At 44.6% G+C, this 72,089-nt stretch overlaps 1 pseudogene; it reads left to right on the top strand.

The window, feature by feature from the left end:
- Window positions 1–22,094: 22,094 nt before the first annotated feature.
- Window positions 22,095–69,148, top strand: LOC119462327 (endoplasmic reticulum resident protein 44-like; annotated as a pseudogene).
- Window positions 69,149–72,089: the final 2,941 nt, after the last annotated feature.

Here is a 72,089-nt window from a genome sequence, read left to right as displayed (position 1 = left end):
CTACGACGCGATACCGCGCCCGCTCCACTACGGGTGCCGTGAGGGGCCAATCCTGGAGTCCATGATGGAGCTCGAAGTACAGGCCTCCCGGTTGCATGTGGAAGCCCCAACGGACGGCCGCCACCCGGACTACGACGCGATACCGCGCCAGCTCCTCGACGGCTTCCTTGACGGGTTCCTGGCGTCCAAAGAGAAACTCTGAGTAGGGCCGGAAAGCGGTGTCTGGTAGACCCATAGCAACGAGCAACAGCTGAGCGTCGCCGCTGTGTCACATTGCTTGAAGCGTCTCTTAGCGGTGTCCTCCAGATGTCCCAGCTTAAAGCTGTCAAGGACCGCTGGCCGGAAGGGCACCAGGTAGGCCGGCCTCGTTTCATCGGAGTAGTGACGTGTCTAAGTGGTGAACCACCACTCAGGTAGCCCTACCCAGTGAATCGGCGCTCACCAGGCACAGGTGGTTGACCGAGGCAGCAGATGAACGTCGAGTAATGTCCCTGTAAGGACGATGTGAAGGCGTCCGATGTGGCGTGCCGTCGTCTCTGGCAAGGAGATGATCGAACGGAGCAGCAGCTTCAGCGTCCAGCCTTGCCGAGATCGAAAGCGCGTTTTCCATGCTCGTGGCTCGAGAGGTGAGCTCACGAGATGGCGGCGATTAGTAAGGCGAATGATGATGATCATGACGGTGATTAAGACGTTGTATTCGCCTACTGATTAGATGGAATAGGTCACCATCATCATCAAGAATGGAAGGGATTCCCCCAGACTCTCCTCCCCGCTACTATACCCCGAAGAAGCTCTGGCCCCACGCCTGTTCTACAAATGTTACCCTCACCTGCCACTCCTGAAGTCGAAGATGAATTTCTGAGTAGAGGTTGCCTGACCGTGTTCGGTAGCCACATAGCCACCCGAAACAGTTGAACGTCGCCTCTGTGTCACGTTTCTTAGTGCGTCCCGCGAGGGTGTTTTTCGGATATGTCAGTGTGGTGCTGTTAACGAGTGCTGTCGGTTAGGAAACTAGCTCTGAAACGCTTTCGGGGGGGCACCAAGGCTTGTTGAGTGGTTAGTCCTGAGCACAACCCCCTATATGGTATATTTCAAGAATCGGGAGTAGTTGGACAAAAAAGAATTTTGTATGGCACCTGGTGTTGTTACCCAAGTCCGGCAGTCTTACGCCACTGTTACCCTAGCTTATATCCGAATGATACGTGTAAAGCGTGCGGACTCAGAGCAACGCTGCGACACATGCTCTGGGAATGTGCCGGCAACAACGGTACTGAAACCGCCGCCGTTCGCGCCGCGCCCATAACGGCAGGCGTTACTGGATTTAAGGAAGCCTCGAGCTCGCTCATTCCCGCCGTTGCCCCGGCTGCTGGGGCCGCCGGGGACCTTCTCCGTCGGCGTCCCCGCCGCTGGGAGGCGGCCCTTAAATGTTCGGAGCTGGAAGACAAGCTCTGGGCCCTCCGGCAAGCCGAAGAAGCCGCCCGAGTCCAACGACTTCGAGCCGACACCTGAGGTCACTAAAAGCAAAGTGCCGGCACTTTAAATAAAGTTTATTTCTTCTTCTTTTTGTATGACAATTGGCCCTAGCATGTTGCGTTAATGCCAGTCTATCCACCGAGAGTTGTACTGTTTTGTAACGATGGCGGCGTTTATTTACGCATCCCAATATGATATAACTTAGCCTTTCTCGTTTTGGTCAGAACAATGACAATCATTTTGAACTTTACGTGACAATCACTTGAACGTGACAATCGCTTAATCTTTAGTGCCTTTTTGTCACTTTAGGGACATATGATAGTCTGTCAATCCTAATTTCTTCTTCTTTCTCAAGGTGCCGACAAGGCAGGTATTTGTGCTCGTGATATTGTTTTCCTATTGGAATAATTTAGTTTTAGTTTTGTGTCCGTTTACTTTTAGCACTGTCCAAAGCTTATCGTCTTGCAATGGTCTTTTGGGAAAAATAAGCTGACCGGATTGACGAAGCCGGTTTAGTAGATACGCTATGGTTCTTTTTTATTGCGATAGCAATTATATGGACACTCCAAGCCTATTTCTGCCATCGGCGTCGTCGTCGCCTTGAGGTTCTGTATAAAGTCCAAGGCGTCGCCGCGCGCCGTATCCTGTATGTGCGAGTGAACGCATGGCGGCGAGCAAACGCGACGTTTTCCGTCGTGCGAAGGGCCGTGGGGGATGGAAGGGAGCCGACGTTTAGCTGGTGCAAAAAATGCGTATCTTGCGACCGAGCGCAAGGGGAACTGGCGACTCAATCTCCCACGCGAAAGGAGGAAAGTGGGAAAGCAGCGTGGGAAGGAGGGGGTGCGGCTTCTACTCTGCCAGCAACTGCGTGCTTGTACTTCGCGAGGATGCGGGCTGTCGCGCGCACAATATCTTAAAAGCGATCTTCACACGGTTCTTACCTTTGTATGCGCTGTGCTTACGCCGCTCAGTTTCCGTTGAAGCGATAGAACGCACGAACCTTGGTTCGCTGCTGCTGCAGCGCTTGCCCACGCCAGCGTTTTGACAGTGGCTGTCTGCGGTCATCGAGTGTGTTCTATTCAGGCACGTCCAAGCAAGACCACCAGTACCTTTCTCTGAGCTGCTGCTTAGTACGAACTATTCCTGGATGATTTTAGTGTGCCAGCTGTACCAGCTTATTTCTTAATGACTCGGGGATGGCAACCCATTCAAGACGAAAATTAACCCTTCAACGTATGAGAGTTCATCTTTGACTCTGAAGTAAGGCACTAACTCTGGAGGCAAAGCCTTTCTGATAGGCCACCAATCAGTAATGAAGTTGACAACCTTCTGAAACAGGCTGTCCCGTGAAGTGGCTGCCTGTAACTCAGCCTTGTTGACGCATGAAGTCAAGCGTCGCGACAAGCTCCACGGACAGTCCAGGTGAACTCTCAACCATCTGTTAACTCGCATGTTGAGCGTATGCGAACCAGATTTTTTTACCAGCAAATTTGTTCAGCAGTCAGATGCTGTTACAGTGGATCCTGCAGTGAATTCCCCATTGCCATGCAGTTTGTCTCATTCGCGAGTGTTGCCATATGCACATCTTAAAGGTGCTTGCAGGAGTGTTACATGTTCGGCCGTAAGGCAACAGAGTCAGGCACGATTGCCAACGCTGACTGACGTGCCCAGTCAATGTACACCGCTCGCAGCATCAACTGCAGAGCGTATTACAGAATTCACGTCTGTTCAGGCACCGATTCAATGTACGGCTGTGGTGCCCAGCCGAAAGGTTGTTTTCAATTCCCCTAATAGGCGTGCAACTGGACCAAAGGGTTCAATACAGGTGTGCGCGCTCCTGGTGTACGAGGCGCTTATAGATGGCGCCAGTTCTGTGCGAGTGGGGCCGGCCGGCGGTTTCGGCGGCAGTGTAACTTGAACCCGGAGTGCCCTGAGTGAACCCTGTTGTGATCAGCGGTTTCATCTTGAAAACGGTTGCTCACGAACATAATGAATGAGCCGTGAACGAGCCGTGAACGAGCCATCGACCCCGTCCAAACCACACTGACGACCTGGCAGTTGAGCTCTGCCGGGAGGGGAGCTTTCTTCAGGTGACTCGTCATCCGCCCGCACTGCCGCGCCGGAGACGGGGTCAGTGTGCCTCCCCCGTTCGTGCCCAGTGAGGTGCCTGTGCTTGGCCACGGCCGGACAGGACTGCGCGCGCGTAGTCCAGTCCGGCCGTGGCTTGGCATGAAGCTCTCGTCGGAGAAAAAGTGCCACGAAGCTCCGGATTGGCGGGACAGGGTGAAATCCGTCTCCTGACGCCGGATTGGGGGAAGGCGACGGGACAAAAGGGAACGATGCTGTTAACAGGGGACGGGGGGGGGGGGGGGGGGGGGGGATACACACTCGTTGAGGTTCTTCGACAACCTGAACTTGAACGACAACTTCATAACTTCAGCATTTCTTGACATTCTCTTGTAAATATGTAATATAAACGTGTGTATTTAAACGTTTGGGTGTCGGGCCCAGCCCCACGTCCTCTCACTCCTTCTGCGGAATGGATACCACAAATCCTCGGCCCCCAAGTCGCAGCAACCCCCTCCCGTGCGCGTGGGTGTGCGCGGGAAAGAATAGCAGAAGAGGGACGGCTACGCACCGAGCGTGACGCCGCATTCCAGTCTCCACGTCTTACTTTTACCTAAATAAATGTTGTTTTCGTTAAAGTAACCACTATTCCAGTTTCCCTCTATCTCCGAAAAGCGTATTTAACACTTCAGAAGTGGGATAGCGTACGCCCAGAACGTAAGAAGTCAATTATCGAGCCCTACCATGCCTGTCACTCGCAACGGAACATCTTCGACGGCTCCGACAAGCGAAGATGGCGAACGGCGGAGCACCGACGGCGGGGAAGGCAGCGCAAGCCGAGGCGTGTCCGACAGCGCATCGACAAGCGGCACCACTTCGACACCCGGACCAATGTTTGACATGTCGGCAGTGCTTCAAGCCACCGTGCAAGCAGCAGTGAGGGAAGCAATCAACGGGATCGTGCACCTCCAGTCGCAACAGGCAGTCGTCATGCCTGTAATCGGCGCGGGAGAGACGTCGCGCCTAGTCCCTTTGTTTGACCCTACTTCGTCGTACTCGACAGCAATCGACGCGTGGATTCGACGGGTGGACGACCTAGCGGAAGTCTGCCGTTGGTCAGACAGATTAACATCTTGTAACGCGCTCGCAAGGTTTGATGGACCGGCGAAGATGTGGTACGATTCCCTCCAGTCTGTCAACAAAACCTGGCCTGAGTGGAAGGTGGAGCTCAAGCGCGCTTTCCCCACGACATAGGGAATGCAGAGACTTCACCGAGACATGGAGGACTGTATTTACAGGCGAGGTGAGCCCATCCAATCATAATACTATGACAAGTTGGCCAAAGCACGCCGTTGTAACCTCAGCGAGGAAGCTTGCCAAATTGAGTATCTTATAACCGGCCTCAATGATCAGGACTCCATCAAAGCCATCAGTACTCGCACGTACGATTCGCCGGAGGAGCTTCTCCGATGTCTGAAGCGTCTCGAAGAGTGCGTCGGAACCGTTGGCTCCCGGGATTCAAACCATTCGAAGGCGAGCGGAATTCAAAATCTTGCGGGTCATGGCAACAGGGGAAACCGAGCGCCGGAAACGACCTTGAACGCGAGCCGACAGAACTCTCCGTTCGAACCGAGGAGGAAAACGCTCTCCAACGAAAAAGGAGGGCCGCGCTGTTTCAACTGCAACAAGTACGGCCATCTCTCTCTCAAGTGCCCGAGTCCGCAGCGGAGGGCGAGGTGCGGCGTTTACAACCGAATTGGACACGAAGCTAGAAACTGCAAAGAAAAGGAGAGCGGGCCGCGCCTCTTTCAGAGCGTCGTAAATCTTGACATCCGTGCAGCGGACGCGGCCAACGAAAAATATTTCATGCTTGCTAAAGCTAACGGTCACGACGTGAGAGCATATGTTGACCTCGGCAGCCAGTGCGTTACTATTCGGCGAGAGGATGCAGACCGAATCGGAATCAAATGCACTGCGATAGACAAGCCGCTCACCATCGGAGGCTACGGAATAGGGCGCGTGACGCCGTGCGGTGAGGCAAACGTTAACCTCACAGTCGATCAAGCAACGGCTGACGTTCCCGTGCTGATCGTGCCGAACGAGTCACAAGCGATACCTCTCATCGTGGGACAGCCCTTCACCGAGCAACCTCACGTAACACTTTGAGGATCTTTGAGGAACAGAAGAACGTGGACGAAAGTGACGACACACTGCAGTCCATTGAAATTCCAGACCTTCCGAAACGCCCAGTGTGCCTTTGGGCCAGGGAATACACTGTGGTTTCACCAAACTACTTTGGATTTGTTAAGGTTTACGTTACAGGCAGCGAATCCAACGCGGATGTATTCGTGGACGCGCAACTCAGGTGCCAAGAGGGGCGCGAACGTTCTATTCCGCGTTGCGTCGTCAACGTCGATGAGGCGAACGAAACATGCATTCCTGTCATGAACTTATCACATCACGAACTCAGCATCAAAGTCAACGAGTGGGTAGCGCGAGCGGAAATCTGCTACCTCGATGAAGAGCCAATGCGGGACGAAGGGCCAAGCTGCAGTGCCACTCAACCACGTCCAGTGGCGAACTTTAACTTCAAAACGGGCTCAAGCGTCACCCCGGAGCACCTTGAGAAACTCGGTCAACTCATCGACGAGTATCGCGACTGTTTTGCCGACAGCGCTTCAGAGATTGGCCACACGAATGTAGCGGAAATGAAAATTGAAGTAACGACTGATAAACCAGTAAGGTTTCACCCGTATAGGTTTTCCTTTGCGGATACGGAAAGACTGCCCAACGACCGATATCGCACCGGAACGCTGCCCAATGCACGGCGCGGGAGGAAAGCATACAACAGCATCGCACCAGTGGACAAGCTAAAGCGTTGGGGCCAGTACGAGATCGACTCCGAACGTTCCGACAGTGATTCCGATCGAGACGGTCGGTAGTTGCAGGACTGCCGAGTGTGCGCGCTCCTGGTGTGCGAGGCGCGCATAGATGGCACCAGTTCTGTGCGAGTGGGGCCGCGTGTTTCTATTTGCGCCCAAGCCCAGTGCTCGACCGCTGGCGCAGCCATGCGCCGCTCGCGCGTAACATGTTTCTAGCCGCCGCCGCTTGAACGGAGAACACGCTAGGCTGGTGGTGACTAGGCACGACTGTGGCTGCTGCTAAGGGATCGATTGTATTCCTAAATAAACGCATCACTGTTTTGATGATCCAAATATAATCTCACTATCAGGGAGGGAGCAGTCTACCTGACTCGAGCAGTATTTTTTTATTTGGGGTGTTGCTACGCTGCGCTCCGCAACACCCCAACGACCGCCGCTTCGCGTCGGCGCCCGGCACCGCGGCTTCCGCCGCGGCACCGGGGTTCAACCGACCGCGCCGCCAAACAGAGGGAAAAAAAGACAAGCGTGATATCAAGAAAAACATTTTTCTAGCCAAGGCAGCTGGTCGCCTGGTCTTATTGCGAGCGTCGTAACTACAAGACCATACAGTAACGCTTTAAAAGAATGCATTCATGCGAACCATATGATTGCATTCGAGCGCCCTGGGTGAAAGAAACCATCCAGAAACATGGTACGCGCGAGTGGCGCATGGCGGCGCCAGCGGTCGGGCACTGGGCTTGGGCGCAAATAGAAACACGCAGTGGGGCCGGCCGGCGGTTTCGGCAGCAGTGTAACTTAAGCCCGGAGTTCCCGGAGTGAACCCCCTCCCGTGATCGTGGGTGTGCGCGGAAAAGAAGACCAGAAGAGGGATGGCTACGCACCGAGCGAGACGCAGCATTCCAGTCTCCCCGACTAAATAAATGTTGTTTTCGTTAAAGTAACCACTGTTCCAGTTTCCCTCTATCTCCGAAAAGCGTATTTAACACAGGCACCATCTGAAGAAACGACTGATGTGCCCAGTCACCACGCAGAGTTCCTATTTAATGACAACGGACATAGTTCTGAGCCTTCGCGCTCCCATGCACTTTTAAATAAGAGTTTGCTCCCAGTTCCTGAAGAGCGTGTCAATGAGTCGTCTGACTCTTTTGCATCTTATTCGTCCAAAGACTCGTCTGGAGGGCGCTTCAGTGAGCCTGAGAGATCAAATACAAAGTCGTTGTCTTCGTCTCCAGCTTTGGTTGGCGGACAATACAGCGAGCGTAAATGCTCAAATTATAAGTCAATGTACCCGCCTCCAGCTTCGTCTGGCAGGTGCTTAACAGGGCAGGAAAGCCCGCATACTTCCTCTGAGCCATCAGTGGCTCCAATGCAGGGCACTGAACCCAATACTTGTACGCCTCAGTTACCCCGGCGGTCAAAGAGACGCCGGAAGAGGCCACAACATTTAAGGGGTTTGTTCCCTAGTTTTCTTGAGATTTCTGTTTGCAGTGTTTATTGTTTTGAGTGTCTTGCCTTTTGAAATTTTGCCACAACTGTGAAAAAGCGTTTCATTGGTTTTTGGGTTATTGGCTACGTTAGCCGTTGTTTGTATATTTGTCATTTATTGTATTGTGCGGTCATTTTTGTTAAAGAAAAGACAGATACCGAGTGCCTATTATGACAAGTGCTATTATCTTTTCGCACATCGAAAATGCAGTGCGCAATTCTTACATTTGTCAGTCCACAGATAAATCTGCAAAACCAGTATTTGCTCCGCTACAAGCAGTTCCTTTTCCAGAAAATGAGTAGGACAAGCTAGGTATGGACATTGTTGGTCCTTTGTCAAATGCTCCTCCTGACTGTAGATTTGCAATAACGTTGGTCGATTAGTATTCAAAATGGCACGAAGTCTGTTTTGCACGTGAAGTCACTTCAGATGCTGTCATGACTTTTTTTTTCTATATTTTTCAGTACAGAAGGGTTTCCCACATACATAGTAACGGACAATGGTCCACAATTTAAATCGCAACAGTTTGAAACTTTTCTTGCAGAGCGAGGAATTAAGCATCTTGTTCCTCTAACTACTATTCGCAAGCTAATGGACAAGTAGAGCGGTTCAACAGGACGTTAAAAGAGCAAATCCAGCTGTCACAGCTTGAACGCCGTCCGTTGAAAAAAGCCATCACTGATTTCTTAGGCACTTACAGGTTTACTGCACAGGCAACGACAGGGTTGTCTCCTGCTAGGCTTTTACATAATAGACAGCCTGGTTCATCCATTGACATAGCAGATCTCCAACTCAACAGTTCCAACTCCTCTTGTGCGCGCTGACACCATGCTTGTTAATTCAGTTAGTAAGTGAATGTGTCCAAGTTTATGCAGCCGATAAAACTACTATCCCTACTCCGTATATATTTCTACTAATTTGCTATCGCAATTGATGCTTCGCCTGTAGGGCGAAACTGCGACTTCTATTTCCTTTTGTGACCTCTACCTCTCAGAAAAACGTACCGCACAGCCCTACCCTAATCACTATCACGCTATTCCAAAATTTCCATTTTCTTTATAGCCTCATCATTCTCTTTCGTGCCCGCTTATTCACCTTGTTACTGGGAAGAGAGTGGGCTATATAAGTCTTGTCAAGGAAACCAAATGTCGTGACGAAAACACGCCGCGTTGTCGAAACGTTGCCTCCAAGCAGAGGCCATTGTTCTCAGCGCACTGTCAATGAGGAAAAGGCCCGCCGTGGTTGCTTAGTGGCTTTGGTGTTGGGTTTCTAAGCACGGAGATCGCGGTATCAAATCCCGGCCACGGCGGCCGCATTTTGATGGGAGCGAAATGCCAAAACACCTGTGTGCGTAGATTTAGGTGCACGTTAAAGAACCCCAGGTGGTCCAAATTATTCCGTAGTCCCCCCACTACGGCGTGCCTCATAATCAGATCGTGGTTTTGGCACTTAAAACCACATAATTGTAAAAAGGCGAATATGGAATAGGAAGAAATAAAAAAATAATGAAACACAACCATGGCCAGGAACATAACCTAAAATATATGCCGAGCACATTCTAATCCGAATTCCCGTTCTGCGATGACACGTATTGAAAGCACAGTGGTGCCACTAGGGATCAATTTCGGCACACATTAAACTTAACTTGCGCCCCATTTTTGCCCATATTCAGAGAACTCTGTTTGAGAAAGAGTTCTCTCAGTGCAATAGGAAACACAGCGGATACGGGGCGTATCGTGCTTTGGAACACTTCATGAAGAAATTCTTTACAAACGGTGTAATTTATCCCCAAAGCTTGGCTTCCATAGCGTTATCCATACCATACCGTATTGTCCATAGCGTTATCCCTATTTTCACTAAATTTAGCTTCGGTAGAAGTTATATATTGTTCTCCCAGGACAGTGGGCAAAATTCTGCGTCATTACTAAAACATGTACTTATGAAGCTGCGTAGCGCTTCAATACGTAATTTACTGATTTACTGCAAAAGCCCTAATTGACCCACACATTTCGAACTTTGCCGACACATCACCCATAAAGTGCTCCTTATTTTCACCAAACATAAATCATGTACTTTGCATTGTTCATATAGGACATTGGGCCAACCTGATACGTGACTAGTTTAACTCATGAAAATAGGCTGAAAACGAGTGTTCACTAATTATTTGGAAAACTCGAAATTAAGTGAGAGATGTTAAATATTTTCCACGCATTACACATAACACACATTTCCCTTTTCACCGAATGTGAGCTTGGTGTGCCGTACAGTTCGTTCTGGAAAACAGCGAATAACGGTCGACGGACACTTTCAAGCTCTTGCTGAAGGAATTTTTGCAAAGCCCGTAACTTGCTGGCACTCTTGAAATACCTCGCATCGGTGATAACATTCCTCCAATTTCCTTGAAATGCCAACATTGCGGCACGTTTACTTCTTTTCAGGACATTAGGCAAACTTTCTACGTAGTTCGTGAAGAGCCCAATTGTTAAGCTCTGGAACTCTCGAGTAACTTGCAGCAAAAGATGTAATTGCCCTAAACACTTGAAACTTTGTGCTTGTCGCCCATAACATGGCCCCTGTGCTTTCAAATATAAAATTGTTGCATTATTGGCTCTCTCTGGACCGCGGGGAAATTCTGTAAGCGTTTCAGATAACGTCTCCAAACAGGCAGAAAATTTTTCATCAATTTTATTTAGCCCATAAATAACTCAGGCACTTCTAGATTCGCCTGTGCATTGGTCCCAACATACCTGCAATGTCTTGCAAACTCTGTGAATTACCTAGCTTACACCGAAAGAACACGCGTTTAACGTTAAAGAGCGCTTCTAGTTGCACTAACAGTTTCTCTGTAAAATGGTTTGGCTGTAATTCAAATTCTGGAAAACCAACGCTTAGGTTTGGCTGTAATTCAAATTCTGGAAAACCAACGCTTAGGTTTGGCTGTAATTCAAATTCTGGAAAACCAACGCTTAGGTTTGGCTGTAATTCAAATTCTGGAAAACCAACGCTTAGGTTTGGCTGTAATTCAAATTCTGGAAAACCAACGCTTAGGTTTGGCTGTAATTCAAATTCTGGAAAACCAACGCTTAGACGACGCGCAAAGAAACGTCCGACACACACATTGCTTCGAAGCGGCCCAAGTTTCTACCTTATTTCAGCTCTAGGCTCTACCTACAAAGCAGGCTGCAGAAACGCAGCCCTCCGTCACACGCAGGTAGTGGCAGGAGCGAGCACCCTTATGTGGCTCCTTCGAGGCGAGGACACGAGGAGAAGGAGTAACTGTAGTGTAACATGGCCACGTCCCAGAAGCGGACCACGAAGATACGCAAGTAATTTGGTGTAATAAGGAAACCCTTTCTGTACACAAAAATTGACAGACACTTTAGCATGCGCCAAAGCGGGTGATTGCGAAATCCTGCGCGCTCAAGAGGCATTCATTAAATTACCTGACATTCTCATTCGAATGCTTTGTTACTACTTATTATTTGTTTTTTTGCGACCAAAGTTCGCGGGTTGGAGTTCTTTAATTGACGCTACATTAATTAACTGTGCCTTAATTAACGTCGCCCAAAATTAATACCAAAGGTCGTGGGTTAGACTCCCACCAGAGATGGAGGAAACACAGCGGATTCCTACCGAAGGTCGTGGATTCGAGTGCCCAATTAACTCTATACAAATTAATTGTGGTTCAATTAACTTCGCCTTAACGCCAAAGTTGGTGGGTTCCACTCCCACATAAGCTCTAGGGTGCGACTCCCAACTGAAGGTCGTGGGTGGGAGTGCTTGAATGAACTCTATCTTAATTAACACGACGACGACGGTGGCCCGCGCACCACCAAAATTGTTGCGTGAGCGTTTGCATATTGACCCTTTTCGCGGAGCAGTTTGCTCTAGAGGAACGAGATGGCGCTTTCGTCAACGCGCCATACGTTGCCTCACCGAATGCGCACGAATACGAAACCATTATTGCTTCTGCCCTGCTACTGTGCGATCACTGTCGGAAATGCAGCTGGGTGTTCGCCAATGCACGGTGCCCAATTCATGCTGCAAAATGTGTAACGATAAAGGGAAGACGTGTGCGGTAGTTAGCTGCCGAAATAGTGATTCGCATATTAATAGGAATGGAATCAACCTGTGTCGCCGCTGCTACATAAGGACAGCCTGTGTTGCCGGCCCTTCGCGATGCACGGCTTTCCTAGAGGATAAAAAAAGAGAAATAATCCACCAGCGCTGTATAGCTAACCTCCAAAGAAAGGATTTCAACTTCGTAATGTCGGAACTTAAGAGTGAGTACCGCTTGTTACAAAAAGAATTCGAATTAGCGCCACCTAATTTACTGGCATAGTAAGTTTCTCGCACGTTATCTACACACACGATACCCCTACTCACACGCAAACTTACGCCCACCCTATCGCCAACGTATCAATAATGCCTGAATGGACGCACACTTGAATCATTGTGGCGAAACATGAGTGACGGCGACTACACCAACAAGACACGAATGTTGAAAGCTGAACGTTTCGTGACGATCCACAGAGTAAGCGAGGGACTAGCGTTAATATGTCTTTGGTACTAGCTACTACAAAGTACAGAACATTTACATTCCTAGCTTTGTGGCAAGCAAGAACAAATCTATCGCAGCAGAGCACACCCGCGAGTGATTAGGCTGAAAATTAACAATCAGATAGTGGCCACACCGAGGAACCTTACTGACTCAGAAACATGAAAATCCGTTGCTTCAAAATGTTTGCCAAATAAAGAACGAAGAGCACACTAATCCTGATTTAATTCATAAGCGGAAAGTTCGGACAGCTTGGAATACATTTTGCCCCGCTTTTAGTATGTACAAGCACCGTATACACTGCTCGCGCCGTTTGGACAACGCGTAATCCGCTCTGAGATCCCTTACACGTACTCTGACGCTGTGGCCAAAGCTTCGTGTCGTCCACACAGTCGCCTTGTACGATATGACTCGAAACAGGTTTGCTGCGCCACACCGGGGTCACGCGCTTCCATTGAAAACACGGAGGCAGCTGAGGCAAGCAATGGACGCGTCACCACGTGATCAAACATGGCAGCGCCCACGGGAGCTCCGAGAAAAGTATCAATAGGTAAGACATGACGCCAGGTTGGTGTAGTAAGTAAATTACTACACCGAGTCGGCGTCGTGAACGATTTAGCGTCGATGACACGGTTTTCGCCCAAGGACGTTAAAGGTCGACTGAACGATGAGACACATAAGGCGTTCGCCTTAATACCTATAGCAACAGTGTAATAGTAAAATTAGGAAGATAAATACAAAATTCGTCGGCCCTTCCACTCCGTGAAGGTGGTTAACCAGTGAAGCTGAAACGTGTGGCCCCAGTGTTTATCACAGGGTTAATCCCGAATCCGCCGTGGTTGCTCAGTGGCTATGGTGTTGGGCTGCTGAGCACGAGGTCGCGGGATCGAATCCCGGCCACGGCGGCCGCATTTCGATGGGGGCGAAATGCGAAAACACCCGTGTATTTAGATTTAGGTGCACGTTAAAGAACCCCAGGTGGTCAAAATTTCTGGAGTCCCCCACTACGGCGTGCCTCATAATCAAATCGTGGTTTTGGCACGTAAAACCCCATAATTTAATTTTAATTTTAGGGTTGATCCCGAGGGTTCATTAATGTATATCTCATCTATGAGGCCATGTGCACACACGTTCGGCTGCGACGGAGATAAAGACGTCACAGACGGTATGCCCGCAGTCCACCGTTGTCGCTGGCGTTCGATGTTTCGAGTTTGCTCGACGGCGTAGTTAGCAGCATTCGCCTGCCATTGGCGCCTTGCGATTCTTCGAAATTAAATTTCTTGAAGATTAAATTTGTCCGCTACGTAAGACAATGAATGGCTCATGCCCCCTTAAGCAATGGCTCCTACCCCGTAAACGCGGCCTCCCATTACGATGACAGAAGAGAAGGGACTGGAATTATGAGCGACAACGCTGCCAGCTGTGGAAGCAGACGACGACGACGAACGCGGGAGCAGTGGCACGTGTGCGTGCCGAGCACGAGCACGAGCCTAACCCAAGGGGCGCCATTCAACGAGCCAGCTGCAGAAGAAGCCGACGACGCTCGCGCCAATGCTGATGACGATAGTTTTCTGTACACAGGTGATTTCGCCTAGCTATAAGAGATATGGGAGCGGCCCGCTTCGGGCTAGGAATCTAGCGCGACCCAATGGACCAAAATAAAGTTTTTTCCATCCATCCATATGCGATTTCGCCTAGACATATGGTATGGTAAAGCTTTATTAAGATAGGGATGGTCCATTGGCCTATTAAGGATATAAACCTTCGCTTTAAACATCACCGCCCAAGCACTCCATACAGACGGTTAAACAGCGAAGCTGAAACGTGCGGCCCCATGTGTTTATCACTGGGTTAATCCCGACGGTTCATTAAAGTATTTCTGAATTAGTGATTACGTCTTTGTGTTTCTGAACGAGGTTAGACACGTTTGGGTAAGACGGAGATAACGACGTCACTGACCGTAAATGCCTGCAATCCGCCGTTATGGCATTGTCACTTGCGATTCTTCAAAATTAAATTGCTTCAAAATTAAATCTGTCCATCACGTCAAGGCAATGAATGGCTCATACCCCCTTAGGCAATGGTTCATACCACCGTAAACGCGGCCTTCCCATTACGACGAAAGAAAAGAAGTGAAATTCTACGCTCGAATGATGACCGGCAACGGAGCCAGCTGTGGAAGAAGACAACAATGATCGAGCCCTTGTTGATGATAGTTTTCGGCGTACAGGTGCGGACGGACGAATCGGCTAGCCACATACAGCTTCGCTGTAATAAAGTGACTGATATCCGACCGTACCACAACCGATGGAAGAAACTTTACGATTACTGGCATTTATTGATATTAGCGAAACGTTATTGAAGAGTATGGTGATAGGCTTAATAAAATCTTCAAGGTGCGCAAACTTTCTTCTGGGTGATCATCTGTGATGTCTTGCGGCTATCTTGTCGAGTGGTCAATCTGACTTTTTTCATGCGGCTTAAATAATCTTCAACGAAGAGCGCTGTCGAATGACCATGTACCGCAGCTCGGTAGCGGACTGCAGGCAAGTAAGCTCTGCGTACCATTAAGAAAGCCACTTAATACCAATTCTTTAAAGTCGTCTAAATTGCAGAGGTGCACGAAGTCATGCCATGGAGCACCATGTGCAGGAGTGAGGTTTGGGCCGCTCAGCATCTAAGACGCTGTCCAGGGGCACAGGTTACCATATCGGCTGCGTCCGAGTAATGACCGAGAATGGGGCCATCAGGCAGCCTTCGGTGATTTTCAGTGGCCAGGCCCACGCGACCAAACTTTGGCTGCTCAGTCCTTCGGCACTTAACAGGTACCCGAGGATGGAAGGTTGAAGCTGATGAATGGCGCGTATTACACGTCCATTGAATGGATGGCATATGGAGAGCAGGAGAGCTCCTCTGCACGGCCACCATCCGGAAGACGAAACAGCTCCGCGCACGCCCCACTAACAGTCCTGTGAGCGGCTGCACCTGGCATCCAAGCTCCGAGTAATGGCAGCTCTTCCGCGTGTGGTAGCTCCACGGAAGGCCACCACCTGGGTTACGACGCGATGCCGCGCCAGCTCCAGAACCGGTCCCGTGAGCGGCAGATCCTGGCGTCCATGATGGCGCTCCGAGTAATGGCAGCCCGTCCACGTGTGGTAGCCCCAACGGATCGCCGCAACCCGGACTACGACGCGATACCGCGCCAGCTCCACGGCGGGTCCCGTGAGGGGCCAATCCTGGCGTCCATGATGGTGCTCGGAGTACAGGCAGCCCGTTTTCGTGTGGTAGCGCTAACGGATGGCCGCCACCAGGACTACGACGTGACACCGCGCCAGCTCCACGGCGGGTCCCGTGAGGGGCCAATCCTGGCGTCCATGATGGAGCTCGGAGTACAGGCAGCCCGTTTTCGTGTGGTAGCGCTAACGGATGGCCGCCACCAGGACTACGACGCGACACCGCGTCAGCTCCATGGCGGGTCCCGTGAGGGGCCAATCCTGGCGTCCATGATGGTGCTCGGAGTACAGGCAGCCCGTTTTCGTGTGGTAGCGCTAACGGATGGCCGCCACCAGGACTACGACGTGACACCGCGCCAGCTCCACGGCGGGTCCCGTGAGGGGCCAATCCTGGCGTCCATGATGGTGCTCGGAGTACAGGCAGCCCGTTTTCGTGTGGTAGCGCTAACGGATGGCCGCCACCAGGACTACGACGCGACACCGCGTCAGCTCCATGGCGGGTCCCGTGAGGGGCCAATCCTGGCGTCCATGATGGAGCTCGGAGTACAGGCAGCCCGTTTTCGTGTGGTAGCGCCAACGGATGGCCGCCACCAGAACTACGACGCGACACCGCGCCAGCTCCACGGCGGGTCCGGTGAGGGGCCAATCCTGGCGTCCATGATGGTGCTCGGAGTACAGGCAGCCCGTTTTCGTGTGGTAGCGCTAACGGATGGCCGCCACCAGGACTACGACGCGACACCGCGTCAGCTCCATGGCGGGTCCCGTGAGGGGCCAATCCTGGCGTCCATGATGGAGCTCGGAGTACAGGCAGCCCGTTTTCGTGTGGTAGCGCTAACGGATGGCCGCCACCAGGACTACGACGTGACACCGCGCCAGCTCCACGGCGGGTCCCGTGAGGGGCCAATCCTGGCGTCCATGATGGTGCTCGGAGTACAGGCAGCCCGTTTTCGTGTGGTAGCGCTAACGGATGGCCGCCACCAGGACTACGACGCGACACCGCGTCAGCTCCATGGCGGGTCCCGTGAGGGGCCAATCCTGGCGTCCATGATGGAGCTCGGAGTACAGGCAGCCCGTTTTCGTGTGGTAGCGCCAACGGATGGCCGCCACCAGAACTACGACGCGACACCGCGCCATCTCCGCGGCGGGCCCCGTGAGGGGTCAATCCTGGCGTCCATGATGGAGCTTGGAGAACAGGCAGCCCGTCCGCGTGTGGTAGCCCCAAAGGACGGCCGGTGCCCGGACTACGACGCGATACCGTGCCAGCTCCTCGACGGCTTCCTTGACGGGTTCCTGCCGTCCAAAGAGGAAACTCTGAGTAGGGCCGGACTGCGGTGTTTGGTAGACCCATAGCAGCGAGCAACAGCTGAGCGTTGCCGCTGTGTCACATTGCTTGAAGCGTCTCTTAGCGGTGTCCTCCAGATGTCCCAGCGTAAAGCTGTCAAGGACCGCCGGCCGGAAGGGCACCAGGTAGGCTGGCCTCGCTTCATCGGAGTAGTGACGTGGCTAAGTGGTGAACCACCACTCAGGCAGCCCTACCCAGTGAATCGGCGCTCACCAGGCACAGGTGGTTGACCGAGGCAGCAGATGAACGTCGAGTAATGTCCCTGTAAGGACGATGTGAAGGCGTCCGATGTGGCGTGCCGTCGTCCCTGGCAAGGAGATGATCGAACGGAGCAGCAGCTTCAGCGTCCAGCCTTGCCGAGATCGAAAGCGCGTTTTCCATGCTCGTGGCTCGAGAGGTGAGCTCACGAGATGGCGGCGATTAGTAAGGCGAATGATGATGATCATGACGGTGATTAAGACGTTGTATTCGCCTACTGATTAGATGGAATAGGTCACCATCATCATCAAGAATGGAAGGGATTCCCCCAGACTCTCCTCCCCGCTACTATACCCCGAAGAAGCTCTGGCCCCACGCCTGTTCTACAAATGTTACCCTCACCTGCCACTCCTGAAGTCCAAGATGAATTTCTGAGTAGAGGTTGCCTGTCCGTGTTCGGTAGCCACATAGCCACCCGAAACAGCTGAACGTCGCCACTGTGTCACGTTTCTTAGTGCGTCCCGCGAGGGTGTTTTTCGGATATGTCAGTCTGGAGCTGTTAACGAGCGTTGTCGGTTAGGAAACCAGCTCCGAAACGCTTTCGGGGGGCACTAAGGCTTGTTGAGTGGTTAGTCCTGAGCACAACCCACTATATGGTATAATTCAAGAATCGGGAGTAGTTGGACAAAAAAGAATTTTGTATGGCAATTGGCTCTAGCATGTTGCGTTAATGCCAGTCTATCCACCGAGAGTTGTACTGTTTTGCAACGATGGCGGCGTTTATTTACGCATCCCAATATGATATAACTTAGCCTTTCTCGTTTTGGTCAGAACAGTGACAATCATTTTGAACTTTACGTGACAATCACTTGAACGTGACAATCATTTAATCTTTAGTGCCTTTTTGTCCCTTTAGGGACATCTGATAGTCTGTCAATCCTAATTTCTTCTTCTTTCTCAAGGTGCCGACAAGGCAGGTATTTGTGCTCGTAATATTGTTTTCCTATTGGAATAATTTCATTTTAGTTTTGTGTCTGTTTACTTTTAGCACTGTCCAAAGCGGAGTCTTGCTTACAATGGTCTTTTGGGAAAAATAAGCTGACCGAATTGACGAAGCCGGTTTAGTAGAAACGTTATGGTTCTTTTTTATTGCGATAGCAATTATATGGACACTCCAAACCTATTTCTGCCGTCGGCGTCGCCTTGAGGTTATGTATAAAGTCCAAGGCGTCGCCGCGCGCCGTATGATGTATGTGCCAGTGAACGCATGGCGGCGAGCAAACGCGACGTTTTCCGTCGTGCGAAGGGCCGTGGGGGGATGGGAGGGAGCTGACGTTTAGCTGCTGCACCAAATGCGTATCTTGCGACCGGGCGCAAGGGGAACTGGCGACTCCATCTCCCACGCGAAAGGAGGAAAGTGGGAAGGCAGCGCGGGAGGGAGGGGGTGCGGCTTCTACTATGCCAGCAACTGCGTACTTGTACTTTGCGAGGATGCGGGCTGTCGCGCGCACCATATCTTAAAAGCGATCTCCACACGGTTCTTTGCAAAAATTTTGCAAAGCCCGTAACTTGCTGGCACTTTTGAAAGTTCGCCCTCGCATCGGTGATAACATTCCTCCAATTTCCTTGAAATGCTAACATTGCAGTACGTTGAGTTCTTTTGAGGACATTGGGCAAACTTTCTACGTAGTTCAAGTGCCCAGTTGTTAAGCTCTGGAAAACTTGAGTAACTTGCAGCAAAAGATATAATTACCCTAAACACTTGAAACATTGTGCTGGTCGCCCATAACATGGCCCCTGTGCTTTCAAATATAAAATTGTTGCATTATTGGTTCTCTCTGGACAGCGGGGAAATTCTGTAAGCGTTTCACATAATGCCTCCAAACAGGCAGAAAACTTTTCAGCAATTTTTATCTAGCCCATAAATAACTCAGACACCCGTCGCGGTGGCTTAGCGGATATGGCGTTTCGCTGATAAATACGAGGTCGTGGCATCAAATTGAATGCATTTTGATGGGGGCGAAATGCAAAAATGCCTGTGTCCCGTGCATTGGCGGCACGTTGAAGAACCCCTGGTGGTCAAAATTATTCCAGAATCGCCCACAACGGCTTGCCTCATTCAAATCGTGTTTTTGGCACGTAAAATCCAAGAATTCATTCATTCAATAAATCTGACACTTCTAGATCCGCCTCCGCATTACTCCTAACATGCCCGAAATGTCTTACAAACTCCATCAATGCGCAAGTTTTTAACGCGATACCGTTAAGGGCGCCGTGTTGCAGAAAATCCGGTGTCGGCGTCGGCGGCGCTGTCCGCCGGAAAAAAGCATCCCGAACCACAGTCACACAGGCCCTCCGTGTGGCGGTAGGGCGTCAGTGAACTAATCGAATTTCTCAAAGTAAAAATACGTCAGAAAAATCGTAAAGTACGACTTAACCACAACGTACAGACATGATAGCGACGGATTGTAATTTGAATATACCAGAAAACATCCTGGTAAGCCGTCAGTGATCTTTGAATGATATCACGTTCCACTCTTAAAGTCCAAGCTTAAGCGTCCTCCAATTCTCAAGGTGTTTCGCTGTACCTTGGTTCTAGGCAACATTGAGCATAAAGTAACAACTTTATGTTCTGACTTTGACATCATTCCTGATCTGTATCATGAAGACTGAGAAAGAGTAGGCAATTTCTACGCCGTTGGTTATTTGTGTTGACATTTGAAACTTGAATGGTAGCGACTTCACGTTCAATTTGACCAGTTTCCACCGGCTCAAGTCAGCATGTGAATGCTTTTGCCACGAGTGTATCAGAGCGATCGCTCAATGGAGACGACAATTTTGCTTGAGAAATCTGTTCCCTTCAGTACACAGAGTTCCATACGAATAGTGCTTTGGCTTTCATAAAGTTGCCCAATGGCCGCTAAAGCAGGCATAAGTTCCACTGAAACGGGAGCATATAGCTAGGTTTAGCTCAACGAACCCAAACAGTAACAGCATTAGTTCACACAGTAGGTGAAGGGCCAAAGCATCACGGCATAAACCATAAAAATACGCAACGCCAAATAATTGAGCTGATAGCGACACGATACCGCGAACAAACAACAAGGTTTCTACTTCAAGATTATTTGGAAAGTCTCAGATTATATGTATTCTGCCCCTTTCCTGCAACAGCCTCAAATGTGAGGCTAGCAGTATGTTCAAATAAATAAATAAATAAATAAATAAATAAATAAATAAATAAATAAATAAATAATAAATAAATAAATAATAACCTGCGAAGTCACTATAGCGTTGAGCATACTGAAGCATCGAGCCCATCGTTTTGTGAAGCTGTGGGATAGGACTCTGTCTTAGCATACGTGTTAACCCATGCGACCTTCCTTTATTTATTATTCTAATTATTTTTTTTTTCAATTTAGCTTTTCTTCAACAAAAATACAATTTATCACGCCGGTGAGCTAATCTCCAGGCCACCAGGAAAGCGATCCTCCAATGCTCGTGATCCTCGTAGCCTCAAGCGCCATTATGAGTGCAGTATTCCTTTGCCACATTGAAAAATCGGTTTCAAGCCATGATAGACTTGATTTCTTGTTTGTTCGCGCTTGCGATGCTCTAGATATACACAATGTTTCATTGTAAGCAAAATGAACTGCTCACAATGCAACAGAACAGCACGTCGAATTCTTACAAGTGCCGTGAGGCCATCGTTTAAAAAAAATACATAGGCACTAGATTGGAAGCCGGTGCAAGCTGTAACTTCCACTCCAGTGCCATACCTAGTAGCGTTTATGAAAACGCCGTTTTAGCACTCAGCGCCCGAAAGAATGGTGATTGCGCCGCAGTAATGGATTAAAGTGATCTGCCTCGTAACAGGAAAGCACGCTACAACAAAATAGATGTCGCAAAACATACAGGGAAGTGAATCCTAGCGTTTTCAGTCAGTCCTCGGCACGTTTGAGGTGTCAACAGTGAGTGAGACAGTTACCGTGTCCTTTTCTTAAGAACCACCACTACTAGGCCGACCGCTATCACCACCATGACAAAGACCAGTCGGACTTTGCCACTTCCTGCTGTCTACCTGGCCAACCAAGGCAATGAGAACGGCGGCCACAAAACGCACAAGGAGCTATCCCGCCAAATGCACACGCCATTGCCATTCGGGATAATCAAAATGTTGCGTCACGCCCAGCATCTAGTCGCACTTTCTGACACGAATACTAAACACCACATCCTGCTGTAGTAGTCAAGGAATGCTGGCGACGACGAGTAATAAAAATTGAATTCAACGAGTGAAGTACAACCAAACATAACGTGCAAAGAGTAGGTCTCCGTGGAAACTGCGCTGTCTTAAACAGTGCTATTTCACAAGGCCAAAAACCTTTAACTACAGCACACTAGCGGCAGGACCACCTCGGATACGCAAGTGACGCGGCTACAGTGAACACGGCCCCCTGATTGCATCTCCACAAGAAGCACAAACCACAAACATGTCACCATGCATGCCACCTGGATGCCACAAACTTTGCTTTTGGCGCCATTTTATCAAATAGCCTCGAACGCAAATTCTTCCTCCATGGTTTTAGGAATGACTTACAATTAATGCACAAAATAAATCACCAAGTACCAAACAAATGCAATTAATTTATTTTTCATGTTTAATTTATTACAAACAATTATTTAAAATATTATTTAGTTACAAAAATATAGTGCTTGCTTTTGTTTTTTCTAGAAAGCTCATTAAAGTATGCTTTCTTGCATGACATATTTTAAGTCGTTAAACATTATTTACTTCTTTTATTCGGTATATCTTACTCTTTCGTTTTATATTTTTGTTGTTTACTTTGTATTGAGTTTGAGAGTATATTCTCACTTCTCACACGTACCGACGTTCTTCGTTTCATGGCAATGTAACAGTGCCTGTCTTGCTGCGCCTTTAATTTATAGGTATTCGTACGTAGTATCTCTGTCATGAAAAATGAATTGTAACGTCGTGAACATAATTAACAAACTTATAGGCGTTGTTTTGGTTCTGGTGAGTACCATTCCATCAAACAGGTGTGCTTTCCGGGGGTATTTTCTGGTTGAGTAATCGGGGTGTAATTTTCTGGTTTATTGTAGGCAGCCCCATTGCAACTTCCTTTTTTCAGTCCTGCATATGTACACGTTATACCTGCCTTTGCATGTCTGTTTGCGCCCTTTCGTGATTTTCTCGAAGCCCGTTCAAGTCGGGCGAGTGCAAAAAGCCGGTACACGTTGCACCTGTGTACACGACGATCGCGGACGTGTTGTCGGCCTCTTTCATTTCTCCGGCTAACGAACTGTTTACCAGTAACTGTGTTCGTCGATGTTCGCTGGCGAACAGCCTGGCTGCTATAATCGCATCTTATTTGCTTACGTAGTACACAAAAAGGATTCCGATCTGGGATGTCTCTCGCGAAACACATTCTGCGCTAGCTTGGTTGCGTTTCCTATCGTGTCAACATTTCGTGTGTACGCTAATTCGAAAGAAAACTAGCAGAGGTCATTGATTATTCGTGCATATCTAAAAAGTGAATGTCTTAATTTGTATCGGTTGTTGTAAACCAACGTAATGAGACAGCTTCGTTTTACGGTTATGGCGAAAGTCTTTCCGCGGGAACTCTTTTTGTTATTTTTTTCCCAATTCACTTCTAGACTGCTAAAGCGGTTCGACAACTTTCGCGTTCGGAGAAACTGCTTGACTTAGTAAGCGGCTCAGTGCCAACAAGAGAACGCTGTCGTTAACATTTGAGTCATTCTATTTGTAATGCTGAAGCGATTGAGCCTTCGCTGAAAGTAAGCAACATTTTGCGCTGTTCTTCTGTTGCGCTTATTAACCCCTTAGATAGCATTGAAAACGTGTGTGTAGCGTGCTTGTATAGAGGTCGACCTTGATCGACACGCAATAGAAATCCAAGGTTTCTGACGTTATAGTAAAAAAAAAAAAAAAAACTTGATTTAATTGTAGACGTCTCTATTGCGAATAAGATATGCTCCGTGTTTGTTTGACGTTCACATCGACAGTGTGCTATGCCCACTCTTTTTAATTTAAGTTGACAAGCCGTAGTTGGGCAGCGGCGGCATAAAAATACCACACAAGGACGACTTGTAGCACAGCTGCAAGCAACGTGTGCACAGGTGTTGATAGAGCACCCACCAATGCAAGTCGTACGCGTCTGCTGACGTTGCAAATGCCCCACGTGTATTTTGCTGGTATGACTTGTGTAACTCATGCATTTACATTTTTTTGCTTGATTTTTCAATTTTTACTGAAAGTGACCTCAGCTTTTCAGACAATTGAAGCTGTCATAAACCTGAACTTTGCTCCATCTTGAGCATGAACAGACCTGAGAAAGAGTATGTTGCGACCACTCTTCACATTGAAGTCTCATTTTGAATATTCACAACCTCTTAGTTTGTTGTGGTAGTGGAAGATGCAAAAACTGCAGAATATTAACTCCTCATATCTTAAAAGTCATATTTTGAAATGACCTTAAGCCTGTGTCTTATTCGTGTTTGAGCTGAATGCAATCTGTGTCAAAACTTCAGCAATTCATGGCTGACTACCGCAGTGTTTATATAATTGATCTTGATGAACCCCTGTCTCTCCGAAGACATGGGTTCAAGTCTCATCTGCGTCAAGTTGCTTTCTTTCACTTTCATTTTCCTTTACTTCAGCATGTCTGCATTTCAATAAAGCAAGTAATTTACCCTATGCTTTTTTAGGCTCATTGTCTGTTGGCTTCATATAATTGTGACTAACCAAAATCAAGCCCCTCGGTTCCCCTTCATGCTCAGTTCCTTATAAGTGTCAGTTGATTTGTTGCTTCTTTTCACTTACCATTTAAAATGAGGTTCTGTACTAACCGAAGTGAAGTGTTGTGTTGAAATGTGGCACGCTGCATAGATCAGTTGTTTTGATAAAGTGTCTTCGATAGAGTTATTCTGTGAACTGAAACAAAATTGAAAAGCATATCAAATTGGGTCACTTGGTGGTTTCATCCACAATTTCAGTCGTGCTCTCATCCACTTGAGGCTTGCGAGCATGCTATGGCAGTCAGTGGCCAAGGCTTCGCTGTAGAAACATGTTCAAAGTTGTTTGTGAAAGGCCTTTACGTAATGGTGGAGCTAGTGCTTGGGAGTATTTAAAAAGTCTACTACTTTGATTTATATAACTGTGGCATTATTGGATTCAGAAGAAAAATTTACCTTCATTGTATCATTTGCTTACTTTCCTGACGAATGTGACTCTCAAGGTGTCCTAAGCAGTTGTTCTTTTCTCTGGTCCAGCATTTCTGTGTATGCAAAAAAATAAATAAATAAATAAAAGTGAATTTACCAAAGGATATGCGCAGGGGCTAAACAAAGTGAACTGAGAGACATATTGTGAGAGTCAGAAAGACATATGATGTTGGGACTGCCATTTGTGAACATGTTTTCAGTTTGTATAGGCAAGTGCTACCCACTTGGCATCACTGTGTTTCAAGCAACATAACTTGCACTTTATTTAATTGATTTCAAGGACTTGAAAACTGAGAAATAAATATTTTTTATTTTATTTTAAGGCAGTCTGGAGTACATACTCCTACAGTATTGATGGCATCCTCCACTCTGTATTTTAATGGAGAAACGAGACAGGGGCTATATCACCCCTTTGACAGGTTGAAAATCACATTAACTTTCTCTAATTTCATTTTTTCTTTGAATGACTTGAATCAATTCATAAAGCAAAGCCATGTGTTTATTTTGCATCAAAAAGGTATAGTTTAGTTATAAGAAAGATGATAGCAGGCAGGGCTTCCCTCCACACGCATACATCTTCTAAGTTTCTTTCTACAACACGGAATGTATGAATAGTTATGTGTAGCAGAGATATGGAACGTTTTTGAGGCAGAAGCAGCATTACTGCAGCTCATCTGTCTCTAGAAGTATCCTGTCTGGAAATGCAGTATTGCACAGAAGGCTTTTAAAGAATTTCCCTTCAGCAGGCTCCTTATGCCATTTGGTTTTGTTAGCAGAAGTGCGGAGCAATGGATAAGCTCGAGCTGTCTTCATGGGTGTATCACTAGTCAAAGCTTTATATCATAAGAAGCCATTTATCATTTCTTTAATTCAATTAGTAAGTACAAGTAATTTCCCTTATGTTGTCCTTGGTGTCATTGCTTGTTGACTTCTTATGATATGATTAATAAAAATCAGGGCCCCTCAGTTCCCTTTCTTCTCGTTCATTACATAACGAGGGCTCGAATCCGGCAACATTGATGCCTTCAAGTAGCATATGTGGTTTTATTGACCAGTTGCCTTCACCCAAAAAGATCACGTACTCGTGACGCCTGTGGCAGAAAGGATGTTCCACATCCGCTGCCTAGGTTTGTGGGTGGTGGCGCTGGCTAACACTCCCAGGGTTAGTTCTAGTTGTAAAACATAAATACCTCGGAATGTGGATGGAAAAACGGCGCCGCGGTAGCTCAATGGTAAGAGCATCGCACGCGGAATGCGAAGACGTGGGATTGTTCCCCACCTCCGGCCAGTTGTTTTTTGATCCATTTTCATTTGCATTAATTTGTCATTTCTTTAATTCAATTAGTAAGTACAAGTAATTTACCGTATGTTGTCTTTGGTGTCATTGTTTGTTGGCTTCTTATGATATGATTAATAAAAATTGGGCCCCTGGGTTCCCTTTCTTCTCGTAGTCAAAACTTTGGCACGCAAGTCTGTCTTGTGTGTTTTCAGCAACTGAATGCTTCTGTACAAAAGAATTAAAAGCCAACTGCAATGAAATGTTTGACCGCGTAAAAAGCCAAGTTTAAGATAGTGTAGATAGCCTCCATGCAAAATTTTACTTTTGTAATAGTGGAAGCATCACAAAAAGCTCATAAAAATATCCTTTTAGATATCAAAACTTGAAAAAAAATGCTCTCATTACCTCTCGCTGGAGGTGACACATAACCTAAAACGTGCGACTCCTGGGTGTCATGACCTCCAAGATTAAGTGGCAGCGGTGGCACGATGAAAAATCGGAGGCAATGTGCTGGAACATGCGTCATAGCCGTTAACCACCAGCTGCACACATCTGCTTAGGTGCTGTTTAGAGGGTACTAATAAAAAAAATTATACAATTACCAGCCCTGCGGCTGTGCCAAGATTGCTTCAGTGGTATATGCTACTCATTTATAACGAATTTAGCCAAAGTGCAATTTTATTGCAGTTTGCCTTTAGCAATGATGGGAGCATGCTACTTGCCACTGGCTGTGCTTCCTATGAACTAATCTTTCAGAAAAACTGACGTGCAGTTATTAGAAAATGAAGAATCGGCAGCACCTTGTCACAACTGAAAACTCGGGACTTACATTTGATCACTCATCTTATTATATATGTGCCTCACCATAGCATATATTCATATTCTGAAAGCATAGCTTGTGTGGGTTTCTCTGCAGCTTGCTTCTGTATCGATAAGAGAGCAGTTTGCTGTGAATGTACACACAATGTTACTGGAAAAAGCTTGGAAAATAAGGCAGTGGTAATAAGTGGGCACGCAGTGAAGTAAAAAATTTTCTGGTGTTTTTTTTTTTTTTTTTCCATAATTATTATTGTGTAGATGCTTAACATAGCTGCCCTTATGCTGATGTGTCATCCACTGGCACTGAAGTACACTGGAGCTGCTGTGGGTAGTTGGAGCACATACCTGGGGTCCTAGAGATCATAGCAATGTACATTCCAATTACTAACCATTGTCTTGTTCTCGCTAACAAAACTTTAGCTTGCAAAAGACCTATACATGAACATCTTATTGTACTTTTATTTCTAAATTGTTCTGATCAGAATGTGATGGTCTTGCAAGTACATAGGTCAACCGTTCCTGCATCCTGAGCTTGTACACTCTTTTGTTGTTGGTTCACACTGTGTAAACACGCACCTTTTGCTGTGACATCCAAGCAGTGCTCACAGGCACGAAGGTCACTAGCAATTGCATGAAATGAAAAATTTTTCACATGTCATTTGCTGCTGGGGTCGCAGTACTACTATCGCAGCCGGTACTTGCTGAAGAGCTGATTCTCTTTTCGACGTCAACTTCCGTGTGCCTTTTGGTTCACAGAAGCATGCTGTATGCATTGCATTATGTGCTGCAGGTAGACCTTCATATAGACATACAGTAGACTCCTATTCAGACACTTGAAGGGATCTTGAAAATGTGATTTTATCAGAATTTTGTATTAACATAAGTGATTCACAAAACTCAATCTGCCATTCTTGGTACATCCAAATACCCATGACACAAAGCATTAACTAAAACAACATTAAAACCAAAAGGCATACGTAAAAATAGACATATATGATTTGCACAATGAAATTGCTTTATTCACTCTTGCTTAAACGTAATGTTACCAGCCGGTGTGTCGTGAAAACCTGTGTACTGTCACAAAAGCTGACATTTTACTTAGGTTTGCTCAAAAATTGTTGAGTACCGTCACGTAAGAAAATGTACCAAAGTTTTCAGGGCATTATCATCTGCATCATGTGTCAAAACCACTAGTTCTTGCAACTCTTGGACAGTGCTCTCACATGTTATCAGCATGCAGAGGCACCTCAAGGGCTTCCTCATTATTGTTCCTAAGGTATCAGCCCTATATAGGCTTCCATGTCATCATCGACGCAGTCATAGCTGTTTATGTCCACTGAAACACCATTTGCTTCTCGTGTAGTTGGCAGAGTCGCCTCCTCCAGGTGTTCCAGCCCAGACCTCTTGCTGAGCCAAGTAGCAGGCGTTCCGTGGTGGTTGAGGAAGTTAGGCTTAACCGAATATGGTGGTTTGTGTTAAGATCTTTTTTTTTGTAATTTTTTTTCATTAGACATAGGGGAAGCCAACCAACTGTTCACACATTGTTTCTCATATCCAAAAATTTGGCTTAACCAAGTTTGTCTTAACAGGAGCCTAATTTATAGGTATTCTCTCAAACCAAGTGGTGCTGGTAGTTCCTAGGCAGTGCACCAAGAACATCGTGTTTGTAGAAGGTGGCAAGCATGTCTTGTGCAAACAAGTGTAAACCGAATGATGGGAGGAGCCATGACAACTTTTGTTTGCTTGTGCCACCACTGTCAACCAAAGCCACCATCACTGATAGCAGTGGGGCATGCAGTGTCCCCCACTTGAATAATTTTGGGCCATTTGGCAGTCGCAGTCAGCAGACGCTGTGCTATCAGTGGAACTACAGTGAGGAACTTCAGAGCATAAACATTTTTTGGTCAAAGGGGGGCATTTTGAAGTTCTGGCCTTCATTTCAAGGGACATGGAGCTTACAAGTGCCATCACACTTGTAAGACACACAACCAGTAAAAACATAGGAAGTGCATGTGATATCATGCTGTATGTACGTAGGCCAACAGTCATGCTGGTCAACATGACTGGACTGATTTTGACCTGTTCTCAAAAAAGCGATTTCTACAGGTCGAGCTATTTAACCCAGCTTGGATTAGTGGGCGTCTGTGAAAATATTTTCTTATTGTTCATTCTGAAGAGAGCAATCCTGGCAATTATAAAAAGCAGATGCTATAGCTCCTGAAGCCATTTCAGTTAGTTCCTGCTCCTTTAATGTGGCTGTCAACAGTATGGGAGCTTTGCAGGTTCTTGTACATTCAATTTGTTTGTTCTAAAATTTGCATATTTTATTGAAGTCCCACTGTTCTTGCAAAAGCCCTCTTGAACCTATTTCACATGGTAATGTGTTTCCGTTCTTGTTGCAGTTGCTGTTAAGTACGAGACAAGTCTCTGCCGAAAGTGTGGTAGCGTTAACATCTTCAAATTTTGATGAACATATTGGTATGTTTTTCAAGCACATATTTTTTCCAGTTGTGTATTTTGTGCTGTTTTCCACAAGCTTTTTTCATTTTGGGGTTACCGTTTCTTTGCAGGAAAGCATGAACTAGTCTTTCTTAATTTCTATGCTGACTGGTGCCGATTTAGCCAGATATTGGCCCCAGTTTTTGAAGAAGCAGCAAAGAATGTCCACGAGCAAACAAAGGTTGGTACATGTTTGAATTGCTTGCGCTTTTCTTTTTTGGCATGTGACTGGCAGCAACAGAAATGTAGGGTTCCTCTGGCCCCACTACTGCATCAAGACAAGGGCAGTGACTAAGCAGAACCACTTTGGATCTAAAGAACACAGTAAAGAAAAGGAGCTGTCAATTTGACCACTAGAGAACGAAGGGCACAGTCGAATGGGCAGTTGACTGACTCATGGGGAGAGTGAAGAGTGTTCCTCTTCACTCATGGCGAGAGTGAAGAAGAACATTATCACTCTGTAGGACTGGGTGACGATGTTCAAGGGGGGTATGAAAGCTATTAAGCAAGAATTTCTATGGGAGAAAGTCCTTTCACTCGGTTTCCTTTTTGCCGATCGTACAGACATTTGGTTTCAGAAAGTAGAAATCTCACAAAGTAGTATTCAGTGCATTGCAGGCTTGGAATTACTGAGGCATACCTGCAAACTGTCCTGAACTGTTTCTGTAAAATTTAAGAATTTGAGCTGACGCTGCGTTAATATGAATGTTTCGTCGAGCTTTACGAAAAATACTGTTCATGAAAAAGTTTCGCTCGTTGGTATTGAAAAATACACTTGGAAGTCTTATGGAGGTGAAAGTTCCTGAAGCAAGTGAAATTGGCCACAGCAGGGTTGCTGTAGAAGTCACTGTGATCTAAAAACTGTGTGTTGCTCATCAGTTTATGATGTGGCTTGTGTGCTGCATCTAATTGTAAATTGTTAATAAATTGTTAAAAACATTTGCACTCTCTTGCCTAGGTATATGTTTGTTACATGCAAATTAAGATCCACCAGTTGAACGTCTAGCATGTGTCCTGTCTTGCTTATCCATGTTGTTTTCTCCTCATGCAGTGTTTAGTCCTCTACTCCCTTTATATTTTACACCTATATCTATGCAACTTCTTCAGTGATAGACATTAGAGAGTTTTAGAATAGGGGCCCCAAAGTGCTTTGTGGGTGTTAGCATTGAGGCATGCAGGAGTGAAGAGTTTTAGAATAGGGCTTTGCGTTTGCTAATAGCATCTTGCGCTTGCAGCGCCACTACGGTGTCAAAGAAAAACTATTATAAATATTAAAATAAACTATACCATTTTATGATAAGAAGAGTAATTTTGACTTTCATGGTTTTGCGTTTAATTAGAATTGAGAGGTTATTCTATTAGCAGCAAGTGATTTGTTGTGCTTAATTTTGATTAACCAACTTTACGTGCATTCACCAGCCAAGCTAGTCCACTTTAGGTCTACGAGCCATGAAATTGACAATCGAATTCGGAGTCAGCGGCGTCTAATGAATCCATCTTCATTACACACATTAGTTGAGAGAAAGCAATAACCGCAGTCACTTCTCCTAGCTTACGAACTTCACGCGTTACCACGAATCAAGCCCAGTTTGGTATTCAGAGAGCCGTCGCTTCAATGGGTGCCGCCATGTTTGTTGACGCAAAGCTTTTGGGGCAGCTTTTGGGGCTCCCGCTAAATCCGTGAAATAGCGTGCCCAACGCAAAACCCAAATGCAGTTTGCGTCTCGCGCATGTGCAGTGGTATCGACGCTATTTCTTTGAGGCCCCAAAACGTATGGGGCCCCTATTCTAAAACTCTATTGCCATGACATGTTGTGTTGCAGTGCAGGCCTTGAAGATGTGCATTCAGGAACATAGATGTAGAAGATACTTCAAATTGCTACAAAACACTCTTACCAAACAACAGTGCAATTTTTATTGCTATACTAAATGTCTGAGCATCCAGAACAATGCCATCGTAGAGTTTATGCAGTGATAAATATTACTTGAGAATAACAATTGGGAAAATTTGGTCTGTGAGCTGCTATTTTTTTTTTTTTTTTTCTTGTCATGGACTCAACTGCGTAGTTGCGTTCCTACTTGGTAACTTAAATTGGCTCTCTTACTACTGTCATTTATGCTAGTGGCTTCTATATCATTGTTCTGATTGTTCTATATCAAGTGTTCTGAAAGGCCGCCTGCAATTGAGGGGTGCATGCACTTGAGTGCAGGGCACCTCTCAGCTTCTGGCTGCATGCTTAGGTGGCAGATTTGAGGATTTTCAGTTTTTGCATTCTGAAATATTTTGTGGGTGAGTACCATGTTACTCATTATGCATATAACATCTTTTTTGTTTCTAGGAGGCTAACAAAGTGCTGTTTGGAAAAGTGGACTGTGACAGAGAAAGTATGTAAACATTGTTTTTTTTTTTTTTAGTATTTTCTTATTGTTAAACCTTTTCAGTAGGGAACCTTTTTGTATTTACATTTGTAGTGTAATGTCATCAAGGCTATAGTTGGCTGCTTTGCCATCACTGATGTGTTCCTGTAGCTGACTATAGACAAGTACTTGTTCAGTAGCACGTGTGTTGGCAAATTAAGCTTTTTGACGCACCAGTGATGCAGACTCTCTCTGTATTTGTCTGTCTGGGTGTTTGTCTGGAGTTCTTGGAACATGCATTTTATTTCACAGGCCTTCTTGCCAGTGATTACAGAATTTTCTCCATCTGGTAGTGTTCAAGCCTTTCAGATGCTAATCATTAGCATGCACCATTTCACTTTTCATTGTGCTCCAGCATTGCAGCATGAGCTATGTCATGCAAGACTAATCCAGTAGTGGATCCGAGCTTTTTCTGAGAAAGGGGTCCAGGGAATACTGGTGATATTATTGTTTCAAGCAGTGTTTTCACTCTGGAGAGTGTTTGTGCTAGCAGCCATTTTCCTTTTTCGTTTCAATGGCTGGCTCAGCCGACTTATTGAGCACTCCTTTGGAAGCAGAGTAAACCATTTGCAGGCTGATAAACACGTGCAACTTGAATGCCTCGGAACTTATCGCTGAGGCGTACTTGACTTTAGAAAAAGTGCTCACAAACGTGGACACTGGCAGCAAAGAGGAAGATTTACGAGAACGCTCACAGCCAGTCTGTTTTTTAGCGGCCACCTCAGCGTCGATATGGCTGGCCCTCCTTTGGAAGCTGAGAAAGGCGCACTATTTTAGTGCCTCGCAACTTTTCACTGAGGAATACTTGACTTTAGGAAAGGTTTCCATCAGTGTGGACACTGGTAGTACACATAAAACATGGTAAACCTGAACGAGAAGGGGAACCGAGGGGCTCGACTTTTTTTGTTAAACACGACCACATGAAGTCAACAGACAATAAAGCCAAGGAAAATATAGGGAAGTTAACTATGGTTTTAATTAAAATGAAACCACAGTTAACTTCCCTTATGCTTTTTTTTTACTTGATTATCTGTTGGTTTCATGTGGTTATGGAAATCGTGTGCTGTAAATTTGTGTTCTATACTTGAGTGGCATACTTTGATTTGTGTAGGTAGTTGTACAAGGCTGAAATGCTTTGCGCTTTTTGTCTTGCAGCATCTATTGCAGCAAAGCACCGCATTACAAAATATCCCACATTAAAACTAGTGCGCAATGGTGTGGTCATGAAACGAGAGTATCGGGGACAGCGCTCTGCAGATGCCATGAAAAACTACATCCTTGAAATGCTGAAGGATCAGGTCAAGGAAATACCACACTGAAGCAGAGGCACAGCACGTAGAGGTAAGGAGTGCTACCTCATGGTGTGAGGGATTGAGGACTAATTAAATGTCTCCATCACTGATGTGCAGTTATTGAGCAGTATTCAGAAACCTGCTTGGTCACTCCATGTTGCCCATTGTGGATGAAAGTCTCTTGTGGACTGATTCAGTGGTAACAGTTCTGCTTAGGTATGGCTTACAGTAAGGTCATATATATTGTCCTCCTTGTAAATCAATACATTGTCAAACATTTATAAGCATATATATAGACAGTGGCACATATCAGTTTTGACAGAAAGACACTATTTGTGTTTTTTTTTTTTTTTTCAATAAATGTCTTCTTGTGCATTTCTGTCCGAAATGCATCCTGCCACTGTCTACTTTTCTAATTCATGGATTTTTACTTTTTCTGTTACGTTTAGATCAACCGGTAGACTGTGCATTTGGGTTTATATTTGTTATGTCTCGCATCTATCCAGCTTGATTTTGTTAAAGGCATGCTCTAATGTTCAACACAGGCTACTGAAACACGCTTATAGAATGAACAATGCTTTACCTCTACGTATGAGCCAGTAAGCTTGGAATTGAACCATATTGCAAAAGTATGCCTTCTGCTTCAGGTAAATTTTTTACCTAGTCCAACAGATTTGGTCTGCTGCAAAAATGGGAAATCAATAAATCCTCGTGTGTGTGTGTGTGTGTGTGTGTGTGTGTGTGTGTGTGTGTGTGTGTGTGTGTGTGTGTGTGTGTGTGTGTGTGTGTGTGTGTGTGTGTGTGTGTGTTAAAAAGTTGACTAGTTGTGCCTAACATACCCGTACCGTAGGGTTCGGTAACTGAGTTTAGCACATGGTGTTCTTGTGTTCTGTGTGCCATTCGAATGCATTCGTAGCACCCATTTCAAACTTTCTACTTCTGAAATGCGACTAAGTGTATGCTCACTGAGTACTGGGCTCAGTTTGATTTTATTTTTATTTTCTGTGTAGCAAACTTGGACTGCTATGTTCATTTCTTTTTCTGTATGATGAGGTTTGTACAACCGTATGGTTGATAGCATGTGTATGTTAAATCAAGACTGTCACATTTGTTCTCTTTATATATGCTTACTTAGGGGTTAGTTCAACAGGGTAATATTGCAAAGGGGGTTACAGAGCTTGGGACCTTGGTTGGAACAAATTCGCTTAGGCAAACCCAGTGCACCCTGAAGAGCATTATTAGTCTGGGTATCGCAGGGGTACTGAAAAGTCAAAATTTTCTTGCTTTTTGCAGCTGAAGCGTGTAACTGGGAGGGGCTCACTCTGTTATTTGCACAAATGTTCGTGCTTCAAAATGCAATTTTGGCCGTTTAGCTTAAATTGTGAAAAAAATAAAAAATTGTTGCATCGCAGCACTCGTGGTATACATTTGCTCAAGATGGTACCTTTAAAGACAACTCTCAGTGTTTCCACATTCAGTGGTGTGTGTCTTGTTTGCTTCAGGAAAAGAAGCCAGCATTGCTTGGCTACTTTGCGGCCAAGGAGACCGAGGCGTATGCAACATTCCGCCGGGTGGCTTCCGACTTGCGAGACGACTGCAATTTTTACTTCGTGGCCAGGTTGGTTAGCTCTGAATTCTAAGGCGGCCCTTTCATTTTATATATATATATATTCATTTAAAGTGGACTACTTATTTAAGAGGAGACAGTCCTGAAAACTTTTTTTTTTTTTTAATATTTGTACTAGAGATTTGAAAATTCACCCAATTATAGTTTTTGAAGCAGACTTCAAATATGTCATTAGTTTTTGTGTAGGTGCTACAATTATGCCCTACACAATGGCAAAATATAGTGATTTTGCGGGCACTTTATTGTGTATAAAGTTTTCGTAAAAAGCATTGTGCTGTAGCTTATTTAGCTCTTTGTAGACTGCAAAGTGCCGATATCTACAAACAGCAGAAAACTATGAAAAAACAAAACAAAAAAAACTGGACATTACAACTAATATTTTTCACAATCCCACGAAATAACATTGTACACTTATAATTGTTTTATACTAACAAAATTTGGCATACATACTCTTAAAGGTATGTACACTGCTGATATCTACTTGAAATTGCAAATCTTCCAGCAGTAGTTGTGGAAGTACAAGATTATATAAAGCAACTGAGAAAAATAATTTGTTGAAATGTTATTTTTTTTTTTTTTTGCACGATTCCAGTAATTGTACACGCTGTTTGGCTAGATATTGGCACTTTGTGATCTACAAAGCACTAAACAAGCTACAGCGCGATGCTTTTTCTGGAAATTTAGTACATAAAGAAGTATCCATAAAGATGACTATAACTTGCCATTGTGTATTGCATAACTAAAAAAATATAACAGCTATACAAATAGTAATGACATATTTGAAATCTGCATAGAGAACTCTATAACTGGCTGTTAATTAAAACCTCTAGTGCAAATAAATTTTTAAAAAAGGAGCGTCTCCCCTTAAGAGTGCTCTGGCATGCAGATTTCATATTGTTAACCCCTTCAGGCACTGTGTACACCAAAACAGCCTATCAAAAGAAATAGGAGTGATCAAAATAATTTTAATTAAAATGTGTCACATACATATCGAAATACTTCTCGTTGGGCCTGACCTGCAAGTTTGAATAATATGTGGAAATGTTTTCAGTAAAACGAATTGTAAGGTAGATGGCTCGGTCCTCGCGCTCAGCAACAGCAAGTCCTCATGTAACTGATTCACTGCTTCCATTGTTTCTTGCAATGTTTTACGCCAGCCATATTTTTTGAGTGGCGGATAGGTTTCTTACAAGTATGCTAGACACAAAATGTTTAAATTTCTAATATCTGACATTCCAGTAGAGTTTTCGCATAAGGTCCACAGTTTGAAAACATGACAGAGCAAACTGAAAAATTTGAAGTTTTTAATTTGTTATCCGGCTGTGCAATTTTCATGACGAAGATGCAAGAAATGTGAAACTAAATTTTCATTGGATAGAATTAATTTGTGCCTGAAGGGGTTAAGCAAGAAAACTCGGCTATGAGAACACTTTTAAGTAATGTACCAAGGCTCTGTACTCTTTCTCAGCATTACTCAGCAAAGAGCCATTTGTAAAATAAAGTTGATCTCTCTCTTCCTCCCCTTAATGTTCATCATTCATGCCACCATGGTAGCTCACTACTAACTTGCATAGTTTGCACTTGTTTGAAACATTTAGGACAAATATCAGTAAAAATTAGAACTGAAAGTTGTTGTGGTACAAATTTCACTGTTGTAGCAAAAACATGGAGAGTGATAACTTGTCAAAGCAGCTGCTGTCTATTGTGCAACCTAGACATTTTGTGAAGTATATCAAGATTGACAGAACAGGTGATGATCCTAATTCTATATGGCCAGGGTTTTCTATACCATTTAGTTGTTTCTCATCAGTCTCTGAGCGCTTTATAATGCAATTTCAATTGGTGAAGAATGTTAGTGACTTGTCATGTAGTTTACAAAATTGTGTGGCAACACAATGCATTTCTCAGATTCACTTGTTGTTGGGTACATTTTGCTCTCTTACCTTCTTTTTCTGCCTATTTGTATCCTTTTAAAAGCTCTTTATTACTTAAAGGGGCCCTGAACCACGTTTTATAGAAGTGGAGAAAGGCATTTGAAGTTAAAATAGTCTATTTGAGAAATACTTTGCGCAAAAAAAAACAACTTTAATGGGTTCCGTAGAAGCGGAGTTATTGGCAATCGAACACGGCTTTCGCTGTGCTTCCGCTCCTTCTTCAATGCCTCGTACTGCTAAGGCTACGGCCGAGCGGGGTGTGCCCGCAAGACTCCTCCTTCGAAATGTCACCGTGGCACTCAGTTCAAATTTGGTTTTGTATTTTAATGTAGACACCACTACTACGACGCCTACGACGCGAGCCGCATGCACTTAGCCAGTGGACTTGTGGCGGCACCCCGCTGCGGCCGTGGTATCTACACTGTAGCAAACCGCAGCTACATGCAACTGTAGTGCCTATGCGCAGTGTTTGCTTTATGCACAACAGGGCTTAAGTGCGTGGCTGTGCTCAAATGCTCCGGTCTGACCATGTTAAGCGGTGCGGACCGACTTTGTCCTTCGCCAGCTTGACCGACGGATAGTGGGCACATCCAACTTGCGGGTTTTTGAAGCGCTATCAAACATTCTGCCGAGACACCTAACCAGAAGCTGCCAGGAGTGAGCGTGTGCCCGCAAGTGTGCGTGCGTTCTAACCAGGCTATCTTCTTGATTGACGTCAGCTATTGGCCAATAGCAGTCGCATTTTCCGGACACTTTATGACGAAATAAAGCATCCAGAAAAGAATGAGGAACATGGCGTAAGTTGAAAAGAGAGCGTTTGAGAGAAAAGGTAACTTTGCGCTCCACTTGTGAGCTCTACACGTCGCGTACGACTGCAAAAAAGTTGGCTGAAATGTTCGTAGCCACTTATGCTATCCGCAGACAATGTTTTTGCACCCAGCGCGAGGGGTGGTTCAGGACCCCTTTAAGTCATTAATCGACTCGGAGCTTAAGTTTGTTTTTTGTTAGTATCATCCTTGATGCCAATTCTTCTTTGGACTCTGGAAACAATACCTAAGGTATAAATTAAAAACTTTGTCATAAAGCAGTCGTACATTTTGTTTTTCCAAAGCGCAAGGCATATCTAAGGACCAATTGCTGGAGTGGAGTTTATTATAGCTTTTTTGAACAATTATTAGAGTGATTGGATTATTCTAAGCACTTTTTTTCACTTTACTCTTTGTTCTGCTAAGTAACAGTGCCATACTAAAGTTTCTGGCTGGGCTTTTTGGCACTTGTGTCATTCACATTTGACTGTAAAATAGTAGTAGTACAGTGTATTTGTAACATGCATTGTCTTCTCCTGCTGCTCGTGCCTGCATATTTAGTTGCCCATTGCATATCAACATGTTTGAGCACTGCAATGGTAGTGTGGGAGCACTTGCTGCTAAAACTAATACCACATCAATTTACCTTGTCAGGGTATGTTTATGTTTGCACTCATAAAAGCATGAAGTAACTTGTGAGAAGACTTTTTACCAATTTATCATGCACTGTTTTTTTTGCAGACCTGCAGGAGAAAATGTTACAGCAACAGTGGATGCTATTCATTTCAAGCCACCTCGTGCAAAGGTGAGAACGTGCCTGCCAATTTATTTGGAAAGACCAAAATTTTCGTTAGAAGTTGGGTTGGGACCAGTGCATCTTTTGGCTTGCTCTGTAAACTTAAAAAATGTAACTCAGTGTAGCTTGGTAATTACAGCAGACACTTGCTTACTACGCAAACCTTAAATTACAGAGTGCCTTCTGTTCAAACTTGAGTTGCTCCTGAATTACAGTAATAATAGGGGTATACCTTCAGCAGTAGCTGTTGTTACCTTAATTTCTTATGCACTCTAAATGTCATTGTTTCCCCATACTGACCACATCTGAAACACATGCCCACTTAGGCTTGTTATGCATGTGTCCTCACTCTATTGCACATATGTTAAGATATGTAAATCACAGTTTACACAAGCACATGAATAATTCTTTTTGGTTCATTTTACTGTAGATTATAACAGATTACCGTATTTACTCGATTGTAACGCGAGTTTTTTTCCAGATTTTTGCTACCTGAGGTCGATCCTCGCGTTACAATCGAATACTGAAATTCCAGTTGTCTAAAAGGTGCAATGGATGCACCCAATTCTAATCAACAAGTGAAATGTGCGAGGGACGCGTGCTTTCACGGAGAGCGAACGCACGGCGGAGAGCAAGTCTTCCGTCATGTGAAAGGTCGTGGGGGGATGGGAGGGAGTGAGCGAAGGCGACGTTTAGCTGCGGCACCAAATGCATATCTTGCAACCGGACGTAAGGTGAACTGGTGACTCAAACTCCCATGCGAAAGGAGGAAAGCCGGAAGGCAGCGCAGGAGGGAGGGGCGCGGCTTCTACCCTGCCACCAACTGATGTACTTGTACTTTGCGTGGATGCGGGCTGTCACGCGCATCATATCTTGAAAGCGATCTCCACACGGCTCTTACTTTTGTACGCGCTGTGCTTTTGCCACTCAGTTTCCGTTCAAGCGATAGACTGCACAAACCTTCGCTCGCTGCTGCTGGCACGCTTGCTCACGCCAGCGTTTTGACAGCGGTTGTGCGCGGTCATCGAGTGTGATCTATTCATGTTTGCTTGTGCGCGCTGAGACCATGCTTGTTAATTCAGTTAGTAAGGGAATGTGTCCAAGTTTATACAGCTGATATAACTACTGTCCTTACTCTGTATAGCTCTGTACTTATTTGCTATCGCACTTGATGCTTCGCCTTTCGGGTGAAACTGCTACTTTTTCATGCATCCGGTGGTCTCGATTTACTTTAGCTGCTTTCTTTTCTTTTTTTTTTTTGCTAGACGCAACAAAAAGCCACCCCTCGCATTACTTTCGCAGTTTTATTTTTTATTGATGAATGCAATGAAAAGTCACCCCTCGTTACAATCGCGGTCGCGTTACAATCGAGTAAATACTGTATTTTATTTCGAAGAATAACTTTATAGCCAAGGCTCATATGCATGGACTGAGTGAAGCTATTTTTACACCAATCTCAATGTTGAGCACTTGTTCAAGGAATAGCAGTAGTGCTTTTCAACATTACCTCAGCATAGCATCAGTGTGCTCACCGCTTGCGCTTATTTGCTGAAAACTTGTTGGTTTCATGCGCTGTACGAAAAGCGTTGAGTTGCACAATGTGATGGTGATTACTTTTACCTGCTATTGTATTACAGTGGAATCGCGATATGATCTTCACGGGAATCGGAAAATAAAGCGTATCATCCCAAAATCATTTTATCCAACGTATGATCCAATTAAATTGTATTATTGGGAAAAGAAAAAGAATCGTATTATCCCGAAAATCATATTATGTAGAATATGCTTAACTACAAAACATACTTTAATAATTCAATTTGTTCCTTTGTTATCAGGGACAGTCTAATGAGCCCCCAAATCTAATGTGGAACTATTTTTTAGGAGTTGATAGTGAAATAAAATGTTCACCCAAGCTTAATGCACGCTAAATTTTACAGCAAAAATGCATCATGCCTGTGATTTTGGCAATCTGAAAAAAATGAGACTGGAAGAATTTACCTTCACAGAATTGAAATTTATTTACACTTGACGTTCATTGTCATCACTCTTGGACAGCTCTTTATCCTTCTGCATTTCTTCAATGACTCCGCAGCCATTGTGAACGAGGTGATGATCCACTCGTGGAGTTAGCACTTCGCCAGTTCATCATGCATTGCAAGGCTCCAACGCTTCAAAAACAGTTGACACAGCTCTGTTGTTGCTAGCTTAGCTCGTAAAATAACTTCTCTTTTGAATAAGTTACAAAAGAGGTGCATCGTGACTGCTGACTTGTGCGAAAACTCCTTCTGTTGCCATCTGGGATGATAATAGGGGCGATACAGATTTGTAACAGTAGGCTAATGCCAACGCTGTGAAATTGGTTTTGGTTTTGCATGATAGTAACGTGCAGGCAATTTTTAACCCATTTTGGATGAATATGGTATGGTATAGAATTGGATAAATATGGTAATCATTCATTGGTGAGCTGCCATGTTTACTTGAAATTCTGCCGAGGGCAGGCTGAATATTGGCCGCACTTCATGACACCAAGACTGACTCCAGTGTGTGCATGCTGACCAGTGAAATTAAAATTATGTGGCAATTGTCAATTTCACGATCCTAAATAATAAATATTTTGGCCCATATGGCTGCTGGCCTGGATCTCCTGTCGAGATTGAATTACCAGAATTCTACTGTACTTGATTTCACGTGGCCTTAGATGCAAAATTGATGCTTTGGGGAAGGGCTTCTGCAAGACAAGTACACAGTAGCAGGAAGAAACGACAGCTAGCAGGCTAGATTGGTTTGGAGTGCTGTCCTTTATGCCACGAAAGACCAGGGCCCATATTCAGAAAACTTCTTTTGCATAAGTTCAGTCTGTTTCACCATTACCTCTACAACAGACTTTTTATCGGGACAATTGTTCTGAGTGGCTGGGAGGCAAATACAGGTCAATAAATGATTCACTGTTCTGAAAGAAAAGTCCTGTGAATACTGGTCCAGCATGTTTTGTGTCAAAAATTGGTGGATAAGCTTTCTTCTGGGATTCCATGGACATCCAACATCAACATGTATTTTTAAACACTGTTTTCGATTTCGGCTTGTGAAGCAATTTCACACTTTGCTTTAAAACAGCGTTACCCACCATTTACTCAACACCCCACATGGTGCCTTGGAAAATTTCTACATTACTCAACTTGGCCTTCGCCTTGGCCCTACGTTTGACTCTACACACCAATTTCTCTTTAAAATACTTAACTACGCAACTTAAAATAAAAAGGAAGGCTAACAAATAACAACTTAACCAAAACCATAAAAAATTTGAAACAATCTATGTTTTGTTATTAAGGTTCCTACAACTTATCACAAGCTTGCAGAAGCTGCATTAGCTTTTGTGTGTGCTAGTGAAGAAACTAACTTCAGAAGCTGCCATATTATCTGAGGTTATGTTGAAAGCATACTGCTGCATTATAATGGCAGATATTGGAAATACACATGACTATTTTCTACCTATGGTAACCAACCATGAGGCTGGATAAATGATTATTAGTTGTTTATTTCTAAAATCATACTGTCTTGCACGCTGTAACAAACAAATCATGTAAGCATAAATATTTCCAGTGCTCATGCTGATTCAGTTCCAACCATTCACAGCAAAAGATCATGTTTCCCTCCGGTTCCTAGTCATAATGACACAGTTGACATTTTCAACGTGGGTTTCTCGTTGTTTCTAAAGTAAGAAGTCAGCGTCATTCAATTTCGGTCTACCCTCCCTGGATTAGGCAACAAATGAGTATAGTGCTTTAGAAGTGTAGGCAGTACTAGCAGCTCTGGTTTGACCTCCAAGCTATATAGGAACAGTTTCTGGTGCTAAAAACTTAATTTCGCAGAGGAAAAAAAAAAAGGAGGGGGGGATTCAGAGGCCTGCAGTCTTTTCTTGATCTTGATGCCAGTGGTCTAGACCGATGAAACAGCTGGAATTTGGAAGTTGTACACCTCAGTTTGTTTGCCAGCTTCAGCATGTGAGTACTCTACAGTGCTTGCAGACTTTGCCCTTGTTAACATCTTTTATTTAATAGCAGTAAAACTGTGTCCACATAATCAATGTCACTAATTTCTATGGCGATTGTTTGGACAAAGTTCTGCAAGAGGACCATGTGTTCCTATTATCATGCGAATTGATGGATAGATTAAGCAAGAACATTGTTTTAGTTATATCACATCCTTAGTTTCAGCCGGTACCACTGGCCTGATTTTGTGCATTTTCTAAAGGTTTCCAGGCCTTTGTTCTGAGGTCTTTCTAAAATGCAAGGAAAGGGCAGGAAAAGCCTACATTTCGTCTAAAAATTCTCAGATGGCCCCCTGTGGCTTTACCAAACAGCTGAAAAAGCCCTACATGTAGGGCAATTGCCCCATTGTTGGCAACACAACCTTAAAGTGGCTGGCTGCTTTTTTCTTTCTGCACTTTCTTTGCTTTAAGTTTTAACACCTGTCATCTTGACTCTCTCAAACTTACAGATAGTGCTTGTAAAGTGCACGGTCTGCAGCCTGCCATTGTGCAGCTTGCGAAAGATTTTGGCAGACTATCTTGTTGCAGATGTAAAATGGGGAAACATTTGTAAGTGGAGTAAAATTCAGAGTTGGTGAGAGTCATTCTGCACCATTGCTTTTGACTCTGTCCTCTTTGTAGTCTTTGCAGTTGTCTTCATAGTCAGTTACGAACTGTGCTGCACCTGCACTGCTAGCTCCTGTTAGTGTTGGTGCAGTCATGGTTTTGGAAGTTGGAGCACTGCTCTGGAAACGAGGTTGTGGTTTCAAAAGAAATTCAGCACAGTGTTATGGGTGTTATCATAAGTGTTACAGTGCAGTCCACTTATGACAATACCACATATAACGATGAGTCAAGTTAACAGTATGAACTTATGCATTAGGGCTGTGAGAAAAAAAGACATATATAATGTTCAGTTATTCACTGCATATTGGATATAACGATTGAAATTTTGCTTCTGGGCGACGTTTTTCATGCAGAATAATGGTGAAATTTGCGCTCCTGAGTTGCTGTTAACTGGTGCGGGGCGAAAAGTTTGCCTACGCGAGTTCGTATCTGCCGCCATTACTGCGCGGCGCATCCCGCTCGCGCGCCGATTGCAAAAACCATGGAGAGCATCGTAAATTGGCACAGCGTGCACAAGATGGCGCCAGCTACTTCGCGTCGCCGGCGGTTGTGCGAGCGTCCATAGAAGAGGAGGTGAGCAAAAAACATATAAGCTCTCTCTCTCTCAGGGAGCGCGGAAATGCGCCGCGGAAGTGCAGCGAGACGTGCGCCGACAAAGCACAAAGCCGAGACGAAACTGCAAATTTTGCGAGACTCGAAGAAGTACGAGCTCGCGCATTCGATGGTATCGACGATTATGAAAACCGGGAGCGCCACGATCATGAAGGCTAGAAGCAGTGGCCATGCCGATCAACGGAAAAGGCGGGCTTTGTGCACCAGAACAAAACCCCCCTGGGCGAAACCGACACGGTGGAAGCCGCTGACATTACCGAACTCTGGGAGCATGTCACTACCGACGCTGAAATAGGGTTTGCTTCGATGGAGGAGTTTCTGAGTGCAGATAGTGCTGCCTCGTTCTGCGAAGAGATCTCCGACGGGGCGATCGTTGTCGCGACAGACGGCGGTGTTGTGTGATGGAGGCGACGACACCAGCAGCAGTGACAACGATATTGACAATGGCCCGTCTTTGACACCGATCCCGATGTTCAACCAAAGTGCGATGTCGTCGATCGAGTCGCTCATTGATTTAATGCATGCTAAATTATAGCCGCCAGTGTTCGCGCAGCAGCTGGACGCGATGCACACGGTGTTGTGAATTCGAAACTTCTGCGAAAGCAAGTGCACATTTCTATTTCAGCGTGCCGAACGATTGAGGCGCTATTTAGAGGTATAAATAAACGTTTTATTCTTCACAGCCTACTTTTTATAGCGTCGATATCTTAATATCTTATCGTAAGTGGCAAATTTGGTTTCGGGACTACAAAGGTATATTCAGCAGATTTTAAAATTGTTAAAATTTTTATGGCAGTCCAGATATAGCGATGATCAGTTACAACGATGGGATTTTTCGTATTTCTTGATATCGTTATAAGTGGACTGCACTGTATAAGGCTTATGATAATTCAAATAACCGTGATTCTATTAGTATTGCGTGGGATAGCAGACAACCAGAATATTTCCTCAAATTACGCCTGTGCTTCTCCAAAACGAAACGGTACAGCTGTGGGTTCATATTGTGGCTAGTGTTAGTGGAGACTGACTGCTATGTAGCTAACGGGGGTTTTGTTAGTTTCATCTTCAAAATGTCAGAAGGCGCCGTAGCAGTCCAATCTTGTGCTATTGCTTGACCTAATGCTTGGCCCTATGCTTCAATTCCTTAGCAGGCCCTTGAACCAGGGATTGTCTTTTGTCAACGACTTATTAATTGCATAACCTCATACTTGCCGCTTGGCCCTTAGATGACAACATGCATATGACAGAAAACGCACACTATTCCTGGAGGCCTGCTGTCGGGGCCGGTAGACTAAATGAACTCACTTGACCTAGTTACCCATTGTTGTGAAAGAGGTTCTTCTCTTTTTTAATGCAGAAACTCTACATAATATATTTTATCCATCCTGTTTATTTAGTTCCGGTTTCACTTAGGATGTTGTAAATACATGGCGAGGAGTACATTTATGCATTTTAAACACATTTGTTAAAGCTTCAACCTTTTGTGTTTCATGTTCCTTTACTGGGCTCTAATAAATCTTAGTGTTGGTATCAGCTTGGTTACGTTATAACTGTCAGGCATTTTTTGAAAGGCAGTTGTATTCTTAATAAACCTACCATAAAAGCTGCACTGCCATCTTCAGATCCTTTGTTTCATTAAGCTTCTCTGTATTTTAATTTTTGCTGCTTCAGACATGACCTTTTTCCCATGAACCTGGTCTAAATACCAATTTTTCCAACCAAAAACTAAAGCTTTCCTGCTTTAACCCTTTCCCTACGCGATTTTTGGCCAAAAATAATACAAAAATACCGATTTTTTTTTATTTGCCTAAATAATTCTACGTATCTTGAAACAACTAAAATATATCCCTAAAGGCACCTTATTTGTAAGATATGAGTAAAATATTTTTTTGAATATATGGGGAGAGGGTTGGCTTCACTGCACTGCACAGTGGATATTGTCCGACTTTCTGTAGTAATACCGCGCAGTTTCCATCCTCTGTCACGGGTACCTTTATGCCAGGCGCGGCCATGAAAACAAACCTAGTAGGCGGCGATGGGGGGTTCTTTACATCTATCGGCATCCACTGCCTACACGTTGAGACGCTGTGGTCGTCAGAATCCGATGATCCCGAGAAGATATGCTGCTCAGTATCGTCACTGCCACTCTTGGAGGAGAACCAAACTTCTTCTTCACTGTCCGAGTCTGGCAAAATGTCCGCATACAAACGTTCCCCCTCTCCCCCCCCCCTCTTTCTTTTTTTTTTTTTCAGAGCAGAGCCGTTGTAGGCATGCGCACGCACAAAGGAGGACACCATATTTAAATCCCAGTTGCCAGCATCGAAACGTTTTTCGGTCAAGATGCAGGCTTTGAGCACGTTTTAATTTTTTACTGCGCCATCGGTTGAAGCCAAAGGAAACTAAGCAAAATTTCCCAGGGTAGCTTGAAGGCAGCAGTGCATCAAATTCATTGATCCATGCAAAAAAACACGTAACACATTTGTGATGAAACATCACCACTGTATGGTCATGCTAATTGTAGGAGTGGACTCAACTGAAATTACAGCTGAAGTCTAATGTGGTTAACATGCTATTAGTTCAAGACAAAGCCGTTTTTTTTTTAAATTGCGGTAAATATTACTTGGACACTCCAGGCAAATTGGTTCCACATATATTTAGGCATATGTTTGCTATATGCTTATGCATGCCGTATATATGCCAGGTAGATGCTAAACTATTTAATCATCAAAGATGCACAGACCAGGTTTTACGTTCTTGACTGAACTAGGTATTCCTCAGCATTTTTGAGAATGGCAGCCCGCACACTAATGTCATGAAACAACATTCACAGCGCATGGCTTTTATCTTAACTCTTTCCCTACCATGGGGAAAATAGGTGTTTTTTGTAGGTTGCGCTAGATATTTTTTTCTGAAGGAACTACTGCACTCAATATTTTATGTCATACATAAACAAAAAGCAAGAGGGATGCACTTTTCACGCATAGAAGTTTTATTAATGAGATGTATGTCATTGAAAATATATATAAATTGCCAAAATTAGATTGTGGGATAAAATTGAATAAAGTTTGTAAAGACACACTTGTATCTACTAAGAAAAAAAAGTTACGATAATTATGAGATATACAGAATGTATTGCCTTCTAATAAGCACTATCTCCGAAAAAATAAAGGACTTTCATTGAACAGGTTTTCTGCTACAAAAATTTAACTGCAAGCACTACAGTTGGATGTGCCTCGCGTATGTAGCATCTGCGTTAGTCAGACCCGCGCTTAGTTAGAACACCATCCGAGGAGTTAAGCGCAATACTAAAACTTGCTATCACTGTCAGTGCTTCACCCTTCAGGCGAAACTGCCATCCTTTCTTTTTTTTTTTTTTTTTTCCTTAATGCATCAACTCTGTCAGCATCGTCTTATACTGTGCCTTACAAACATTCAGTGCTTATGAACTGTCAATGGGGTTAACGTTTTTGTCTCCTTATCTTGTGTGCAGTTTGGCGAAAAGCATGAAACCTACCTATCACAGCCCCACCTGTTTGATGAACTGAAAAAGTGGGCTTCGGAAAAGTGCATTCCATTAGTGCGTGAAATCACCTTTGAGAATGCTGAGGTGAGTTGGGAGGCATTCAGTTTCACTTTTTGTTTGGTACGAGTACTAGAGCCTATACATGTCTTCCCTTCGGATGGTATGCAGGAGCTGACAGAAGAAGGCCTGCCATTCCTCATCTTGTTCCACCACCCTGATGACAAAGAGAGTGTTGAAGAATTCACAAAAGTTGTCCACGAACAACTCCAAAATGAGAAACGTATGAAGACTTCTCAATGTCATTTTTATACCATTCTTAGTGTTTGTTGTTCATTTGGTGTAGGCTCTGAAAGCTGTGTTGGTTTATACAGCCAAATCCACTTACAACAGTATTGAAACCCCAAAGAAATGTCATTCCCATGCACTGTGGGGAATCTGTGTAAGCGAAGCTTTCTGTAATGTTTGTGTTAATTGACGGTAATTGGCAGTGATGGCAAATGTTTTAAGTTATTGAGCGCTTGGTGCAATTCAAGAGTGGTGAGGTGATATTCCCCTTGCATGCAACACTTGTTTGTCCACGTAGTACACGAAACACACAGTGAAATATGTTTCAGAATAGTGGCTAGGCAGGCTTGTTGGTAAGTACACATACTTCAACAAACGGCGCAAGAACGGGACACAGAAAAGGGGCACACGACACAGCGCCTGTGTCGTGTTCCCCTTTTCTGTGTCCCATTTTTGCGCTGTTCGCTGAAGAAATATGTTTGCTTGAGTTATTGTTGTGGGCCATTGTTCATAGCCTGTGAGGTCAGCTAGCACTGCCATTGCTTCACATGGCACATCGCATTGTGGCAGAAATGTTAAATTTTAAGTTATGGGGCTTTACATGTCACAACCGCAATCTGGTAAGACAGGCGGTAGTGGGGGACTCTTGATTAATGTTGATTTGCTGGCCAGCCGCTGGCATAGTGTCTTCTTGACGCTGTGGTGCTTTACTACGGCTTTGCGTCTGCACGCTCTGCATCAGTTCCCTGCAGGACAAATTTGCTCTACGGTTATTTTTCAAAATAGCAGACACGTACCATACCGTGAATTAACATTTATCTACTTAATTCTGAACTGTTGTCACATTTGTAGTAGCCTTTCCTTTATTGAAGATACCCCAAACGATGCATGCTTTCTGACGTCACATTCGGGTCTACCCATTCTCTACTCCCTCTCCGGACTGTTGCGCATGAGCACAAAGGCAACCGCTGCAGCTTCTGCAATGCTTTTGCGGGGATAGGGCATTGTGGCCACGGTCCCCTGAAATGAGGCATGCTTTTTGACATCACGGATGTCTTCCACACTCCTACCATGTGCTCTCAACCACCTCCAAATGTGGCATGCAAGACTGCAACAGCAGCAAGCAGCGGCAGTGGAAAAGTCGTAGAAAGAGGCACATGCTTTAAAAAGCTAGGACCAACTTTTTTGCTTTTACAGCGCATAGAGCTGGTGAAAGCTACCATGACATCACAGTAAAGAATCTGTTCACTTCCTTCGAAATGACAGGAAGCCAAGCTTACACCGACAACACAGGCTATACATGTGCACCTATGATGTAGATAAACAATGTAGGTCGCATTACCCCACCAGGAGCTGTATTCTCGGTCGTTCACTTTAGTGATACGATCATTGTCGTGAGGTTTTGTATGACTAGCGCCGGACGCATCATCGTCTGCAAGTGACAGCGTTCCTGGCGCTACGAAGGAGGCATGCTTGGCACTATAACAGGAATGCAGTTGCCCATAGATGCTGGCATATCTGGTGCTAGTCATGCGAAGTCTCACAAAAGTGATTTTATCACTGGAAGTGAATGACCAAGAAAACAGCTTCTGAATACAGAGTGTGGCTGAGCCAGCTGAGTTGTTGGACAGGAGGGTGTAAATGGGGAGTTTTCTTTTCCCACTTCTCTTTTAGTACCATGCAGAGTCGGTTACTGCTGTCAAGGATGGACGGTTGGCAGACAGAATTATGCCACATATATGAACTGTAGTGATGTATAGTAGTGATGGTTTTTATGTGTCATTGACACCTCATGCTTGTCTTTTGAGGCACTATGCCTGCTTGTATACTGAGAGCTGTAGTGCAGACACTGGCTTTTGTGGTTCTGATTATTTTACCCACAAGGGCTATTGCATTCTGCTACTTATTACTATTAAGGTACAGGTTTGATTCACAGTCATAGTGGCCAGATTCTGATGGCAGCAGAGTAAATCAACCCTAGTGCAATGCAATATTGTTTCAGGTTAAAGAACCCATGGTGGACCGAATCAATACAGAGTTCATTTACTACAGTGTCCCTTACAGTCAAGTTGTGACTTTCGGGGCATAAAACCCAATGAATTCTTATTTCTTTCAGTTTCGGATATTCAGTGTCGTTGTGCTGATGTTTCTCAGGCTGTCACTGTGGGTGACATTACAGCTTCGCAGTTTGCACACCGAAATTTACCTTCAGCCATGAATAGTCATTTTATCTGCTAGTAACTCAAAATTTTACACCAAGCAAGCACCGAGAGAACTCCAAGACAGTAAATCACCAGTTTAACATGACTAAGTTTTCACCTTGGTATCTCGTAAAGGAGTACTAAAGGCAAATAATTCGTTAATGTGAATTGTTAAAATACCTTTCCAGAAACTTCGCAGCGTTTGTATTGTGTCTAAGAAACAACTTAGTTGCAGAGAAAATAGTGGCTGGTGAAAATCACATTCCTCTGCTGCAGTGGACCTTTTTAGAAATGCCAGCACAACCTGGTACGCCTAAGGAATCATGGGAAGTTTGAGGGTCTGTTTCCGGTTTTTGTGCTTCCGGTAAAACGGGTTCTTGATCACCGAGCCACTGGCAGGGTTGGGGACTGTCACCCATGCTGCGCCGGCGGGCAAAAAAAGAAAAAATGGAAATCACTCGCTACGATCCAGCGTCTGATCCTGCAAGCGGCTCTGTATCATGTATGCTTCGGCTTGTGGCAGACGACGATTCGGGGCACATGGGATAAGTGCATGAACAAGCAAGTGATGCGTATACTCCACCCAAATCCAAAGCCCCATAGCAAGTGCGTTCAGAAGACTTCATATCCTCCTCAAAGAGTACAAAACAAACATCTTTGCAAGACTGGTTTGTTTTACATAAACGTTGTCAACAAATGCAAACTTACATGAGTAACAAGCACTTCACAATGATGTGCCGTCCACTGACAGCCGTCGATAGGGCCAGTAGGCCTAGCTCGCTGGACGCTGCAGCCGCCGCCGACAACACTCGCTATCTAGGTTGTGATAGATAATTTTTGTCAACACAATTAACGTTTGTACAATTATGTCGCTCGTAAATAAATACAGCTAGTTTTCTTGACACCGTCAGTGTGAAGAGCAGACGTACACGCCAAGCGAGTTGCCTCGCTGAGACGAGCTGTGTGATGCTGCCTGCCTGCGAAATGCCCTCGCATCGTGGTTCCTGATCGCGCAAGTGGTTATATCAGTATTGGTGTTGTATTAGTATTGTTCCTGCGCTACGAAGTTACATCATAGAATACCAACTATATATAACATTGAGCATTTAAAGCTGCTTTGCAAAATAGATGCTTTCGACATAAGTTATTCTGTTAGTTGCTATTTCGTGTCAGAAACAAATTGTAGTAGATTTTTATGCCACTGTGAGCGGCTATAGAGGCAAATGCCACGAACGGGATGATTGGACAGGCGAGGAACTGGTCCGTCTGCACCGCCGCCTCTGTGGCAGGCATTGTCGCACACAATCCGCGCTGTGATTCACTGCGGGCGTCCTATTACTGCAGCTGTCGTACAACAATATTCATACAGGTTGTAGGGGATCGAATACAACACCCCGTGCTGTTGGGAGTGGTTGGGAATCGCTGGTGTGTGGCTGTTGGTAAAAAATAGACGCCAGATCATACTGTGTGTCCCCTACTTTTACGCTCGCAATGCCTTTTTAATGGCAGCAGCTAGTTACATGTAAAGCCAAGGCTTTTTAAGTCCGTAAGCTACTGTTTCACCCAATAACCAAAAAAAAAATTACGCTAAGACATAACGATGCAATGCAACCCGTTACATCGAAGTTGAAGGCCTGAAAGGAGTGTGAAAACAACTTGTCAGCACAAAAAATTGCTTTAAGTCGCAGTTTAGTCAACCAGAGAACTGTAGTCCGAACATTCTAGAAAAAAGCAACTGGTTCATTATAATATATTCTTCTCAGAGCGCCTCGGAAGAACTGTCACCGAAACGAAAATTACATGGCCACTGCGGTGATATGATGACATTATGCAAACACGCGAAAACTCTGAGCTCACGTGCTATGAAATGTTTTCTGTACCACAGCCATTAAAACAGAAAACTTGTCTTATAACTACGTGCAGTGGAAATGCGCATATCACAGTGAGATAGTGTGAAAACATGCGCTTTATTTACATGCACCTACAAGCTGGCCGCTGTGCCGTGATGCATTTTTGAAGAACGACATAAAAAAAAAAAGAAGAAAGAAAAGCTACACAGTAAAACTTTACACATGTTCCAACCGCGGGCATCCAAGCTTTATGCATGTGTCACCTCATATGCCATTACTACTGACCTAGCGGTTAAGACAGGTGAAAAAGTGGTCCAGCTGCGGCACCTGCACGGCAGACCACGTGATAAGCAGATGACTGAGCATTGTCCCTATATATTCCCATAATGCGTCACTACGGCCGCTTGGTGGCGTGTGCTTTTTTCCAAAAAGGTCTATTCGAATCGCCTGTGACGAGCAAGGCAGTGTGACGTAGCATAGGTCATCACCACTGTTTGCCGCCATCAGTGAGTAAAACTGTGGCCACAAAATGGCACTATGATTTCATCCATAAAATGCAGAAGGACAGCTGGGAACTGAGCCAAGACAGTGTGGTTAGCTGCATTAACAAGATCAAAACAAAGTGTGCACCTATCGTTAACACAACCTGTCAATCATCTTCACAGGCTCGTTGCCTTGGACCTTGTTGACTCCCCCGATAACAATCCTTTGACTTGTGGTGCTGGACTCCATTTCAGTGATTCAGGCTCATGATATGGACGCAACATTTTCTGCTGCCAGCAATCAGAATGAGCTTCGTGAGCAAGCAGAATCAGCACAGCACTACGCAATAATGAAACTACCAAACATGTGGGCGCAGGCAGGGTGGGGTCAAGTGAAAACAAAACTTTTCAACCACCCGCAGCGCCGTCAGTGGCAATGTCAATGAGTTCTCCTATTTGAAAATTGAATACAAGTGGACAAGTAGCATTTTCTTCCGTGTTAAAATGCAATGCAGTTATCTTTTTATTATCTGTGGTTGACTGCTGGCGACAAAATCGTAACGAGGCTGTGTGACATCATCGGGCTAGTGCTGGAACGTCCCTGTCGAGTCTCAAATTCTATTTTACACTCGTCTCATTTCCTCGCTTACTCTGTCTTTGGTAACATCTTCTTTACCTAATTTTCTTGCTCTGTCCTGGGTAATATTACAGTTGAAATTGAGTTAACGAAGTCATGACCACGCTCGAATTATTTCGTAACTGGTATTTGTAAATTGTAAAGAGAGTTATCATCATCATCAGGCCTATAATGTCCACTGCAGGACATAGAGGGTTAGAGGGTCAAATGTATAGACAAACTAAAGTTGATATTGTATGAAAAATTCAACATGGTTTACTTTGCATTAAAAAAAAAAGTACCATGTAGAAAGTTGTGAAAGTCATAGTTGGAGTCATTAAACAGCATCTTATATTAGTAGTTTAGCTGTGTGAGCTTTGCAGGAACAAATTATGTCCAGTGCTCTTGTTATGGTTCACATTAAGCAGGTTAAATGTCAGTGACAGCTGTGATAGTGGAAGAACTACAGTATTAATTGCATTTTAAACGTTTTGACCTGTGGAAGAATGTTTACTATTATGCACATCTTTTCAAAAAAAGCTTAATGAACGTCATGGTGTTTAAGACAAGACTGGCAGACATTTTCTGGCTGTGCTGTAATAAGCTGAAGGCAGCAGGAGTCTCTGGTGCCATGCAAAAGTCCATACCATTGTTTTTTCTACACAGGCCCGTGTCGTTTTGCGCTGGTTTGACTTGTGCTTGCTTCAGTGCTGCTTGTATTGCAATTACAGATGCAATCAACCCCCTCATTGCGGATGGAGTCAAGTTTGCCCACCCTTTGCAGCACTTGGGCAAAACAGTTAAGGACCTGCCACTCATTGCCATTGACAGCTTCAGGCACATGTATCGCTTTCCAGACTTCGCTCACCTGAAGTAAGTAGCTGCTTCATATTCTCCGTGCCTCTGCCCTTTCAGGGTAGCTAAATATGCATCAAGAAAGAACCTATTTCTTTGTTGCACCATAATTAGAGTAGGTCGAATATCAACTTTTTCAAATATGAATTGAATATGAATTGTAATTGTCTAATATGGAATGGAATGTTGGGGGGGGGGGGGGGGGGGGGATAATCAAAATGCAGATGCATACATTAAATAAACAAACCTATTTTGGTATAACTGGATATCACATCTGTATTGACTAGTGCAAAAGAGACAGTAACTATCATGGATAAAGAACCAGTTGCAAACGTAAAATAATTGTCATTAAAAAACGGCACGAATGGCCTCTCAACAACTTTAGAGCCTGGTTGCAAACAAGCCTTCCAAGAATGAATGACTGCTGTAGGACTAGCTTTCCAAAACATTAAAGAAATGGTTGTCACAAGCATATAAGAAGTTCATCAGACCCGCACGGTGACACACACTGATAAAACATCCTTTCTGAGCATCACAATGAAGTGAGTACAGTGCCTCTCAAGGTATATATTTTCAGAAGAAAATTTCGAAAGGCACCTAATATAACAGAGATATAAATACGGCAATGTTTACTTTCCCTGCGAGCCCATTGGTGCCTCTCGTGCACCTTCAGCAATGGCCTGCCTATTGCTCCTTTCTTTCTTTTCTTTCTTTTCTTGGTGCGCTTATGGTAACGCTTCAAGACTGGTGCCTGACAGAGGCTTCCGAGAACAACTAAGGAGCAGCGACAGGATGTTGAGGACACATTAAACAGACACTAAATAAAGAGGAAATATCATTTGAACTGTATTAGTAAATTATGCATTTTTAATGTGAAAAAAGCCACTGTTACCCTGAGAGAAGGCTCAGTAAGCCAGAAAAGAGGCAAAAATGGTAGACTGGTAGCTACACGGCCTTCAAGTTCCTGCATCAGCCAATTGAGGCATGGATTTTGATGCTGTCTACTCGGGCCTTATTAATTTTCTAACGGTAAAGATTGACTGCATCATATTCTGAAGGGGCCAAAGAATAAGCGAATTTTGGGAACATTTATGAAGCCAAATATGATTAGATAGTTCAAAATTCGCGGTGTGACACTCGCATACCAGTGTTGGATTTCAGCGCAAAAAAAAATGTAAATTTTGCTTTAATTTTTTTCTTCTAATAATCACGTAGTATTGCCGCGAAATTAATGATAATATGGTTTTGAAAGGATACAAATTTATATGTCTAAAGTGGTTTGTTTTTCTCTAATGTCCTTTTAACAGCCACTACTTCCTCGCCCCCTGTAATATCGTAACAGTTTGCTTGCACGTACCCAATAGCTCGCGTCTCTGGACCATCACACTTCACTTACTGACATCACCGACATTGCCTAAGGCAGAAAAAAAAAGAAATGGGGGTTTGGAAAGCTGGAGGGGAGAGAGCGATCTTGCATGTGAGATTTTGGGCTCCTTGTTGCATGCAGCAGAATAATATTTGGCTTACATGTCCATGGCAGCATTGTGTAAAGGGAATGTTTTCTTAGTGTTTAAGAGTACCCCTTTAAGCCCAGGGTACAGTTGCATTATGTGCCACTAGCTTGTTTCGCAATTGTAACATTGCTTTTCTATCAAAAGCTTCCCTCTTAATAGCTTTGTTAATCATGCAAATACTACAGTAATAAAATATGCAGATTCCATCCAGGTTTCCGTGTCTGCTCCTTTAAGCCAAAGAAGTAGAACAGCATGTGTGACAGCATGTTTGACACAGCATGTGTGTTGCACAAAATGCAGTGATGATAGTATCAATCCAGCAGTTTTCAAGCTCCGTGTAATTTTTGTTGTGATAAGGTTCTTCTGGGCTTATAGCAGCTGTGGTATGATCAAAAGCAGCGCAGTGTAACCTTGACCATTTGGTGAGATATACGTTTATGACTTTGCTGCTATGATGTGTTAATGTATTCTGTACTTTTCATTTCGTTTTGCATAGTTCGTCTAAAAGATACTTTTTATCATACTTCCAAATGCTATGAAACAATCTTTCATGCCACACCACTTTTATATGGCTTATAAGTTAACCATGTACATCACACAGATGTGCCCTTGGTATGTAGCTGCCATGGTAATGTACAGTCAACCACAAAAGTTTATGGGCCGCGGGATCTCGGGAAAACATTCAATTTCCAAGCAGCCTGTAACGGTAGTCAGTAAAACCGAACATCACAACGTTGTTCACATATACTGGTAGAGGATGTAAATACGAATACTAGGTTGCGTTGTGAGGCTGCGCAGATATTCAGCTTTTTCTCAGATCTCGTGTTCCATAACATTTTTTGGTTGACTGTATGGTTGATACAGGCAGCAAACATGTTTTTGTTGCATCCTGCCTCTGTTTATTGCACATGTGCATTTTACTGGAAACCTAGTATGCTTGCTCTTCTTGGTTTGCAAATGGTGTCCTTAATTTGAAAATGTGGTTTTGAAAGGTTAACATAAAAGTTTGTGGCACAGCTGTTAAAAAAGCTAGGTATGCTTGCTTGTTTTTTGCATTGTAGATGGCTGTAGTAGTGCCAGCCTTTCACTTAGTGCAGTGTATTTACACTTTTCATGTGTATGTTGGCCACTTTCAGAATTCCTGGAAAGCTCAAGGCATTTGTAGATGATCTGTATTCTGGGAAACTTCATCGAGAATTCCATTATGGCCCAGATCCCACGGTAGGAGGGGCCGAAACTGAAGCTCAGGTATGCTTCAGAGTAGACAATCAGGAGCTGTGTTAAATAAGGATAGCCTAAGGATGATGTTACTGGCTTAACCTTCTTACGTAAAACATATCAACCAGCTATTTTGCTCCCGTGAGACAAACCAGGACTTCTAAACAAACTTTAAAAGCTGAAGGAATCATTCGTGTTTCTAGTGTCTTCGATAAATGTGTGCACGGTAAGTAACATGTGTATTTAATGTGCTAGCATAATTGTCAGTCTGCCATCTGCAGCTTGAAGTTGGCATTCTCCCTCTATACCACATGCTCCAAAGCACACTTTTGGCATAGAGATAATGAGCATGTTTCTTCCAATTCGTGTAGTTCTTATAGCATATATAACATGCTTCCTTGTTTCTACAGTTGTTGTAAAGAATGTTTAATTCAACAGAAAACAAAATGTGGGCAGTGCAGTGATTAAATCTGCTGGACAAGGGTTGCCTGTAATGAAAGCTCTGCATTTAAATATACTAAGTGTTAGAAAAGCACCATGGCGACTGCAAGCCTGTGTGGCTTGAATAAAAAAAAAAGCAATAAACTTAGATTGTGGAGCACAATAAAGTGATGCATAAAAACTAAAAATCATGTAACAAGCAGGTACAGTAAAATCTCGTTACTACGAACACCACATTAACGAACTTTTCAGATTTATAAATTTTTTTTAAATCCCGGCCAAAATGCCTATATTTTCAATGTAAAAAATTTAAGTACTACGAATTTCAGATTATCGAATATTTCAGAATAACGTAGGTAATTTAATCCCGTAATCACCAAGATGCTTCATTATTACGAAGTTCCGTTGAAGTTTCGGTAGCGAATCCCTGAGGCTTACACCTGTTATCATCATCTGCAGCAGCAGCAGCAGCCATGCGCTGGGGAACCTGTTTCAATGGGTACAGCCCCAGCAGCATCGGGATCAGCGTGAGCGTCGTGTATGGTCATGTTTGGACTCTCCTACTATGTCGTAGGCCTAGCGTCACCACGTTGGTAGCGATCGGCAGGAGCTGCGAAGTTATCGGTGCTGTGATTGTGTTGTGCGTTTGCTTTGCTGACAATGAGTTCTCCTGGTCCCCGCATTAAAAAGAAGCGACGCCAGTTTTCGCTCAAAGAAAAAGTGGAATTTTAACGCAGCTGAATGCTGGAAGAACGCAAGTCGACCTGTGCAGCGAGCGTGATATTCCCCTGTCAACAATGTCAACGATGCTCAAGGATCGGGAAAAGATCATGCAATTGCATCGAGAGTCACAGCTTGCTCCCTCAAGAAAACGCTTGCGTACCAGAACGTCGACGACGCCGTCTTAGCATGGTTTAAGGATGCCAGACAAAACGATGTGCCCTTGTCGGACCTGATTATTCAATAGAAGGCGCTACAGTTCGTGGCCGCCTTGGACATCTCCGGTTTCGATGCAAGTGCCGGATGGCTTTACCGCTTCCGGCAAAGGAATGGCATTGCATGGCAGGTTGCTTGTGGCGAAAAAAAGGCAGCAGATGCCTTTTTTGTGGTTGTGTGGTTGCCTGGCGGAACGAGCGCTTTCAAAGATTGTCGAGTTTTTGTCTCCAGATGACGTTTTCAACGGTGATGAAACGGCGTTCTGTTATCAGTTGTTGCCTGATAAAACAATGAACTTCGAAGGTGACAGGTGCAAGGGGGGAAAGAAATCACGTCTCCGCGTATCGGTTCTGTTCTGCTGCAACTCCACGGGCACGGAAAAACTCAAGCTGCTAGTTATTGGCAAGTCTGTCAAGCCGCGCTGCTTTAAAAACATTGTCGCGTTGTCTTGCGGCTACCGAGCCAACAAAAAAGCGTGGATGACGCAAGAATTGTTTACTCAGTGGCTGCTGCAGCTCGACGACACAATGAAGAAGAAAGACAGAAAAATTCTCCTCATCGTTGACAATTGCTCGGCGCATATCGTGAACATGCGATTGAGCAATGTGCCGAATTTTGGAAGCGTCTTGTGCAGTACCTCCTGATCAATATTCGACTGAAGCTGCCCATACAGGTAAACATCCGTCAAGCTGCAGAAATGCTGACATGGTCGTGGTGGAATGGGAAGGGAAGCACGATCAGCAACTGCTAGCGAAAGGCAGGCCTTTTAAAGGCTTCACCTACGCCACAAGACTGCGAGGATACACAGGAGCTCAACCCAGAACTTTGGAATGAGCTTACCGAGAAGCTCCGTCGACACCGCGGTGACCTTCGATGATTACATTGACAGCGACAGCGCGGCGGCTACATCCGCGGAGCTCACTAACGAAGACATCGTGAATAAAGTGCTTGAGCAAGAAGATTGCAGTAGTGACGAAGACGATGCTGACACTGAATCAACACATGAAGAGAAAGAGGCTGTTTCCAGCTCGGATGTTTTAGTTTTTTTAGAAAAGACGCAATCATTCCTCAGGCGCTGCAAAGATGTCCCTGATGACGTTCAGAGGAAGGTCGAGGATGTGGAAGCGTTTGTCCTGCAGCGCTTGCTGTCTACTCGGTAGAAGAAGATTACAGACTTCTTCAAGCAAATTGTAGTTAAACTGTGCCCAGCGTTCTCGTTCATTATTTACGTACGTTACGCGCATCTGTTGTAAAGGTATGTAATTTTCTATGTGTTACATTACTGACATGGCAATATTGATTTTTCAGTACTACGATAATTCAAATTAACTAATTAAATTTGGCGGTCCCGCAAATTTCGTTGTAACGAGATTTTACTGTAGTTCCTGCATAATTTACCTCATTCTTTCATAATTTTTTCAGCATTTGGGATGCGTTAGAGTGGCCTGTGTCGTCTTGCTTCATCCTGTTTCAAACTGAAAGAGCACAAAAAAGGCCCAAGTTCTTGCATGGAGCATGAAAGTTTCCCACAGTCACTGTTAAAAGGAATGACACTGCGTAACATGATCATTTTATACTTCATATATTTGCATCTATAAGTTTGAGTGCATTTGCTTTGCACCCAGAAGTTCTGAATCCAGGTTTCTTATGTGAATGTAGAATCCACAAAATTCAAGAGTGCATGTTTAAAAAATTCAGTCCGAAGAAAAGAAAAACTTATTTGTACTTTGCATGCTCTTGATGACATAATCTAAGTTGATCGTAAGCAATGCACTGGTATTATTTATCAACTACAGTCGAACCTCGATTAAGGAAGTCGTATCCGAACAATACTTTGTATATTAATGTGTTATTAAAGCAATGAACAAAAGTCCACCAAAATTACGCTGTTAGAGCTGTGCAACAGAATCGCAAATCTGAGCTACGCTAAGATACAAAAAGCAAATACAAACTGATGGCACCAGTGACTAAAACACCTTCCTTTTGCATCTATTGACAAAAATATGCAGAATGCATTTAAAGCCATTTTTGTGGGCGTTCCAGCTTTTTGCAGCTGGCTTGCAGTATTTAGAGCCAAGTACGAAAAAATGTTGCTTCATTATAACTCACACCATCTCAGATCTTGTATTTTTGGCAGCAGTACAGTAATCACTAAAATAAAGTATGGCTGAACAAATTATAAACAGACTATGCAGTTTTGAAGGCGCGCGGCTGACACGCGCACTGAGTCAAAACGAAACTACTGTTTGCTGCAACCGCTGCGGACAAAACAATGGTCGCTACAGACGCGATCATGGATAGTGACTACGCAGTTAAAGGCACGCTGCCGATGCGCTGTTATGCGCAAGAACAAAGGCTTTGAAAGGCACAAATAGAGACAAAGCGTTCCAGCGTTGCAGTCATTCATGTATGATTTCCGCTGATGACTATGGCAATGTGGACTCCGTTGCTGCGTTTCGGTTGGACGCTAGTGCTGTTTTTGCTCCTTTTCGTCACACGTTTGCGGTGCTTGCCAAGCTCTTAGAGTTATGTGAATTAACCGATGTGCAGCCAAATACGTCCAAATTAACGAGAGTTTGGTTGCATTAAATAATGCATACGCTTGCTAGAACCAGAGGACGAGTCCAAATTTTCCGATTTAGCGCAGTTGCACTGTACAACTCTAACCTGCACGGATTGGAGGGGCCATCTAGGGTAGAGATTGTGCACCGCGAGAGGATGTACTGAAAAGAGCTCAGGCCGAGTGTGATCAGCGTGCTACTTGAAGGGAGTGGTGTCGTGACTTGTTTCTTCTAGCATTTTTTTTTAAGCGTTTCGGACATAGATATGGCGTAGTTACATTTTCTGTGAAACCAAAAAAATGACGGCACTGAATTTCAACATGGTAAGAAAGAATAAGGCATGCGTTTTGTTTACTTTTGGCCTACAGCACATGACGCCATTGCTGATTGAGCCTCTGTCTGATTTTTTTTCGCTGTTCATTCATATTTTAATCATTTAGTCAAATCTAGCTATTTATGGTGTAAGAAGCAGTGAAATCTCGATAATGTGAAATTTCTTCTATTGAATTGACGGATCATTCGAGCTGCTCTATTAGTCCTGGCAACGTCCTATGAATTTGAGTAAAAAAAAACTTCGAACTCCAAGAACCATGCAACGATTATTTGTAACTAAATCTCACTCCCATGCACTGCTTTTCGGACAAACCTGGGCCAAGGGTGAAGGTTCGTTGCATCGCTAGGTGCCTTAATGTTAGGAAGATGCATGGTGCACATTCGATCACATCATCTCCAACATTGGGCACACGGGAGTACTGAGCGCATCAAGCCACCATCCCTCTCGGCTCACCCTCAAACAATGTTCCTCACACCCACAGCAAATGGTACGTGATCTTATCGCGCTTGAACTTCATGCAAAACCTAGGCTTCTTCTGGCGCATGTCGTGGCGCGCTGATGAAGGCAAGATAATACTTCTTCAGTGTGAGCCCCGTGACTGTTTTGGTTTTGCACACTGTACCGCACAATCGATCGCTATATTTAAAGGGGCTACCCTTAGTTTGAACTCCGTTTTATTCAAATAAATTTCCGGTCCCCTTTGAGTACGAAATAATGAGATTCTACTGTAATAGTTCAACACCACTTTGATGGCAATTGGTTAATTTGGCACTAGGATGCTCGCTGCGCATGCCATGTTGTGGTTTTTCGGCAGACGAGTGCGTGCATTAGGTGTGCTAATGCACCAGTATTGTGATCAGCTACAATGTGATTTTGCCCAATTACAACATTGCCAACACAATCCAAAGCAATCAAATGTTGAGCATTTCACATCACAGCATTGCAGCACATGAAATGGGGTTTCTAAAAGGCAGAAATAGCAGCTTTTGCTTGTGGCGGCTCAATGCTAGGGCATCTACGCTGTTGGATGACTCAGAACTTGCAAGCTATCCATGCTGTTAGTAGCATTGGTTTGATCCCACACTTCAGGTTCAATTCATTGCATACATATGCCACTCTTCACATCCTTTGTAAGATGGACGTTGTTCAACAATGAGGACAATTTTTGCAGCATGCATTCATATCGTCCCCCATAGCTCTGATGGTTACCAGAAGATGGCATGAAGGATACTGTTTGCCATGCGCTGGCATGTTGCTATTTGTAGATCAGAGCTCAGCATTTTCTGAGTGGGTTGTCTTGAATATATTCAATAATTTGTTTTATGCTTGTCTCCTGAAGTATGAATTAGTGGGTTTTTCCTGCAGCTCTTGCCAATTTGTTCAAGGTAGAGGGCCTTTATTTATCTGTTGAATTAAGGTTCAAGGACATGATTGTGATTTTATCGCGAGATAGCAGTGTTGATATGTGTAAACACCGATATTGCTCAGCTTTGAATATCCGTTGACTATAAGTCCAGTGTCGTCTGTTGAAGTACTCTGTCAGACAGTGGCACTTTGTTGGCATGCTGTTCACAATACCAAGCAAACACTGCCTTGTCGACGTCTAGGAACGTCGTAGCTATCACCATGTCCGAGCGCGCCGAGAGTAGAAGCTTTGCTTTTTAAAAATTATAGACAAGCTGCACGCAATTCCAAATTACAGTAAAAGCTCGATGATACGAATCTCACGAGGTCACGAAAAATATTCGTATTAGCCGAAATTCGTATCATCGAAACACCACTAAAACTACTGTCGAATCTCGATAATTCGAACTCGAAGGGGTCCGAAAATTTGTTCGAATTAAAAGGACGTATTTTTGAAGTATTCGTGCCCCATAGCACGATGCACGAACGGTGCGAGTCGTGAAATATCGCGGTGCGCAAGCGCATAGCAAGCGCGGGCCACGAAACTGCCCATGCCGGCTAACGGTCGCTTCCCGATAACGACAGAAAACGAAGCTTCAGGGAGCGAGCGGGCGGCGCCGGCACACGGGTGCGCGCGGAGACCGTCGAAGGTGAGGGAGGAGGGCGGCAGGGAAGCGGATTTGGCCGCGTCAACTCCGCCGCTTCGGTGGCTCCCCTCGCCCTCCCTCTCAACTCCCTCGTAGCTCTCTCACCTTCGACTCCGTGCGCGCCCGCCGCCGTGCTGGCGCCAGCTTATTTTAGCCGCCCCCTGAAGTTTCGTTTTCTGCCGTTATCGGGAAGCGAGCGTTTGCGGGCGTGGCAGTTTCGTTGGCCCGACTGTGCCTCCGCCGCTGCTCCCCTCTGCGCTGCTGCCGCAGCGTGCTAGGTCAACATGTGACTAGAAAATAGAGGAGCAGGGTTCACTGCCAATTTATCCGCGTGGGTGAGTCGTCGGCACTAGTGTGTGCTAGAATACGGTTGTCTAGAACACTCTAGTCCGCACGTACACGCTTGTTCCGGCGCGATGCAGAAACGGCCACCTTGCAATTTGAGAGAGGGGGAAATTTCCGCCGCGGGTTCTTTTTTTTTCCCCCCCGTTCCTTCGCCGCGCGCGGCATTGAGGGGTCTCTCCTGAGCTTTTGCTCTATGGCGGTGTCGGAGCAATGCCGGTCGGAGGCGCCGCCGCGTTATTTGGCGCGCTGCTAAGAGCATTGTCGGTACGCGGTATGTTCGAAATAAGCGTGTTCGAATTAACGAGATTCGACTGTAGCTAAATTAAAGAGTCAGAGGTGAACTCACTCAGGCACATGTACGTAAAAAGCATTTATTTCTTGAAGCGCCACCGCTTCAAACTCTTTGCGCCCAGTCGCGGAGTCCGCGCTGTCCGGCGCCGCGCCTCTGCACCAAAAGAGAAGGAGAGAAAGCGCGTGACTGCGCGCTGTTCTCTTTCGCGGCCGTCGGTGGGGTGGCGTTTATTCGTATGAACCGACGCAGGCTGAAAATCTATTCATAACAACCGTTCTCTAGCACGTTGCAAAGTAATGGGGCTCGGCCGGAACCACAGAAAAATTCGTATCATCCGGACATTCATATTAGCCGTGATCGTATCATCGAGCTTTTACTGTAGTTACATTTCGGCTCAGGACAATGCGCTGTACTCACCCATTACAAAGGATAAACCACAATCATCGTCATGATCTCCATCTTCTTCCTGCCTTTTTACCCTGGGCAATACTTATCTGAGAATAGCTTGTAGCGTCAAAAATGTCCGCTTTTTGGCTGGAAGCGGGATCTGGGCAGGCTGGCAAAGCAGACGGTCCAATCGCCACACACACACACAGCTGATGCACCTTTGCACCAATTGCACACACCGAACCCCATTTCACGCACGCGATCATGTGCGCGGTACACAAAGCATAAAGTGTCATCGGAATTGTAAGGCCCATTAACACTTGCGACTAGGCGAGGTCGCGCGACCAATTGCGACTGGCGACCAGAAAGCTACTCAAGACGAAGGATGTTCACACTCACAAATGCGACCGGCGAGTCGCTAAACCGAAATGTCTCGCGATATGCCATTCACGTCTGCTTGAAATGTCATCGCCGCGTAAAATAAGCGTCAGCGTATACAGACGCCCTGTTCCTTCGCATCTGATTGGTTCAGCTGTTGTGCGACTGCGGTCGCGCGACTGAAAAATCGAGCAGTGAGCGACTGGCCCGAAACAGTCGCATTTCGAGAAAAGCAACCATTTGCGACTACTTGCGACTAACTTGGTCGCGCGACCTCTCCTAGTCGCAAGTGTGAATGGGCCCTTACAGCGATTCCGTATCAGCATGCTACGCCGGCGTTCCGATCTGTGTTAGCCCTTGCCGTGATGCTACACAAGATATAAATGTAAATGTACCCACTGCAAGATCGCCTTGGCTTTATTTTGTCTTCTTTTTGTTTTTGTTTTGATTTATATTACATTTCAGCTCAGGACGATGCGCTGTACTCACTCGTTACAAAGGATAAACCACAATCATTGTCTTCATAACTGTTGCCTGGTGCACCTGCTCCACTGCTGTTTTTAGAGCGCAGCTCTTAGGCGCCTGTTCCTGCGGCGAGCGTCGTCATCGTTATCCCTCGTAACCGAGCAAACGAGCACAGCGAAGGATGAAAGAGCGAATGTGGAGCGCAGGAGGGGGGTGCAGCAGAACCATGAGGGGGGCGGAAAACAGAAGAGGAGGGTATGGCGAAAGCATAAGAAAAGCGTAGTGCCGTGCAAGATGGGCTCTGCGGCGACGATGACTTTGAGATGGCGCCAGAGTAGCGTGCATCAGACATATGGAAACAAAGTGCTGCATAAGCGATGGTCGATCTGCGGTAGCTGCTGTGAATCGTGCCCATGCGTCACCCATGCGCTGCCTCTCGCGATCTCCAGATTAGCGAGGCAGTTGCGCCACACTTTGCTCCGTTTGTGATGTGCCGCACGAGACAGATTGTCAGCGCCAGTCATATCACGAAATGAAAACATGGTAGAGAGCTGCGCTTAAATTTTGCATTAAGGGGTATTGTAATAGTCCGTGAACTTTTTTTGTAAACAAAAATGGCGGCCGGCAGCTATGCAGGTGCACTGGGGTGGTAGATTACGCAATTTAAGGGCACAAGCAAAGCATTTGAGCAGCTTTTGAACACTGTTAGCGTTACGCGAGTAGATAATATGCAGGCTACCATTTCAGAGAATTTCAATAACACAGGATTGCCGTCAAAAAAAGTTTCGTCATGAGATATGAAATGCGTTGACTCCTATGGATGTTCGTTGGGGATTTAAAATTTTGCTGCGGCGAAAATTTCGTTGCCTCGAGTTTTGACTGTAGTTGCTTTAGTGCAGGGAAGCCTAATGCTTTTGATTTTAATGAAAATTCCCCAGAAACAACTTCAATCTAAATACCTTGGGTAGTAAAGAGCACCACTGTAGAAATTTCTGGTAGTAATTTATTGAAAATGTTTTGTGCAAGCAGAGTTATCGACCAGTGCCTGTGAGACTTTTCATTTTTTTATTACATCATTCCTAGTCTACTAGAAGACCCTGTTGGTATGTGAAGGATGCACAAGCCAGTGGCTCATTCTGCTGCATCCTTTCATTTTATGTTTTTCATATAGCCAAACTGGTTGTCTCCAGGTCTAAGCGCACAACTGTCTTAACTCACTTGGCTTGCTCTCTTTATAGTTCTACTAGGTGGTGCTTGCTTGTGTTACTGTTATTTTTTGGCCTTCTCTTGCTCTGTGCATTTTGGCTTCACCGGTTCATGATGTTAAGATGTGGCCCCTAGCAACTATTTTTAGCCTGTGATGTCAGTCATGAAAGGTGGAGGTTAAGAACAGAAAAAAAAAAGGAAGGCTGTAAGACATTTTGAGTGACATCACAGATTTGGGTTATGCATCAGATGTGATCATCACTGTATCTGTTGATTGCATGGATTTATTTTTACCACATTCACGATGCTTTTCTCGGCTGTTAAGCCTTATTTGAGAAGGTCGGAATGTTAGAAGTTAGCATCATGAGAGAAATTGGAAAAATTTACCACCCTGGAACCTTTGGCTACCTCATGAAACCTTTGTGATATCTTTTTATCAAATAAGCGTTACCTGGCACATTCTGATTGACCCAGTTCATGCAGCGCAGCTATCTAAAAGCCATAATTATCATAAGATGCTGCTTTTATTCAAATCCAGTTTTTTGTCAGGTACGGCCATGTACGTGTTTTTGTTTTTAATTGAACTGAAAGGAGATGTTGGCACCATTATTGACACCGGCTACTCCTTTTCGCAGGGCAAGCAAAACAAAAGTGCAAAAAGGTGATACGCACTGGCGACAGTAAAATAGTACAGTAAACCCGTTAATTCGATCCTAGCCAAAGGTCCCAGCAGGCGGCCATAAATTTGTGTGGGCACAAACTTCCGTTATTTTCGATCTCGAAATTGGCCTTCGTCGAATAATTCGAACGTCACTAGTCAGCTTCGCCGCAATACTGCTGTGGTATGTGATGAAGCATGCCATAAAAAGGAAAGGACTCGCTGTAACGGGGCATAGTACGCGCTCCCAAATTATACACGCGCGCACGCTGTCTCCGGTCACATTATGAACACCTAGACGCTAAATAAGCATACTGGCAGCCATTCAGAGCTGTGTCTGACATTTCTGCGACGATACGTGTCAATACGTGACGATACATTTCTGGACCTAGTATGTGTTGCTTAATTATATGTGCGCACGCACCGTTTACCGAGAAGCGGAGAAAAATCATCTGTATTTTGAGAAAGCTAGCGAATAGGAAGGCAGTAAGATGAAAAACTGCGAAAGTCGAGGGGATGTTTAGGGCCAACAGTAATCCATATAAAACTGAAGACCTTCAAGTAAACTTATTAGGCATCTCGGTGCTTGTACTGTGACAGGAGACTGCGCATGCGCGTGTGTAAATTAACACATTTTCAGTGACATTTTCCCGCTTGGTATGCTTCACTGCATAACACAGTTGTATTGTGGCGAAGCTAACTTTGAAGTCAAATACTGCCAAATGAAACAGCGCGTGTCGGTGTTCTTTCTGTCTTTTGTTTAATTCGACCCGCCGGATTATTCGTCCACTTTCTTCGGTCCCATCATGGTCAAATTAGCGTGAGTCCACTGTACTAGCATTTGCGAAGTTTTACCCGCAGGAGAAAATAAAAGGACACTAGGAGACATACACAGTTCCGTAAATGAGTTTTCTTTTGTGTGTGTGCGTGTTGTGTGCATTTGCACTTATAAATCTCTGTAGTCAAGATGTAAACTCCCGAAAAGTGTGCTAGGAAACATGCGTACACAAATTGTGTGAGATTTTGCTCTGCACTGTCTAACAAAGTAACATTTGTTTTGCAGGCTACTGATCCACCCGAGTCAACATTCAAGAACTTGGCTCCATCTCGGCAACGATACACTATACTGAAGGATGAACTGTAGTAGAGCTATCAGAGAGAAACTGTACAGTCCGACTAGTGGTCACTGCATTTTTCTAGGGCCATGAAAAGTAAAGAAGGTGGAAATTGCTGCGTTTAAGGCAGTAATCATTTCTTTGTACTTTGTATAATTTTTTCCTCTCTTAAAAGATTTAGTTACAGACCTGTCGCACTGAACACAAAATGGTTTGGAAAAAGAAATCGAAAGTTATGTTTTAGAGTTTGTTTTCAGTTATTTTCTATGTTTACTACTGCCAACAGGTGCTGTGATGGAAGTGGTGTGATTTTGGCAACGTACACGTGGAATTCATGTCCCTGCTTCATTCCGTGATTCCATTGGCTCATGCTCATTTTTACAGAGTTTTGTAGAGCACATCTGTTTTGAAGTTGTTTAATTGGCCACTTGTGTCTATGTTGTGCAATATTTGTTGCATAATTATTGAGAAATGTGGCTATTGCTTGGAGTGCAGAATTTGGCACTTTTGTTTCTTATGGTGTTTGGTTTTTATACTTTAATGCAGGAACCATATTGCGTTCGTGAGTTTTTTCAGGTCACTGATGTGAATGTCAGTCACACCATTTTACCTATTTTTCTCCCTTTGTTGTTAGCAAACCTGTCATCACATGCACGCATGTAAAAACTCGAGACTCGGCAAAGCATCGTAAAAGAACGAAGAAGCGTGAAAGGTTGTACTTGTTTTTGTACAGAGTGTCGAGTTTAATATTACTGGTACGCTAATTTAGGTGACGTTAAATGGCGGCTTAGCATACGTGATTTGTTGCAGTGCTCTTTACGGCACCTTTTTAACATTCTGACACACAGTCAGCTTAATGAAATTACTGAATGTGATGCAGTGGTAAAGTACCAAGTAGTGCGCTTTTGCAGTTTGCACGCACAAAGTACTAATGAATGTTTTGATTTGATGCTGGGCTGTTTAGTAACACTGGAATTTTGATTGATGAGCTCTTATTTGTGGCTATCCATCCTCAGTAGTTTCTCTTTTTTTTTTTATTTTTTTTTTTATTTTTTTTTTACTTGTGATAAAAGATCAGGTGCACACATGCATAGGGCAGAGGTCATTTAGCCTACTAGAGCTGCCTTGCTTCCATTCAGTATTTCTTTGCAGGAAAGCATCACCACCTATTTGCGGTAACAGAATAACATATCAGTTTTGTGCTTTGTTCTGTCTGATCCTAAAGGTCTGTAACAGTGCATCATAGGAGCTTGGTAACATTTCATCCTGCAGCATAGGCTTGTCTTGGATGGCTCTGTCTTGAAAGTGCACCTCCTCTTGAAACCATTGGCACAGGATGTTTTCTTGGCTTGCGGAAATTGTTCATTTTGCTCACACACTGAGACTGTTTTTTAGTGTGAACAGTACGGTTATAAGCAGTGCTTTCTATCACTTCGCCCACGCCCCTCCCTCCTATTTTTTAAATGGGTATAGTTCAAATTTCCAGCAACATATAATTTTCTTCAATTTTCACATTTAATCAGGGTCACATTGGCCTTGTGCTGGCAAGCATAAACAAAGCTAGTTGCTACTGCAGAATTTTTTATCTGCCAAACGTACTGGTAACCTGTAAAACAGTTGTGAAGTGAACTCTGGAAGGTGATTCCTGTTGCTCAGTAGTTGCTTTGCTGCTACAATTGGAGATCTACTGTGTCATTTTCTCCATTGCTTTGTGTAATGTACAGATGAATGGGGAAACTGCTAGTTCAACTGAGTTTTTTTTTAATGCCAACTTGTGCTAATTTGAAATAATATAAAGAAAGGAATTGCACTGTCTCAAGTGGTCTGGAGGTGATCACCCTAGTCTCAGCTGTTACAAATTAAAACTGCCCTGGCTAAGGTTCTGAGGAGGTAATTATACGAGCATAGCTTGCTCTGGCTCTGAACTTTCACAGAACGGCCAGTCACTGTTTAGGAACCTGACTTGACACTTGGCTGATCATGTTCACATCATTTCAGACTGTGTGTCTATTTTGTACATGTGGCCTGATGGCTATGTTGGCTACCTTTGTAGCTTGGTGAATAATTTGAGAGGCTTGTAATTGTGGTTCTCTGACCAGAAACACACTGTTCTCTCTCCTCTGAATGTGGTTTTGTGCTTGCTGGGCACACTGTCACTTTGTAAGATAAAGATAATAAATGTTTGTTGGGGGCTCATTGAGCAGTTGTATTGGTGTGTCTTTTAGCCATCCTAGTGCATAAACCATTAATGTGATGTGCACTTTGATTTGTGTGCAATTTACTGCAGCGTCGGAGTTTTGCACAAGTATTATACACGGCACATGGCTTGGAAAAAAAGTGTACAATCGTCGCATTCTCCCAGTACTATCACATGGGGCAGGAACTTGGAGGTTAACAAAGAAATTTGTGAAGAAGTCAAGAAGGACTGGCCAACAAGGAGTGGAATGAAAGTAGTTATGTGATATACTGCAATATGAGTCGAAAAGAGTTGCCTATGAAGGTCGAAAACAGTCCGTACCTTCTGTAGCAGCTCCACCTGTAGCAGTGTAGCAACACCGCGAACAAGTTCTTGCACCCTTTCGGAGGCCCGGTATGCACAAACACTTCCTTCTATTTTTTAAAAAGGGGCTCGCCACCCCCCGCCCCCCCCCAGCAGGTCAACTGTAGTACTGCGGCACCCATTCGACAAGCGCTGAAGGCTATTTTATTACCAGTAGTGCCTTGTGCGGGGCAATTCTATCTCTCCAATTTTTCAATTATTGATTTGATCGCAATTAATCGGTTGATGTGGCATGAGCACAAAACAGAAAAGCGGGTATTGTACTGCTGCCAGCATTTCCGCGAGGCACTGCACATGACGGTTACCACACTTGTTTGATTTATGGCACAGCTTACTGTTTCATGGGCCACCTGATCGTGAAGCTACCTGCTTGTGAATTCGTGAATGTTCACTTTGGCTTTCACTTTGGCTTTTTTAGGTTACCGGCCAATTTTAATTAGTTAAGTTGTGCATTATGAGCGCTGTGTTGCCAAATAAAGGCACATGCATTCTGTCCACTTTTGTGGGTAGCTAAGTGTGTGAAATATATTGTTGTAGTGCCTGAGGTTGTCAATGACGCTAGTGAGCTAATGTTCTTTGTTGGAGCTAGACTTAAGAACGTTTCCAAAATGCCAATTTTTTCTGTGCTTGATTGAATCGGCACCTTAAATAAATGCGCGAAGTACATTTAGAATAATATATTTATTTGCAGAACACCCATAAAAAGTTCTTAATTTCTTGACAAATTTGGTTTCACTACACTGTTTGAAATTGGCTTTTTTAGCATATATGTGAGCGTGTGTGAGTGCGTGCGCGCTATACTGGTTGCCGCCCTATGAGGGCCCCCCCTCCACTGAAGGGAGACTTTAAGCCCTGCCTGTCGTTCAGAATCAAATTATTTGCCACGATACATCGCGAATTCAAAACACTTAAACAGATGACCTCAAAATTCGCATTACGGATTATCGTAATCGTCGGTGATTTTTTTTTTTTTTCTTTTGGTAATTTCGTCAGCATTAGAACATAATGCTCCCTCCTAGTTTTCTTCTTCCTCCATGCCAGTGTTGTGCCTTGCATGGACCGACATAAATTATTGGATCGCTACCAATCCATCCGTAATCAAAAACAGGGTATTTGAGCGGACTCGGACATTTAGTTTTGATAGGCATCAATCCAAGCGTTGTCACGCAGACTGCATCATACATTTTTAATTTCATCGTCTTTCGCGTAGTATTTTTTTACCCCGGATAACGCTGGCAGCGGGCTCTGCAGGTATCTTCTGCCGCCACGAAATCTCAATTGACGTAAGCTCCGTGCTCGGTTCGACTAACGCTGTGTGAAGAGCGGATACGGCACACATACGTGTTGGCTGCTCTTGAAGGGTAGCAAGAGTATATATCCCCTATTTCGTGAGCCGCCGCAATTCACCTGTGCTGTGATGTGACGAATCACCTTCTGACGTCGGTTTAGAATAGGCAGTATATTGAAAACGATTGAGCTGCGGAGCTGGTATCTTAGGCATAAGTATTTAAGAAAACAGAGATCAGCTCACATTTTTAAAACACTATCTTCGGAATTGGCCCATATTTTTTTTTTTTTTTGGTTAGGTTAGATAGGCGGAAAGAAACGTCTGACAATGCCAAGAATGCTATTCGTATTAAAAATTTCACGCAGAAACTCCTCTGGGAGTTGTCTAAGTATGCATAAGCACTGCGTTACTTGCCCATCTCCACGCAGCCCAGTGTCATTATCTGTGTTATGACACTTGATCTGGCCAGTACAAACGACAGCGCTGTTGCGACACGAACGGGTGCGGACGGCGGTGCAAGGTGCATTGATAACGCAAGCAAAGTACTGCAGGTGGCGGCGCCATGCAGGTGCGCTGATGACGTTCCGATCATCATAAAATGTTATCGCTCTTTAGTGCCTTGTCCATCCGTGTCGAACCATTGTGAACCGTGATCAAAGGACTCCGGTGGCGGCACGGATCGATCAAACGTACTCTGGCGCGGCCGCGCGGAGCGTATCTCGAAAGCCATCTGCGATGCCGACAGAGAGTGCTGATTGCTCCGCGCGCTCTGTTTTCGCTAGGGCTGTGCGAATATTTGAAAAGTTCGAATATTTTCGAATATTATATTTTTAATATACGTATTCGATTCGAAAAATAGATAATGCAGATGGTCGAATGTTCGAATGAAAGCGAATATGATTTTGAGCTGCTAGCGCAACTTTGCCTGTAAAGCGCACTGAGCCACTAACCGTCTTTACTGTGCGGAAAAGCCAGCCTCTCGATAGCAAAGGGCACAGGTTTGCAAAGAGCAAGGGTGCACTTCGGTGTTTTTTTTTTTTTTTTTTTTTTTTTACAGAGTCACTCCCAATTCTGAGCGTATTGCTTCATAGCATGTGTGATCAGTGTGACGACTGGCAGAGGGTCAAATGCCTTCTAGTTTACGGGTCATTTGATGCGGTAAAATAAGGCACAGGCTGGCGAGGACAGCTAGTGGGAATTACTATATTTTCCAAGTTAACATGACCCAAATACGCACTGTTTTATTATAGCGGCTTACTAGTCTAGTTTTAACGTTGATAATGTAATTGCTAT

This window comes from Dermacentor silvarum, chromosome 1 (assembly GCF_013339745.2).
Source record: "Dermacentor silvarum isolate Dsil-2018 chromosome 1, BIME_Dsil_1.4, whole genome shotgun sequence".
Lineage (NCBI taxonomy): Eukaryota > Metazoa > Arthropoda > Arachnida > Ixodida > Ixodidae > Dermacentor > Dermacentor silvarum.
Note: the sequence above shows the minus strand (reverse complement) of the source record. Positions and strands in the feature narration are given on the sequence as shown.